Source organism: Hemicordylus capensis, chromosome 3, assembly GCF_027244095.1.
Source record: "Hemicordylus capensis ecotype Gifberg chromosome 3, rHemCap1.1.pri, whole genome shotgun sequence".
Taxonomy (NCBI): Eukaryota; Metazoa; Chordata; class Lepidosauria; order Squamata; family Cordylidae; genus Hemicordylus; species Hemicordylus capensis.
Window position 1 is genome coordinate 95,294,499 of NC_069659.1, and position 71,117 is coordinate 95,365,615.

The window sequence follows — 71,117 nt, forward strand, 5'->3', positions numbered from 1 at the left end:
GGAGGGGGACTTCTGGAGAGCGCCCCCCCCGCCCCACGGCTGAACCTAAGCCACTGAACTGGGTGGCAGTGAGTAAAATTTATTTTTTTTAAGTTAAAAACAAAACAACAACAAAAAAAACTCATGAACCCCCACCCCTGAACTGAACTGGGAGCGTGTTTGGAGTGTGTGTGCCAAAACTGAATATGCCTGATCTGGTCTGAGTCCAGTCCAGACTCAAACCAAACTGGGCAACCCGGTTTTGTGCACACCCCTAAGAAGTGGGAGGCACTGCTATGCAATGGTTCTGCTCCTATTTCTCGTACAGGTTCCCGATGGTGTCCCTTGGAGACTGTTGCTCTTCCAAATCTGACTTTTGTATGGTGTCCCTCGGGGCTTCATATTGTCTCTGATGTTATTTAACATCTCTATGAAACCACTGGGAAAGATCATCAGGAGATTTGGTGCAGAGTGCTATCAGCAGGCTGATGACACTCAAATCTACTTCATGTCTACATCATCGGGAGGGGGCATAACCTCCCTAAATGTCTGTCTGGAGGAGGTAATGGGCTAGATGAGGGATAACAAACTGAGACTGAATCCAGATAAGATAGAGGTACTCATTGTACGGGGTTGAAATTTGGGAGAGTAGTTTGATCTGCCTGTTATGGATGGGGTCACACTTCCCTGAAAGGAACAGGTACGCAGTATGGGGGTGCTTCTGGATCAGAGCCTCTCCCTGGTTTCCCAGGTTGAGGTGGTGGCCAGAAGTGCCTTCTATCAGCTTTGGTTGATACGTCAGTTGTGTCCATTTCTTGAGATACACAACGTCAGAACATTGGTACATATGCTGGTAACCTCCAGACTGGACCACTGCAATGCACTCTATGTGGGGCTGCCTTTATATGTAGTCTGGAAACTACAGTTGGTCCAGAATGCGGCAGCCAGGTTGGTCTCTGGGTCATCCTGGAGAGACCATATTACTCTCGTATTGAAAGAGCTACACTGGCTGCTGCTAAGTTTCCGGGCAAAATATAAGGTGCTGGTTCTAACCTATAAAGTCCTGAATGACTTAGGCCCTGGTTATTTAAGAGAATGTCTTCTTCACCATGAGCCCCACCGCCCATTGAAATCATCAGGAGAGGTCTGTCTGCAGTTGCCACTAGCTTGTCTGGTGGCTACTCGGAGATGGGCCTTCTCTGCTGCTGCCCCAAAGCTTTGGAAAGCGCTTCCTGCTGAAATAAGAGCCCTCCCCCCCATCTCGGACAACTTTTTAAAAGTTTTTAAAGATGCTTTGTTCACCCAGGCTTTTAATTAAATACAGTTTTAATACTTTTAACCTTGTTTTAAAATTTTAAATTATTGTAGTGTTTTAACTTCTTGTTGTCGTTTATTTTGTTTTATTGTAAACCATCCAGAGATGTACGTTTTGGGTGGTATACAGATATGTTAAATAAATAATAAAATATATAAACATTGGTAGAGGGTCCAAAGCTGCAACAATTCTGGAAGAACCCAAAGCAGGAATACCCAACCATGCGTCACCAGATGCTGTTGGACTATAGCTCTGATTATCCCCAGGCACAATATCCAAATGCTATTGTGGCTGGGGATGATGGGACTCGGGAGTTGCAGCCCAACACCTGGGAACCTGAGGATAAAAACCCTCGATCTAGTCAGTGGGGTCCCCCAGGGATAGGTACGGGGACCAGTGCTTTTTAATTTATTCATAAATGATCTAGAAGTTGGGGTAAGCAGCGGGATGGCCAAATTTGCAGATGACTCCAAACTATTTAGGGTAGTGAAATACAAAACAAACTGTGGGGTGCTCCAAAAGGATCTCTCCGAACCAGGGGAGTGAGCAACAAAGTGGCAAATGTGGTTCAATATTAGTGACCCCCTAGCCCTCTGACTCACTAATCTGTCCTCCACTGTCTTTGAGACAAGAGACAGTGCACAGTCCTTAACTTCCAACATAAAGCACCTTCCTTACAAGGCAAGGCTACAACATTTGAGGCTTTTTAGTTTAGAAAAAATATGACAGAGGGGATAAATGATAGAGATGTATATAATTATGCATGGTATGGAGAGAGTGGATAGAGATAAATTTCTCTCTCTCTCTCACAGCACTGGAACCAGGGGCTATCCCATGAAACTGATTGCTGAGAAATTTAGGACTGACAAAAGGAAGTACTTTCCCACACAACACATAAGTAACCTATGGAATTCTCTGCCACAAGATGTGGTGACAGCCACCAGCCTGGGTGATTTTAAGAAGGGCTTAGACAAATTCATGGAGGACAAGTCTATCAATGGCTACTAGTCTGAGGGCCATAAGCCACCTTCAGCTTAAGAGGCAAGATGCTTATAAATACCAGTTGCAGGGGAGCAACAGGAGGAGAGAGGGCATGCCCTCAGCACTTGCCTGTGAGCTTCCCAGAGGCATCTAGTGGGCCAACATGTGAAACAGGATGCTGGATTAGATGGGCCTTGGGCCTGAGCCAGCAGGACTGTTCTTATGTTCTTATCAGAAACATTGTCATGGCTCTCACCAACAAGTCCTGTCAGAATGGCGACCAGTTCTGAAGTTGCACATAATCACTGGACACAAAGAATGACCCATCTATCTTTCTGCCCTTATGCAATTAACTCAGCACTTCTGCAACAGCTCTATCAAACTTATCTTCCGAGAGTGGAAAGATTATGACCGTGGTTAATAAAATGGCTGCCATCACCACAGATGGCATCACTCTGAAGCACAGCCAACAGGGACACCTTCTGCCTCGGTTTTTAGTAGCACTCCCAATGAAGTGAGCTCAGTGCAAGTGACAGGCACCTCAGATGCAGGAAGCACCCTGGGAAGCACCACTGCAGGATCAGGGACCGGCCATTCCCAGGCTAAGGGCACTTCTGCTGTGGTTACTTCCACAGCCTCAACTGCTATGTAGACTGAAGCTCCTCTCACTATCTTGACAAGAAACAGCAGAAGCAGCAGTACTGGTGCTCCTAGGAAAGAAAGTGTAGACAGCCCTGGAAGCTTTTGCTGTACAGCTGTCAGAAAAGCCACCTCATCAGCAGGCCACTTGGAGACCCGCTCTTCTTCTACGCCGCCTCCTTCAGTAGACCAGTGACTTGACCATGAGGGAACAGATGCCTTCAGGAACAACTCGACAAATTAGGGATGTGCGAACAGGTTCGATGTCTGACGCATGCAATGTTGAACCTGTTCAGTTTGAAGGTTTGGGGTTGAACCGAACCATCCCCCGTTTGGTCCGACCCCGGACCGAACACCCCCAACAATTCAGGGTTTTGTGGACTTTTTTTTTTTTTTTAACACGTTTATTTTTTAACCATACCCCACTTTGGGGGAGTTCTTGGAGACGGCAGGGTGTGTGTGTCTGAGGAAGTTCTCCCTCCCCCCACCGGCCTCCCTTGCAGTCCAAACCAGCCCGTTTGCTTGCCCCTCTGGCATGGAGGCCATTTTGGAGGCTGCCGCATCTGTGCAATTGGCCTCTGCATGGCCTGGGTCACGCAGAGGCCTACTCTGCGTGACCCTGGTGGCGCAGAGCCCCTGGTGGCGCAGAGACCCTGGTGGCACAGTGGTAAAACTGCCGCCCTGTAACCAGAAGGTTACAAGTTCGATCCTGACCAGGGGCTCAAGGTTGACTCAGCCTTCCATCCTTCCGAGGTTGGTAAAATGAGTACCCAGAATGTTGGGGGCAATATGCTAAATCATTGTAAACCACTTAGAGAGCTTCGGCTATAGAACGGTATATAAATGTAAGTGCTATTGCTAGTGCTAGTGCTAGTGCTACTGCAGGTGCAGTGGCCTCCAAAATGGCCACCGCTGGAGGGGTGTGAGGTGTCAGCAGCCCCATAAGTGCACTTGGGGGGTGCTGGGGTGGCCCAGAGCGAGTGGTGGTGTAGTGCACATAGGGTGCCAACCACCCCCATGGGTTTCTAACCCATGGGGTACAGGGTTCTGTTGTTTTTGAGGTATTGAGTGTGGATTCTATGATAGCATATTAGAGTGGATTCATGGTGTCTCATTGAAAATCTCATTTGCTATCACCACCACCCGCTCTGGGCCACCCCAGCACCCCCCCAAGTGCACTTATGGGGCTGCTGACACCTCAATGCTTCTCTATGGGGAAAAACCTTAAAGACGCGTAAACTTCAACAATTAACCAAAAATCAGCCCTCTGCCCAAATCCTTTGAAAAAATTCAGGTAGCTTCCCTGCTCCTAACCGACACTACCACCAACCCCACACCGCTCTAGGCCACCCCTTTCCCCCCAACATGAAGCGATACACCCTTCATTATATCTAATGGGGGGAAACCTTAAAGACACGTAAACTTCAACAATTAACCAAAAATCACCCCTTTGCCCAATTCCTTTCAAATAATTCAGGTAGCTTCCTTGCCCACCCTAGGAACTACCACCCACCACACTGCACTCTACGACACCCCTTTCCCCCCCGACGTGAAGCTATACATTTGCTGCAATCCTCATTATTCTCTATGAGGAATTCAAAAATACTTTAACAATTCACCAATAATCAGATGAGTGTCCAATTGCCGCGGGATTTTTTGGGTGGTAGTAACCCCTGCCTGTCTACCACCCACCCTGCTTTTGTGCCCCTAGGTGCTCCACAATAGGGGATATGGACTGGTTTGGGTCCCATTATACACTATGAGAAAAATAATTAAAAATATTTCAAATATTCATAAAAAAAATCATAGGGGTGTCTGATTGCTTCAGGGTTTGCATGGTTGTTGGCAACCATGGGTGCTACACAATAAGTAATAATGGCCTGGTTCGAGTCCCATTATATACTATGAGGGAAAAATAAAAATATTTTTCAAAAATTCATAAAAAATCGTGCGAGTGTCTGATTGCTTGGGGGTTTGGATGACAGGTACCCCTGGGTGCCAGCTACCATCCTACCAATTTTCAGGTGTCCAAACCTGTCTGAACCGGTCCGAACTCATTCGAAACAACCACCCCAGTTTGGTTCGAATCCGAACCGAACCGCCGAACCGGAACCGGTTTGGATCCGGACCGGTTCAGATCCGAACTGGTTCACACATCCCTACTTAGCAGGCCATCTGGAGACTTATATCAAAACAAAAAAAAACCAGCCCTGCTGGATCAGTCCCACAGTGATGGATCAGTGCTGGATAAAGTCACACAGTGGAACACCAGATGCCTCTGAGAAGCACACAAGAAAGAGGTGGGGGCATGCCATATCTCTTGCTGTTGCTCCTCTGCAACTGGTATTTAGAGGCATCTTGCCTCTGAGACTGGAAGTGTCTTGTTGATCTCCATACAAGTAGCCACAGATAGAACTGTCTTCCATGAATTTATCTAAGTCCTTTCTAAACAACCCAAGCAAGTGGCAATCACCAAGCTAGTGTGAAAATGTACTTCATTGTGTTGGTCTTCAATCTCCTGGCATTGAGATTCAGGTGATGGTCCATGGTACTACGGTTGAGAGTGCACAAAATTTTCTCACTATGTCGAATCTCTCTGCTATATGCCTAATTTTACACACCTCTATCATGGATTCCCGCAGATGCCTCTTTCTGAAGCTAAAAATCCCAGATGCTAAAGCTTGCCATATAAAGAAGGCGATCCAGGAACTTGATTTTAATGGTGGCCCTCCTCTGCACCTCTTGGGAACATTTTCTTTATTATTATTCAATGTCGCCTCTTTGTTCCATTGTACCAGGTATGGCTGTACTATTCTCAGAAGCGACAGCTAACAAAGGAAGCAGCCCTAAAAGAGGGGAACAGATGTCTTCAGGAAGAACTCCACCGCTCTCAGCAACAAGTGGGTTTGCTGTTGAAACGGGAAGCAGCTCTGCCAGCACAGAAATACTGGGCCCAACGGAACAATCCTCTACCTCTTCTTCCTCAGACACGGAAGCCACCTCCTCTGTAATGGTTGCGTCCAAGAATTTGTCTGTCACCACCAACTCAGCTAGCAGGGAGTCTGCCTTCAGCACCACTCAATCGGATGCAGCTTCTCCATCGCCTGTGTCATCCGAAGCAGAGGCAACGGCGTCACCTTTCTCCTCGCTTTTGAGCAGCACTCCCAATGCAGCCAGTCCGATGCCTACAACAGCCTCCTCGCAAGCAGGAAACACCCCAGCAACTGCTAGCACTGCAGGAGCATGGACCCTCCTTTCCCAAGTCACCGGGACCCCTGCTGCGGCTATCTCCACCTCCCCAACTCCTCTGCACTCCGAGGCATTCCTCACCACCAGGGAACAGATGTCTTCAGGAATAACTCCAGGGCTCTCAGCAACAAGTCAGTTCCCTGCCCAAGATGAAACCAGCTCTGCCCAGACAGAAACACAGGGCCCAAAGGAAGGCTCCTCTGCCTCTCCTTCCACACGGCTCACCACCAGTGAACAAGTGTCTTCGAGAAGAACTCCACAGCTCTCAGCAACAAGTCCATTCCCTGTGGAAAAGACAACCAGCTCTGCCGGCACAGGAACGCTGGGCACAACGGAAGGCTCCTCTAGCTCTCCTTCCTCAGAGGTGGAAGACACCTCCTCAGTAACAGCTAGGTCCAAGAGCTCTTCGGACATGACCAACTCGGTAACCAGGGAGGCTGCCTTCACCAAGACTGAATCTGAGGCAGGTACTCCATCGCTTGTGAGTTCGCAAGCAGAGCCAACGGCGTCACCGCTCACCTCGCTTTTGAGCAGCACTCCTAATGCAGTGAGTCCGAGGCAAAGAACCGACTCCCCGGAAGCAGGAAACACCCCAGCAATTGCCAGCACTGCAGCGGCAGGGACCATCCTTACCCCTGTAGCAGCTACCTCCACTGGTACAATTCCTTCCCAAACTGAGGCACTGCTCACCACCAGGGAACAGATGTCTTCAGGAAGAACTCCACCGCTCTCAGCAACAAGTGGGTTGGCTGTTGAAACGGGAAGCAGCTCTGCCAGCACAGAAATACTGGGCCCAATGGAACAATCCTCTACCTCTTCTTCCTCAGACACGGAAGCTACCTCCTCTGTAACGGTTGCGTCCAAGAATTCGTCTGTCACCACCAACTCAGCTAGCAGGGAGGCTGCCTTCAGCACCACTCAATCGGATGCAGCTTCTCCATCGCCTGTGTCATCCGAAGCAGAGGCAACGGCGTCACCTTTCTCCTCGCTTTTGAGCAGCACTCCCAATGCAGCCAGTCCGATGCCTACAACAGCCTCCTCGCAAGCAGGAAACACCCCAGGAACTGCTAGCACTGCAGGAGCAGGGACCCTCCTTTCCCAAGTCACCGGGACCCCTGCTGCGGCTATCTCCACCTCCCCAACTCCTCTGCACTCCGAGGCATTCCTCACCACCAGGGAACAGATGTCTTCAGGAATAACTCCAGGGCTCTCAGCAACAAGTCAGTTCCCTGCCCAAGATGAAACCAGCTCTGCCCAGACAGAAACACAGGGCCCAAAGGAAGGCTCCTCTGCCTCTCCTTCCACACGGCTCACCACCAGTGAACAAGTGTCTTCGAGAAGAACTCCACAGCTCTCAGCAACAAGTCCATTCCCTGTGGAAAAGACAACCAGCTCTGCCGGCACAGGAACGCTGGGCACAACGGAAGGCTCCTCTAGCTCTCCTTCCTCAGCGGTGGAAGCCACCTCCTCAGTAACAGCTAGGTCCAAGAGCTCTTCGGACATGACCAACTCGGTAACCAGGGAGGCTGCCTTCACCAAGACTGAATCTGAGGCAGGTACTCCATCGCTTGTGAGTTCGCAAGCAGAGCAAACGGCGTCACCGCTCACCTCGCTTTTGAGCAGCACTCCTAATGCAGTGAGTCCGAGGCAAAGAACCGACTCCCCGGAAGCAGGAAACACCCCAGCAATTGCCAGCACTGCAGCGGCAGGGACTATCCTTACCCCTGTAGCAGCTACCTCCACTGGTACAATTCCTTCCCAAACTGAGGCACTGCTCACCACCAGGGAACAGATGTCTTCAGGAAGAACTCCACCGCTCTCAGCAACAAGTGGGTTGGCTGTTGAAACGGGAAGCAGCTCTGCCAGCACAGAAATACTGGGCCCAACGGAACAATCCTCTACCTCTTCTTCCTCAGACACGGAAGCCACCTCCTCTGTAACGGTTGCGTCCAAGAATTCGTCTGTCACCACCAACCCAGCTAGCAGGGAGGCTGCCTTCAGCACCACTCAATCGGATGCAGCTTCTCCATCGCCTGTGTCATCCGAAGCAGAGGCAACGGCGTCACCTTTCTCCTCGCTTTTGAGCAGCACTCCCAATGCAGCCAGTCCGATGCCTACAACAGCCTCCTCGCAAGCAGGAAACACCCCAGCAACTGCTAGCACTGCAGGAGCAGGGACCCTCCTTTCCCAAGTCACCGGGACCCCTGCTGCGGCTATCTCCACCTCCCCAACTCCTCTGCACTCCGAGGCATTCCTCACCACCAGGGAACAGATGTCTTCAGGAATAACTCCAGGGCTCTCAGCAACAAGTCAGTTCCCTGCCCAAGATGAAACCAGCTCTGCCCAGACAGAAACACAGGGCCCAAAGGAAGGCTCCTCTGCCTCTCCTTCCACACGGCTCACCACCAGTGAACAAGTGTCTTCGAGAAGAACTCCACAGCTCTCAGCAACAAGTCCATTCCCTGTGGAAAAGACAACCAGCTCTGCCGGCACAGGAACGCTGGGCACAACGGAAGGCTCCTCTAGCTCTCCTTCCTCAGCGGTGGAAGCCACCTCCTCAGTAACAGCTAGGTCCAAGAGCTCTTCGGACATGACCAACTCGGTAACCAGGGAGGCTGCCTTCACCAAGACTGAATCTGAGGCAGGTACTCCATCGCTTGTGAGTTCGCAAGCAGAGCAAACGGCGTCACCGCTCACCTCGCTTTTGAGCAGCACTCCTAATGCAGTGAGTCCGAGGCAAAGAACCGACTCCCCGGAAGCAGGAAACACCCCAGCAATTGCCAGCACTGCAGCGGCAGGGACTATCCTTACCCCTGTAGCAGCTACCTCCACTGGTACAATTCCTTCCCAAACTGAGGCACTGCTCACCACCAGGGAACAGATATCTTCAGGAAGAACTCCACCGCTCTCAGCAACAAGTGGGTTGGCTGTTGAAACGGGAAGCAGCTCTGCCAGCACAGAAATACTGGGCCCAACGGAACAATCCTCTACCTCTTCTTCCTCAGACACGGAAGCCAACTCCTCTGTAACGGTTGCGTCCAAGAATTCGTCTGTCACCACCAACTCAGCTAGCAGGGAGGCTACCTTCAGCACCACTCAATCGGATGCAGCTTCTCCATCGCCTGTGTCATCCGAAGCAGAGGCAACGGCGTCACCTTTCTCCTCGCTTTTGAGCAGCACTCCCAATGCAGCCAGTCCGATGCCTACAACAGCCTCCTCGCAAGCAGGAAACACCCCAGCAACTGCTAGCACTGCAGGAGCAGGGACCCTCCTTTCCCAAGTCACCGGGACCCCTGCTGCGGCTATCTCCACCTCCCCAACTCCTCTGCACTCCGAGGCATTCCTCACCACCAGGGAACAGATGTCATCAGGAATAACTCCAGGGCTCTCAGCAACAAGTCAGTTCCCTGCCCAAGATGAAACCAGCTCTGCCCAGACAGAAACACAGGGCCCAAAGGAAGGCTCCTCTGCCTCTCCTTCCACACGGCTCACCACCAATGAACAAGTGTCTTCGAGAAGAACAACACAGCTCTCAGCAACAAGTCCATTCCCTGTGGAAAAGACAACCAGCTCTGCCGGAACAGGAACGCTGGGCACAACGGAAGGCTCCTCTAGCTCTCCTTCCTCAGCGGTGGAAGCCACCTCCTCAGTAACAGCTAGGTCCAAGAGCTCTTCGGACATGACCAACTCGGTAACCAGGGAGGCTGCCTTCACCAAGACTGAATCTGAGGCAGGTACTCCATCGCTTGTGAGTTCGCAAGCAGAGCCAACGGCGTCACCGCTCACCTCGCTTTTGAGGAGCACTCCTAATGCAGTGAGTCCGAGGCAAAGAACCGACTCCCCGGAAGCAGGAAACACCCCAGCAATTGCCAGCACTGCAGCGGCAGGGACTATCCTTACCCCTGTAGCAGCTACCTCCACTGGTACAATTCCTTCCCAAACTGAGGCACTGCTCACCACCAGGGAACAGATGTCTTCAGGAAGAACTCCACCGCTCTCAGCAACAAGTGGGTTGGCTGTTGAAACGGGAAGCAGCTCTGCCAGCACAGAAATACTGGGCCCAACGGAACAATCCTCTACCTCTTCTTCCTCAGACACGGAAGCCACCTCCTCTGTAACGGTTGCGTCCAAGAATTCGTCTGTCACCACCAACCCAGCTAGCAGGGAGGCTGCCTTCAGCACCACTCAATCGGATGCAGCTTCTCCATCGCCTGTGTCATCCGAAGCAGAGGCAACGGCGTCACCTTTCTCCTCGCTTTTGAGCAGCACTCCCAATGCAGCCAGTCCGATGCCTACAACAGCCTCCTCGCAAGCAGGAAACACCCCAGCAACTGCTAGCACTGCAGGAGCAGGGACCCTCCTTTCCCAAGTCACCGGGACCCCTGCTGCGGCTATCTCCACCTCCCCAACTCCTCTGCACTCCGAGGCATTCCTCACCACCAGGGAACAGATGTCTTCAGGAATAACTCCAGGGCTCTCAGCAACAAGTCAGTTCCCTGCCCAAGATGAAACCAGCTCTGCCCAGACAGAAACACAGGGCCCAAAGGAAGGCTCCTCTGCCTCTCCTTCCACACGGCTCACCACCAGTGAACAAGTGTCTTCGAGAAGAACTCCACAGCTCTCAGCAACAAGTCCATTCCCTGTGGAAAAGACAACCATCTCTGCCGGCACAGGAACGCTGGGCACAACGGAAGGCTCCTCTAGCTCTCCTTCCTCAGCGGTGGAAGCCACCTCCTCAGTAACAGCTAGGTCCAAGAGCTCTTCGGACATGACCAACTCGGTAACCAGGGAGGCTGCCTTCACCAAGACTGAATCTGAGGCAGGTACTCCATCGCTTGTGAGTTCGCAAGCAGAGCCAACGGCGTCACCGCTCACCTCGCTTTTGAGCAGCACTCCTAATGCAGTGAGTCCGAGGCAAAGAACCGACTCCCCGGAAGCAGGAAACACCCCAGCAATTGCCAGCACTGCAGCGGCAGGGACTATCCTTACCCCTGTAGCAGCTACCTCCACTGGTACAATTCCTTCCCAAACTGAGGCACTGCTCACCACCAGGGAACAGATATCTTCAGGAAGAACTCCACCGCTCTCAGCAACAAGTGGGTTGGCTGTTGAAACGGGAAGCAGCTCTGCCAGCACAGAAATACTGGGCCCAACGGAACAATCCTCTACCTCTTCTTCCTCAGACACGGAAGCCAACTCCTCTGTAACGGTTGCGTCCAAGAATTCGTCTGTCACCACCAACTCAGCTAGCAGGGAGGCTACCTTCAGCACCACTCAATCGGATGCAGCTTCTCCATCGCCTGTGTCATCCGAAGCAGAGGCAACGGCGTCACCTTTCTCCTCGCTTTTGAGCAGCACTCCCAATGCAGCCAGTCCGATGCCTACAACAGCCTCCTCGCAAGCAGGAAACACCCCAGCAACTGCTAGCACTGCAGGAGCAGGGACCCTCCTTTCCCAAGTCACCGGGACCCCTGCTGCGGCTATCTCCACCTCCCCAACTCCTCTGCACTCCGAGGCATTCCTCACCACCAGGGAACAGATGTCATCAGGAATAACTCCAGGGCTCTCAGCAACAAGTCAGTTCCCTGCCCAAGATGAAACCAGCTCTGCCCAGACAGAAACACAGGGCCCAAAGGAAGGCTCCTCTGCCTCTCCTTCCACACGGCTCACCACCAATGAACAAGTGTCTTCGAGAAGAACAACACAGCTCTCAGCAACAAGTCCATTCCCTGTGGAAAAGACAACCAGCTCTGCCGGAACAGGAACGCTGGGCACAACGGAAGGCTCCTCTAGCTCTCCTTCCTCAGCGGTGGAAGCCACCTCCTCAGTAACAGCTAGGTCCAAGAGCTCTTCGGACATGACCAACTCGGTAACCAGGGAGGCTGCCTTCACCAAGACTGAATCTGAGGCAGGTACTCCATCGCTTGTGAGTTCGCAAGCAGAGCCAACGGCGTCACCGCTCACCTCGCTTTTGAGCAGCACTCCTAATGCAGTGAGTCCGAGGCAAAGAACCGACTCCCCGGAAGCAGGAAACACCCCAGCAATTGCCAGCACTGCAGCGGCAGGGACCATCCTTACCCCTGTAGCAGCTACCTCCACTGGTACAATTCCTTCCCAAACTGAGGCACTGCTCACCACCAGGGAACAGATGTCTTCAGGAAGAACTCCACCGCTCTCAGCAACAAGTGGGTTTGCTGTTGAAACGGGAAGCAGCTCTACCAGCACAGAAATACTGGGCCCAACGGAACCATCCTCTACCTCTTCTTCCTCAGACACGGAAGCCACCTCCTCTGTAACGGTTGCGTCCAAGAATTCGTCTGTCACCACCAACCCAGCTAGCAGGGAGGCTGCCTTCAGCACCACTCAATCGGATGCAGCTTCTCCATCGCCTGTGTCATCCGAAGCAGAGGCAACGGCGTCACCTTTCTCCTCGCTTTTGAGCAGCACTCCCAATGCAGCCAGTCCGATGCCTACAACAGCCTCCTCGCAAGCAGGAAACACCCCAGCAACTGCTAGCACTGCAGGAGCAGGGACCCTCCTTTCCCAAGTCACCGGGACCCCTGCTGCGGCTATCTCCACCTCCCCAACTCCTCTGCACTCCGAGGCATTCCTCACCACCAGGGAACAGATGTCTTCAGGAATAACTCCAGGGCTCTCAGCAACAAGTCAGTTCCCTGCCCAAGATGAAACCAGCTCTGCCCAGACAGAAACACAGGGCCCAAAGGAAGGCTCCTCTGCCTCTCCTTCCACACGGCTCACCACCAGTGAACAAGTGTCTTCGAGAAGAACTCCACAGCTCTCAGCAACAAGTCCATTCCCTGTGGAAAAGACAACCAGCTCTGCCGGCACAGGAACGCTGGGCACAACGGAAGGCTCCTCTAGCTCTCCTTCCTCAGCGGTGGAAGCCACCTCCTCAGTAACAGCTAGGTCCAAGAGCTCTTCGGACATGACCAACTCGGTAACCAGGGAGGCTGCCTTCACCAAGACTGAATCTGAGGCAGGTACTCCATCGCTTGTGAGTTCGCAAGCAGAGCCAACGGCGTCACCGCTCACCTCGCTTTTGAGCAGCACTCCTAATGCAGTGAGTCCGAGGCAAAGAACCGACTCCCCGGAAGCAGGAAACACCCCAGCAATTGCCAGCACTGCAGCGGCAGGGACCATCCTTACCCCTGTAGCAGCTACCTCCACTGGTACAATTCCTTCCCAAACTGAGGCACTGTTCACCACCAGGGAACACATGTCTTCAGGAAGAACTCCACCGCTCTCAGCAACAAGTGGGTTGGCTGTTGAAACGGGAAGCAGCTCTGCCAGCACAGAAATACTGGGCCCAACGGAACAATCCTCTACCTCTTCTTCCTCAGACACGGAAGCCACCTCCTCTGTAACGGTTGCGTCCAAGAATTCGTCTGTCACCACCAACCCAGCTAGCAGGGAGGCTACCTTCAGCACCACTCAATCGGATGCAGCTTCTCCATCGCCTGTGTCATCCGAAGCAGAGGCAACGGCGTCACCTTTCTCCTCGCTTTTGAGCAGCACTCCCAATGCAGCCAGTCCGATGCCTACAACAGCCTCCTCGCAAGCAGGAAACACCCCAGCAACTGCTAGCACTGCAGGAGCAGGGACCCTCCTTTCCCAAGTCACCGGGACCCCTGCTGCGGCTATCTCCACCTCCCCAACTCCTCTGCACTCCGAGGCATTCCTCACCACCAGGGAACAGATGTCTTCAGGAATAACTCCAGGGCTCTCAGCAACAAGTCAGTTCCCTGCCCAAGATGAAACCAGCTCTGCCCAGACAGAAACACAGGGCCCAAAGGAAGGCTCCTCTGCCTCTCCTTCCACACGGCTCACCACCAGTGAACAAGTGTCTTCGAGAAGAACTCCACAGCTCTCAGCAACAAGTCCATTCCCTGTGGAAAAGACAACCAGCTCTGCCGGCACAGGAACGCTGGGCACAACGGAAGGCTCCTCTAGCTCTCCTTCCTCAGCGGTGGAAGCCACCTCCTCAGTAACAGCTAGGTCCAAGAGCTCTTCGGACATGACCAACTCGGTAACCAGGGAGGCTGCCTTCACCAAGACTGAATCTGAGGCAGGTACTCCATCGCTTGTGAGTTCGCAAGCAGAGCCAACGGTGTCACCGCTCACCTCGCTTTTGAGGAGCACTCCTAATGCAGTGAGTCCGAGGCAAAGAACCGACTCCCCGGAAGCAGGAAACACCCCAGCAATTGCCAGCACTGCAGCGGCAGGGACTATCCTTACCCCTGTAGCAGCTACCTCCACTGGTACAATTCCTTCCCAAACTGAGGCACTGCTCACCACCAGGGAACAGATGTCTTCAGGAAGAACTCCACCGCTCTCAGCAACAAGTAGGTTGGCTGTTGAAACGGGAAGCAGCTCTACCAGCACAGAAATACTGGGCCCAACGGAACAATCCTCTACCTCTTCTTCCTCAGACACGGAAGCCACCTCCTCTGTAACGGTTGCGTCCAAGAATTCGTCTGTCACCACCAACCCAGCTAGCAGGGAGGCTGCCTTCAGCACCACTCAATCGGATGCAGCTTCTCCATCGCCTGTGTCATCCGAAGCAGAGGCAACGGCGTCACCTTTCTCCTCGCTTTTGAGCAGCACTCCCAATGCAGCCAGTCCGATGCCTACAACAGCCTCCTCGCAAGCAGGAAACACCCCAGCAACTGCTAGCACTGCAGGAGCAGGGACCCTCCTTTCCCAAGTCACCGGGACCCCTGCTGCGGCTATCTCCACCTCCCCAACTCCTCTGCACTCCGAGGCATTCCTCACCACCAGGAAACAGATGTCTTCAGGAATAACTCCAGGGCTCTCAGCAACAAGTCAGTTCCCTGCCCAAGATGAAACCAGCTCTGCCCAGACAGAAACACAGGGCCCAAAGGAAGGCTCCTCTGCCTCTCCTTCCACACGGCTCACCACCAGTGAACAAGTGTCTTCGAGAAGAACTCCACAGCTCTCAGCAACAAGTCCATTCCCTGTGGAAAAGACAACCATCTCTGCCGGCACAGGAACGCTGGGCACAACGGAAGGCTCCTCTAGCTCTCCTTCCTCAGCGGTGGAAGCCACCTCCTCAGTAACAGCTAGGTCCAAGAGCTCTTCGGACATGACCAACTCGGTAACCAGGGAGGCTGCCTTCACCAAGACTGAATCTGAGGCAGGTACTCCATCGCTTGTGAGTTCGCAAGCAGAGCCAACGGCGTCACCGCTCACTTCGCTTTTGAGCAGCACTCCTAATGCAGTGAGTCCGAGGCAAAGAACCGACTCCCCGGAAGCAGGAAACACCCCAGCAATTGCCAGCACTGCAGCGGCAGGGACCATCCTTACCCCTGTAGCAGCTACCTCCACTGGTACAATTCCTTCCCAAACTGAGGCACTGCTCACCAGCAGGGAACAGATGTCTTCAGGAAGAACTCCACCGCTCTCAGCAACAAGTGGGTTTGCTGTTGAAACGGGAAGCAGCTCTGCCAGCACAGAAATACTGGGCCCAACGGAACAATCCTCTACCTCTTCTTCCTCAGACACGGAAGCCACCTCCTCTGTAACGGTTGCGTCCAAGAATTCGTCTGTCACCACCAACCCAGCTAGCAGGGAGTCTGCCTTCAGCACCACTCAATCGGATGCAGCTTCTCCATCGCCTGTGTCATCCGAAGCAGAGGCAACGGCGTCACCTTTCTCCTCGCTTTTGAGCAGCACTCCCAATGCAGCCAGTCCGATGCCTACAACAGCCTCCTCGCAAGCAGGAAACACCCCAGCAACTGCTAGCACTGCAGGAGCAGGGACCCTCCTTTCCCAAGTCACCGGGACCCCTGCTGCGGCTATCTCCACCTCCCCAACTCCTCTGCACTCCGAGGCATTCCTCACCACCAGGGAACAGATGTCTTCAGGAATAACTCCAGGGCTCTCAGCAACAAGTCAGTTCCCTGCCCAAGATGAAACCAGCTCTGCCCAGACAGAAACACAGGGCCCAAAGGAAGGCTCCTCTGCCTCTCCTTCCACACGGCTCACCACCAGTGAACAAGTGTCTTCGAGAAGAACTCCACAGCTCTCAGCAACAAGTCCATTCCCTGTGGAAAAGACAACCAGCTCTGCCGGCACAGGAACGCTGGGCACAACGGAAGGCTCCTCTAGCTCTCCTTCCTCAGCGGTGGAAGCCACCTCCTCAGTAACAGCTAGGTCCAAGAGCTCTTCGGACATGACCAACTCGGTAACCAGGGAGGCTGCCTTCACCAAGACTGAATCTGATGCAGGTACTCCATCGCTTGTGAGTTCGCAAGCAGAGCCAACGGCGTCACCGCTCAACTCGCTTTTGAGCAGCACTCCTAATGCAGTGAGTCCGAGGCAAAGAACCGACTCCCCGGAAGCAGGAAAGACCCCAGCTATTGCCAGCACTGCAGCGGCAGGGACTATCCTTACCCCTGTAGCAGCTACCTCCACTGGTACAATTCCTTCCCAAACTGAGGCACTGCTCACCAGCAGGGAACAGATGTCTTCAGGAAGAACTCCACCGCTCTCAGCAACAAGTGGGTTTGCTGTTGAAACGGGAAGCAGCTCTGCCAGCACAGAAATACTGGGCCCAACGGAACAATCCTCTACCTCTTCTTCCTCAGACACGGAAGCCACCTCCTCTGTAACGGTTGCGTCCAAGAATTCGTCTGTCACCACCAACCCAGCTAGCAGGGAGTCTGCCTTCAGCACCACTCAATCGGATGCAGCTTCTCCATCGCCTGTGTCATCCGAAGCAGAGGCAACGGCGTCACCTTTCTCCTCGCTTTTGAGCAGCACTCCCAATGCAGCCAGTCCGATGCCTACAACAGCCTCCTCGCAAGCAGGAAACACCCCAGCAACTGCTAGCACTGCAGGAGCAGGGACCCTCCTTTCCCAAGTCACCGGGACCCCTGCTGCGGCTCTCTCCACCTCCCCAACTGCTCTGCACTCCGAGGCATTCCTCACCACCAGGGAACAGATGTCTTCAGGAATAACTCCAGGGCTCTCAGCAACAAGTCAGTTCCCTGCCCAAGATGAAACCAGCTCTGCCCAGACAGAAACACAGGGCCCAAAGGAAGGCTCCTCTGCCTCTCCTTCCACACGGCTCACCACCAGTGAACAAGTGTCTTCGAGAAGAACTCCACAGCTCTCAGCAACAAGTCCATTCCCTGTGGAAAAGACAACCAGCTCTGCCGGCACAGGAACGCTGGGCACAACGGAAGGCTCCTCTAGCTCTCCTTCCTCAGCGGTGGAAGCCACCTCCTCAGTAACAGCTAGGTCCAAGAGCTCTTCGGACATGACCAACTCGGTAACCAGGGAGGCTGCCTTCACCAAGACTGAATCTGAGGCAGGTACTCCATCGCTTGTGAGTTCGCAAGCAGAGCCAACGGCGTCACCGCTCACCTCGCTTTTGAGCAGCACTCCTAGTGCAGTGAGTCCGAGGCAAAGAACCGACTCCCCGGAAGCAGGAAACACCCCAGCAATTGCCAGCACTGCAGCGGCAGGGACCATCCTTACCCCTGTAGCAGCTACCTCCACTGGTACAATTCCTTCCCAAACTGAGGCACTGCTCACCACCAGGGAACAGATGTCTTCAGGAAGAACTCCACCACTCTCAGCAACAAGTGGGTTTGCTGTTGAAACGGGAAGCAGCTCTACCAGCACAGAAATACTGGGCCCAACGGAACAATCCTCTACCTCTTCTTCCTCAGACACGGAAGCCACCTCCTCTGTAACGGTTGCGTCCAAGAATTCGTCTGTCACCACCAACCCAGCTAGCAGAGAGGCTGCCTTCAGCACCACTCAATCGGATGCAGCTTCTCCATCGCCTGTGTCATCCGAAGCAGAGGCAACGGCGTCACCTTTCTCCTCGCTTTTGAGCAGCACTCCCAATGCAGCCAGTCCGATGCCTACAACAGCCTCCTCGCAAGCAGGAAACACCCCAGCAACTGCTAGCACTGCAGGAGCAGGGACCCTCCTTTCCCAAGTCACCGGGACCCCTGCTGCGGCTATCTCCACCTCCCCAACTCCTCTGCACTCCGAGGCATTCCTCACCACCAGGGAACAGATGTCTTCAGGAATAACTCCAGGGCTCTCAGCAACAAGTCAGTTCCCTGCCCAAGATGAAACCAGCTCTGCCCAGACAGAAACACAGGGCCCAAAGGAAGGCTCCTCTGCCTCTCCTTCCACACGGCTCACCACCAGTGAACAAGTGTCTTCGAGAAGAACTCCACAGCTCTCAGCAACAAGTCCATTCCCTGTGGAAAAGACAACCATCTCTGCCGGCACAGGAACGCTGGGCACAACGGAAGGCTCCTCTAGCTCTCCTTCCTCAGCGGTGGAAGCCACCTCCTCAGTAACAGCTAGGTCCAAGAGCTCTTCGGACATGACCAACTCGGTAACCAGGGAGGCTGCCTTCACCAAGACTGAATCTGATGCAGGTACTCCATCGCTTGTGAGTTCGCAAGCAGAGCCAACGGCGTCACCGCTCACCTCGCTTTTGAGCAGCACTCCTAATGCAGTGAGTCCGAGGCAAAGAACCGACTCCCCGGAAGCAGGAAACACCCCAGCAATTGCCAGCACTGCAGCGGCAGGGACCATCCTTACCCCTGTAGCAGCTACCTCCACTGGTACAATTCCTTCCCAAACTGAGGCACTGCTCACCACCAGGGAACAGATGTCTTCAGGAAGAACTCCACCGCTCTCAGCAACGAGTGGGTTTGCTGTTGAAACGGGAAGCAGCTCTGCCAGCACAGAAATACTGGGCCCAACGGAACAATCCTCTACCTCTTCTTCCTCAGACACGGAAGCCACCTCCTCTGTAACGGTTGCGTCCAAGAATTCGTCTGTCACCACCAACCCAGCTAGCAGGGAGGCTGCCTTCAGCACCACTCAATCGGATGCAGCTTCTCCATCGCCTGTGTCATCCGAAGCAGAGGCAACGGCGTCACCTTTCTCCTCGCTTTTGAGCAGCACTCCCAATGCAGCCAGTCCGATGCCTACAACAGCCTCCTCGCAAGCAGGAAACACCCCAGCAACTGCTAGCACTGCAGGAGCAGGGACCCTCCTTTCCCAAGTCACCGGGACCCCTGCTGCGGCTATCTCCACCTCCCCAACTCCTCTGCACTCCAAGGCATTCCTCACCACCAGGGAACAGATGTCTTCAGGAATAACTCCAGGGCTCTCAGCAACAAGTCAGTTCCCTGCCCAAGATGAAACCAGCTCTGCCCAGACAGAAACACAGGGCCCAAAGGAAGGCTCCTCTGCCTCTCCTTCCACACGGCTCACCACCAGTGAACAAGTGTCTTCGAGAAGAACTCCACAGCTCTCAGCAACAAGTCCATTCCCTGTGGAAAAGACAACCAGCTCTGCCGGCACAGGAACGCTGGGCACAACGGAAGGCTCCTCTAGCTCTCCTTCCTCAGCGGTGGAAGCCACCTCCTCAGTAACAGCTAGGTCCAAGAGCTCTTCGGACATGACCAACTCGGTAACCAGGGAGGCTGCCTTCACCAAGACTGAATCTGATGCAGGTACTCCATCGCTTGTGAGTTCGCAAGCAGAGCCAACGGCGTCACCGCTCACCTCGCTTTTGAGCAGCACTCCTAATGCAGTGAGTCCGAGGCAAAGAACAGACTCCCCGGAAGCAGGAAACACCCCAGCAATTGCCAGCACTGCAGTGGCAGGGACCATCCTTACCCCTGTAGCAGCTACCTCCACTGGTACAATTCCTTCCCAAACTGAGGCACTGCTCACCACCAGGGAACAGATGTCTTCAGGAAGAACTCCACCGCTCTCAGCAACGAGTGGGTTTGCTGTTGAAACGGGAAGCAGCTCTGCCAGCACAGAAATACTGGGCCCAACGGAACAATCCTCTACCTCTTCTTCCTCAGACACGGAAGCCACCTCCTCTGTAACGGTTGCGTCCAAGAATTCGTCTGTCACCACCAACCCAGCTAGCAGGGAGGCTGGCTTCAGCACCACTCAATCGGATGCAGCTTCTCCATCGCCTGTGTCATCCGAAGCAGAGGCAACGGCGTCACCTTTCTCCTCGCTTTTGAGCAGCACTCCCAATGCAGCCAGTCCGATGCCTACAACAGCCTCCTCGCATGCAGGAAACACCCCAGCAACTGCTAGCACTGCAGGAGCAGGGACCCTCCTTTCCCAAGTCACCGGGACCCCTGCTGCGGCTATCTCCACCTCCCCAACTCCTCTGCACTCCGAGGCATTCCTCACCACCAGGGAACAGATGTCTTCAGGAATAACTCCAGGGCTCTCAGCAACAAGTCAGTTCCCTGCCCAAGATGAAACCAGCTCTGCCCAGACAGAAACACAGGGCCCAAAGGAAGGCTCCTCTGCCTCTCCTTCCACACGGCTCACCACCAGTGAACAAGTGTCTTCGAGAAGAACTCCACAGCTTTCAGCAACAAGTCCATTCCCTGTGGAAAAGACAACCAGCTCTGCCGGCACAGGAACGCTGGGCACAACGGAAGGCTCCTCTAGCTCTCCTTCCTCAGAGGTGGAAGCCACCTCCTCAGTAACAGCTAGGTCCAAGAGCTCTTCGGACATGACCAACTCGGTAACCAGGGAGGCTGCCTTCACCAAGACTGAATCTGAGGCAGGTACTCCATCGCTTGTGAGTTCACAAGCAGAGCCAACGGCGTCACCGCTCACCTCGCTTTTGAGCAGCACTCCTAATGCAGTGAGTCCGAGGCAAAGAACCGACTCCCCGGAAGCAGGAAACACCCCAGCAATTGCCAGCACTGCAGCGGCAGGGACCATCCTTACCCCTGTAGCAGCTACCTCCACTGGTACAATGCCTTCCCAAACTGAGGCACTGCTCACCACCAGGGAACAGATGTCTTCAGGAAGAACTCCACCGCTCTCAGCAACAAGTGGGTTTGCTGTTGAAACGGGAAGCAGCTCTGCCAGCACAGAAATACTGGGCCCAACGGAACAATCCTCTACCTCTTCTTCCTCAGACACGGAAGCCACCTCCTCTGTAACGGTTGCGTCCAAGAATTCGTCTGTCACCACCAACCCAGCTAGCAGGGAGGCTGCCTTCAGCACCACTCAATCGGATGCAGCTTCTCCATCGCCTGTGTCATCCGAAGCAGAGGCAACGGCGTCACCTTTCTCCTCGCTTTTGAGCAGCACTCCCAATGCAGCCAGTCCGATGCCTACAACAGCCTCCTCGCAAGCGGGAAACACCCCAGCAACTGCTAGCACTGCAGGAGCAGGGACCCTCCTTTCCCAAGTCACCGGGACCCCTGCTGCGGCTATCTCTACCTCCCCAACTCCTCTGCACTCCGAGGCATTCCTCACCACCAGGGAACAGATGTCTTCAGGAATAACCCCAGGGCTCTCAGCAACAAGTCAGTTCCCTGCCCAAGATGAAACCAGCTCTGCCCAGACAGAAACACAGGGCCCAAAGGAAGGCTCCTCTGCCTCTCCTTCCACACGGCTCACCACCAGTGAACAAGTGTCTTCGAGAAGACCTCCACAGCTCTCAGCAACAAGTCCATTCCCTGTGGAAAAGACAACCAGCTCTGCCGGCACAGGAACGCTGGGCACAACGGAAGGCTCCTCTAGCTCTCCTTCCTCAGAGGTGGAAGCCACCTCCTCAGTAACAGCTAGGTCCAAGAGCTCTTCGGACATGACCAACTCGGTAACCAGGGAGGCTGCCTTCACCAAGACTGAATCTGAGGCAGGTACTCCATCGCTTGTGAGTTCGCAAGCAGAGCCAACGGCGTCACCGCTCACCTCGCTTTTGAGCAGCACTCCTAATGCAGTGAGTCCGAGGCAAAGAACCGACTCCCCGGAAGCAGGAAACACCCCAGCAATTGCCAGCACTGCAGCGGCAGGGACCATCCTTACCCCTGTAGCAGCTACCTCCACTGGTACAATTCTTTCCCAAACTGAGGCACTGCTCACCACCAGGGAACAGATGTCTTCAGGAAGAACTCCACCGCTCTCAGCAACAAGTGGGTTTGCTGTTGAAACGGGAAGCAGCTCTGCCAGCACAGAAATACTGGGCCCAACGGAACAATCCTCTACCTCTTCTTCCTCAGACACGGAAGCCACCTCCTCTGTAACGGTTGCGTCCAAGAATTCGTCTGTCACCACCAACCCAGCTAGCAGGGAGGCTGGCTTCAGCACCACTCAATCGGATGCAGCTTCTCCATCGCCTGTGTCATCCGAAGCAGAGGCAACGGCGTCACCTTTCTCCTCGCTTTTGAGCAGCACTCCCAATGCAGCCAGTCCGATGCCTACAACAGCCTCCTCGCAAGCAGGAAACACCCCAGCAACTGCTAGCACTGCAGGAGCAGGGACCCTCCTTTCCCAAGTCACCGGGACCCCTGCTGCGGCTATCTCCACCTCGCCAACTCCTCTGCGCTCCGAGGCATTCCTCACCACCAGGGAACAGATGTCTTCAGGAATAACTCCAGGGCTCTCAGCAACAAGTCAGTTCCCTGCCCAAGATGAAACCAGCTCTGCCCAGACAGAAACACAGGGCCCAAAGGAAGGCTCCTCTGCCTCTCCTTCCACACGGCTCACCACCAGTGAACAAGTGTCTTCGAGAAGAACTCCACAGCTCTCAGCAACAAGTCCATTCCCTGTGGAAAAGACAACCAGCTCTGCCGGCACAGGAACGCTGGGCACAACGGAAGGCTCCTCTAGCTCTCCTTCCTCAGAGGTGGAAGCCACCTCCTCAGTAACAGCTAGGTCCAAGAGCTCTTCGGACATGACCAACTCGGTAACCAGGGAGGCTGCCTTCACCAAGACTGAATCTGAGGCAGGTACTCCATCGCTTGTGAGTTCGCAAGCAGAGCCAACGGCGTCACCGCTCACCTCGCTTTTGAGCAGCACTCCTAATGCAGTGAGTCCGAGGCAAAGAACCGACTCCCCGGAAGCAGGAAACACCCCAGCAATTGCCAGCACTGCAGCGGCAGGGACCATCCTTACCCCTGTAGCAGCTACCTCCACTGGTACAATTCTTTCCCAAACTGAGGCACTGCTCACCAGCAGGGAACAGATGTCTTCAGGAAGAACTCCACCGCTCTCAGCAACGAGTGGGTTTGCTGTTGAAACGGGAAGCAGCTCTGCCAGCACAGAAATACTGGGCCCAACGGAACAATCCTCTACCTCTTCTTCCTCAGGCACGGAAGCCACCTCCTCTGTAACGGTTGCGTCCAAGAATTCGTCTGTCACCACCAACCCAGCTAGCAGGGAGTCTGCCTTCAGCACCACTCAATCGGATGCAGCTTCTCCATCGCCTGTGTCATCCGAAGCAGAGGCAACGGCGTCACCTTTCTCCTCGCTTTTGAGCAGCACTCCCAATGCAGCCAGTCCGATGCCTACAACAGCCTCCTCGCAAGCAGGAAACACCCCAGCAACTGCTAGCACTGCAGGAGCAGGGACCCTCCTTTCCCAAGTCACCGGGACCCCTGCTGCGGCTATCTCTACCTCCCCAACTCCTCTGCACTCCGAGGCATTGCTCACCACCAGGGAACAGATGTCTTCAGGAATAACTCCAGGGCTCTCAGCAACAAGTCAGTTCCCTGCCCAAGATGAAACCAGCTCTGCCCAGACAGAAACACAGGGCCCAAAGGAAGGCTCCTCTGCCTCTCCTTCCACACGGCTCACCACCAGTGAACAAGTGTCTTCGAGAAGAACTCCACAGCTCTCAGCAACAAGTCCATTCCCTGTGGAAAAGACAACCAGCTCTGCCGGCACAGGAACGCTGGGCACAACGGAAGGCTCCTCTAGCTCTCCTTCCTCAGAGGTGGAAGCCACCTCCTCAGTAACAGCTAGGTCCAAGAGCTCTTCGGACATGACCAACTCGGTAACCAGGGAGGCTGCCTTCACCAAGACTGAATCTGAGGCAGGTACTCCATCGCTTGTGAGTTCGCAAGCAGAGCCAACGGCGTCACTGCTCACCTCGCTTTTGAGCAGCACTCCTAATGCAGTGAGTCCGAGGCAAAGAACCGACTCCCCGGAAGCAGGAAACACCCCAGCAATTGCCAGCACTGCAGCGGCAGGGACCATCCTTACCCCTGTAGCAGCTACCTCCACTGGTACAATTCCTTCCCAAACTGAGGCACTGCTCACCACCAGGGAACAGATGTCTTCAGGAAGAACTCCACCGCTCTCAGCAACAAGTGGGTTTGCTGTTGAAACGGGAAGCAGCTCTGCCAGCACAGAAATACTGGGCCCAACGGAACAATCCTCTACCTCTTCTTCCTCAGACACGGAAGCCACCTCCTCTGTAACGGTTGCGTCCAAGAATTCGTCTGTCACCACCAACCCAGCTAGCAGGGAGTCTGCCTTCAGCACCACTCAATCGGATGCTGCTTCTCCATCGCCTGTGTCATCCGAAGCAGAGGCAACGGCGTCACCTTTCTCCTCGCTTTTGAGCAGCACTCCCAATGCAGCCAGTCCGATGCCTACAACAGCCTCCTCGCAAGCAGGAAACACCCCAGCAACTGCTAGCACTGCAGGAGCAGGGACCCTCCTTTCCCAAGTCACCGGGACCCCTGCTGCGGCTATCTCTACCTCCCCAACTCCTCTGCACTCCGAGGCATTCCTCACCACCAGGGAACAGATGTCTTCAGGAATAACTCCAGGGCTCTCAGCAACAAGTCAGTTCCCTGCCCAAGATGAAACCAGCTCTGCCCAGACAGAAACACAGGGCCCAAAGGAAGGCTCCTCTGCCTCTCCTTCCACACGGCTCACCACCAGTGAACAAGTGTCTTCGAGAAGAACTCCACAGCTCTCAGCAACAAGTCCATTCCCTGTGGAAAAGACAACCAGCTCTGCCGGCACAGGAACACTGGGCACAACGGAAGGCTCCTCTAGCTCTCCTTCCTCAGAGGTGGAAGCCACCTCCTCAGTAACAGCTAGGTCCAAGAGCTCTTCGGACATGACCAACTCGGTAACCAGGGAGGCTGCCTTCACCAAGACTGAATCTGAGGCAGGTACTCCATCGCTTGTGAGTTCGCAAGCAGAGCCAACGGCGTCACCGCTCACCTCGCTTTTGAGCAGCACTCCTAATGCAGTGAGTCCGAGGCAAAGAACCGACTCCCCGGAAGCAGGAAACACCCCAGCAATTGCCAGCACTGCAGCGGCAGGGACCATCCTTACCCCTGTAGCAGCTACCTCCACTGGTACAATTCCTTCCCAAACTGAGGCACTGCTCACCAGCAGGGAACAGATGTCTTCAGGAAGAACTCCACCGCTCTCAGCAACAAGTGGGTTTGCTGTTGAAACGGGAAGCAGCTCTGCCAGCACAGAAATACTGGGCCCAACGGAACAATCCTCTACCTCTTCTTCCTCAGGCACGGAAGCCACCTCCTCTGTAACGGTTGCGTCCAAGAATTCGTCTGTCACCACCAACCCAGCTAGCAGGGAGTCTGCCTTCAGCACCACTCAATCGGATGCAGCTTCTCCATCGCCTGTGTCATCCGAAGCAGAGGCAACGGCGTCACCTTTCTCCTCGCTTTTGAGCAGCACTCCCAATGCAGCCAGTCCGATGCCTACAACAGCCTCCTCGCAAGCGGGAAACACCCCAGCAACTGCTAGCACTGCAGGAGCAGGGACCCTCCTTTCCCAAGTCACCGGGACCCCTGCTGCGGCTATCTCTACCTCCCCAACTCCTCTGCACTCCGAGGCATTCCTCACCACCAGGGAACAGATGTCTTCAGGAATAACTCCAGGGCTCTCAGCAACAAGTCAGTTCCCTGCCCAAGATGAAACCAGCTCTGCCCAGACAGAAACACAGGGCCCAAAGGAAGGCTCCTCTGCCTCTCCTTCCACACGGCTCACCACCAGTGAACAAGTGTCTTCGAGAAGACCTCCACAGCTCTCAGCAACAAGTCCATTCCCTGTGGAAAAGACAACCAGCTCTGCCGGCACAGGAACGCTGGGCACAACGGAAGGCTCCTCTAGCTCTCCTTCCTCAGAGGTGGAAGCCACCTCCTCAGTAACAGCTAGGTCCAAGAGCTCTTCGGACATGACCAACTCGGTAACCAGGGAGGCTGCCTTCACCAAGACTGAATCTGAGGCAGGTACTCCATCGCTTGTGAGTTCGCAAGCAGAGCCAACGGTGTCACCGCTCACCTCGCTTTTGAGCAGCACTCCTAATGCAGTGAGTCCGAGGCAAAGAACCGACTCCCCGGAAGCAGGAAACACCCCAGCAATTGCCAGCACTGCAGCGGCAGGGACCATCCTTACCCCTGTAGCAGCTACCTCCACTGGTACAATTCCTTCCCAAACTGAGGCACTGCTCACCACCAGGGAACAGATGTCTTCAGGAAGAACTCCACCGCTCTCAGCAACGAGTGGGTTTGCTGTTGAAACGGGAAGCAGCTCTGCCAGCACAGAAATACTGGGCCCAACGGAACAATCCTCTACCTCTTCTTCCTCAGGCACGGAAGCCACCTCCTCTGTAACGGTTGCGTCCAAGAATTCGTCTGTCACCACCAACCCAGCTAGCAGGGAGGCTGGCTTCAGCACCACTCAATCGGATGCAGCTTCTCCATCGCCTGTGTCATCCGAAGCAGAGGCAACGGCGTCACCTTTCTCCTCGCTTTTGAGCAGCACTCCCAATGCAGCCAGTCCGATGCCTACAACAGCCTCCTCGCAAGCAGGAAACACCCCAGCAACTGCTAGCACTGCAGGAGCAGGGACCCTCCTTTCCCAAGTCACCGGGACCCCTGCTGCGGCTATCTCCACCTCCCCAACTCCTCTGCACTCCGAGGCATTCCTCACCACCAGGGAACAGATGTCTTCAGGAATAACTCCAGGGCTCTCAGCAACAAGTCAGTTCCCTGCCCAAGATGAAACCAGCTCTGCCCAGACAGAAACACAGGGCCCAAAGGAAGGCTCCTCTGCCTCTCCTTCCACACGGCTCACCACCAGTGAACAAGTGTCTTCGAGAAGAACTCCACAGCTCTCAGCAACAAGTCCATTCCCTGTGGAAAAGACAACCAGCTCTGCCGGCACAGGAACGCTGGGCACAACGGAAGGCTCCTCTAGCTCTCCTTCCTCAGAGGTGGAAGCCACCTCCTCAGTAACAGCTAGGTCCAAGAGCTCTTCGGACATGACCAACTCGGTAACCAGGGAGGCTGCCTTCACCAAGACTGAATCTGATGCAGGTACTCCATCGCTTGTGAGTTCGCAAGCAGAGCCAACGGCGTCACCGCTCACCTCGCTTTTGAGCAGCACTCCTAATGCAGTGAGTCCGAGGCAAAGAACCGACTCCCCGGAAGCAGGAAACACCCCAGCAATTGCCAGCACTGCAGCGGCAGGGACCATCCTTACCCCTGTAGCAGCTACCTCCACTGGTACAATTCCTTCCCAAACTGAGGCACTGCTCACCACCAGGGAACAGATGTCTTCAGGAAGAACTCCACCGCTCTCAGCAACGAGTGGGTTTGCTGTTGAAACGGGAAGCAGCTCTGCCAGCACAGAAAGACTGGGCCCAACGGAACAATCCTCTACCTCTTCTTCCTCAGGCACGGAAGCCACCTCCTCTGTAACGGTTGCGTCCAAGAATTCGTCTGTCACCACCAACCCAGCTAGCAGGGAGTCTGCCTTCAGCACCACTCATTCGGATGCAGCTTCTCCATCGCCTGTGTCATCCGAAGCAGAGGCAACGGCGTCACCTTTCTCCTCGCTTTTGAGCAGCACTCCCAATGCAGCCAGTCCGATGCCTACAACAGCCTCCTCGCAAGCAGGAAACACCCCAGCAACTGCTAGCACTGCAGGAGCAGGGACCCTCCTTTCCCAAGTCACCGGGACCCCTGCTGCGGCTATCTCCACCTCCCCAACTCCTCTGCACTCCGAGGCATTCCTCACCACCAGGGAACAGATGTCTTCAGGAATAACTCCAGGGCTCTCAGCAACAAGTCAGTTCCCTGCCCAAGATGAAACCAGCTCTGCCCAGACAGAAACACAGGGCCCAAAGGAAGGCTCCTCTGCCTCTCCTTCCACACGGCTCACCACCAGTGAACAAGTGTCTTCGAGAAGAACTCCACAGCTCTCAGCAACAAGTCCATTCCCTGTGGAAAAGACAATCAGCTCTGCCGGCACAGGAACGCTGGGCACAACGGAAGGCTCCTCTAGCTCTCCTTCCTCAGCGGTGGAAGCCACCTCCTCAGTAACAGCTAGGTCCAAGAGCTCTTCGGACATGACCAACTCGGTAACCAGGGAGGCTGCCTTCACCAAGACTGAATCTGAGGCAGGTACTCCATCGCTTGTGAGTTCGCAAGCAGAGCCAACGGCGTCACCGCTCACCTCGCTTTTGAGCAGCACTCCTAATGCAGTGAGTCCGAGGCAAAGAACCGACTCCCCGGAAGCAGGAAACACCCCAGCAATTGCCAGCACTGCAGCGGCAGGGACCATCCTTACCCCTGTAGCAGCTACCTCCACTGGTACAATTCTTTCCCAAACTGAGGCACTGCTCACCAGCAGGGAACAGATGTCTTCAGGAAGAACTCCACCGCTCTCAGCAACGAGTGGGTTTGCTGTTGAAACGGGAAGCAGCTCTGCCAGCACAGAAAGACTGGGCCCAACGGAACAATCCTTTCCCTCTTCTTCCTCAGGCACGGAAGCCACCTCCTCTGTAACGGTTGCGTCCAAGAATTCGTCTGTCACCACCAACCCAGCTAGCAGGGAGTCTGCCTTCAGCACCACTCAATCGGATGCAGCTTCTCCATCGCCTGTGTCATCCGAAGCAGAGGCAACGGCGTCACCTTTCTCCTCGCTTTTGAGCAGCACTCCCAATGCAGCCAGTCCGATGCCTACAACAGCCTCCTCGCAAGCAGGAAACACCCCAGCAACTGCTAGCACTGCAGGAGCAGGGACCCTCCTTTCCCAAGTCACCGGGACCCCTGCTGCGGCTATCTCTACCTCCCCAACTCCTCTGCACTCCGAGGCATTCCTCACCACCAGGGAACAGATGTCTTCAGGAATAACTCCAGGGCTCTCAGCAACAAGTCAGTTCCCTGCCCAAGATGAAACCAGCTCTGCCCAGACAGAAACACAGGGCCCAAAGGAAGGCTCCTCTGCCTCTCCTTCCACACGGCTCACCACCAGTGAACAAGTGTCTTCGAGAAGAACTCCACAGCTCTCAGCAACAAGTCCATTCCCTGTGGAAAAGACAACCAGCTCTGCCGGCACAGGAACGCTGGGCACAACGGAAGGCTCCTCTAGCTCTCCTTCCTCAGAGGTGGAAGCCACCTCCTCAGTAACAGCTAGGTCCAAGAGCTCTTCGGACATGACCAACTCGGTAACCAGGGAGGCTGCCTTCACCAAGACTGAATCTGAGGCAGGTACTCCATCGCTTGTGAGTTCGCAAGCAGAGCCAACGGCGTCACCGCTCACCTCGCTTTTGAGCAGCACTCCTAATGCAGTGAGTCCGAGGCAAAGAACCGACTCCCCGGAAGCAGGAAACACCCCAGCAATTGCCAGCACTGCAGCGGCAGGGACCATCCTTACCCCTGTAGCAGCTACCTCCACTGGTACAATTCCTTCCCAAACTGAGGCACTGCTCACCACCAGGGAACAGATGTCTTCAGGAAGAACTCCACCGCTCTCAGCAACAAGTGGGTTTGCTGTTGAAACGGGAAGAAGCTCTGCCAGCACAGAAATACTGGGCCCAACGGAACAATCCTCTACCTCTTCTTCCTCAGGCACGGAAGCCACCTCCTCTGTAACGGTTGCGTCCAAGAATTCATCTGTCACCACCAACCCAGCTAGCAGGGAGGCTGCCTTCAGCACCACTCAATCGGATGCAGCTTCTCCATCGCCTGTGTCATCCGAAGCAGAGGCAACGGCGTCACCTTTCTCCTCGCTTTTGAGCAGCACTCCCAATGCAGCCAGTCCGATGCCTACAACAGCCTCCTCGCAAGCAGGAAACACCCCAGCAACTGCTAGCACTGCAGGAGCAGGGACCCTCCTTTCCCAAGTCACCGGGACCCCTGCTGCGGCTATCTCTACCTCCCCAACTCCTCTGCACTCCGAGGCATTCCTCACCACCAGGGAACAGATGTCTTCAGGAATAACTCCAGGGCTCTCAGCAACAAGTCAGTTCCCAGCCCAAGATGAAACCAGCTCTGCCCAGACAGAAACACAGGGCCCAAAGGAAGGCTCCTCTGCCTCTCCTTCCACACGGCTCACCACCAGTGAACAAGTGTCTTCGAGAAGAACTCCACAGCTCTCAGCAACAAGTCCATTCCCTGTGGAAAAGACAACCAGCTCTGCCGGCACAGGAACGCTGGGCACAACGGAAGGCTCCTCTAGCTCTCCTTCCTCAGAGGTGGAAGCCACCTCCTCAGTAACAGCTAGGTCCAAGAGCTCTTCGGACATGACCAACTCGGTAACCAGGGAGGCTGCCTTCACCAAGACTGAATCTGAGGCAGGTACTCCATCGCTTGTGAGTTCACAAGCAGAGCCAACGGCGTCACCGCTCACCTCGCTTTTGAGCAGCACTCCTAATGCAGTGAGTCCGAGGCAAAGAACCGACTCCCCGGAAGCAGGAAACACCCCAGCAATTGCCAGCACTGCAGCGGCAGGGACCATCCTTACCCCTGTAGCAGCTACCTCCACTGGTACAATTCCTTCCCAAACTGAGGCACTGCTCACCACCAGGGAACAGATGTCTTCAGGAAGAACTCCACCGCTCTCAGCAACAAGTGGGTTTGCTGTTGAAACGGGAAGCAGCTCTGCCAGCACAGAAATACTGGGCCCAACGGAACAATCCTCTACCTCTTCTTCCTCAGACACGGAAGCCACCTCCTCTGTAACGGTTGCGTCCAAGAATTCGTCTGTCACCACCAACCCAGCTAGCAGGGAGTCTGCCTTCAGCACCACTCAATCGGATGCAGCTTCTCCATCGCCTGTGTCATCCGAAGCAGAGGCAACGGCGTCACCTTTCTCCTCGCTTTTGAGCAGCACTCCCAATGCAGCCAGTCCGATGCCTACAACAGCCTCCTCGCAAGCAGGAAACACCCCAGCAACTGCTAGCACTGCAGGAGCAGGGACCCTCCTTTCCCAAGTCACCGGGACCCCTGCTGCGGCTATCTCCACCTCCCCAACTCCTCTGCACTCCGAGGCATTCCTCACCACCAGGGAACAGATGTCTTCAGGAATAACTCCAGGGCTCTCAGCAACAAGTCAGTTCCCTGCCCAAGATGAAACCAGCTCTGCCCAGACAGAAACACAGGGCCCAAAGGAAGGCTCCTCTGCCTCTCCTTCCACACGGCTCACCACCAGTGAACAAGTGTCTTTGAGAAGAACTCCACAGCTCTCAGCAACAAGTCCATTCCCTGTGGAAAAGACAACCAGCTCTGCCGGCACAGGAACGCTGGGCACAACGGAAGGCTCCTCTAGCTCTCCTTCCTCAGAGGTGGAAGCCACCTCCTCAGTAACAGCTAGGTCCAAGAGCTCTTCGGACATGACCAACTCGGTAACCAGGGAGGCTGCCTTCACCAAGACTGAATCTGATGCAGGTACTCCATCGCTTGTGAGTTCGCAAGCAGAGCCAACGGCGTCACCGCTCACCTCGCTTTTGAGCAGCACTCCTAATGCAGTGAGTCCGAGGCAAAGAACCGACTCCCCGGAAGCAGGAAACACCCCAGCAATTGCCAGCACTGCAGCGGCAGGGACCATCCTTACCCCTGTAGCAGCTACCTCCACTGGTACAATTCCTTCCCAAACTGAGGCACTGCTCACCACCAGGGAACAGATGTCTTCAGGAAGAACTCCACCGCTCTCAGCAACGAGTGGGTTTGCTGTTGAAACGGGAAGCAGCTCTGCCAGCACAGAAAGACTGGGCCCAACGGAACAATCCTCTACCTCTTCTTCCTCAGGCACGGAAGCCACCTCCTCTGTAACGGTTGCGTCCAAGAATTCGTCTGTCACCACCAACCCAGCTAGCAGGGAGTCTGCCTTCAGCACCACTCAATCGGATGCAGCTTCTCCATCGCCTGTGTCATCCGAAGCAGAGGCAACGGCGTCACCTTTCTCCTCGCTTTTGAGCAGCACTCCCAATGCAGCCAGTCCGATGCCTACAACAGCCTCCTCGCAAGCAGGAAACACCCCAGCAACTGCTAGCACTGCAGGAGCAGGGACCCTCCTTTCCCAAGTCACCGGGACCCCTGCTGCGGCTATCTCTACCTCCCCAACTCCTCTGCACTCCGAGGCATTCCTCACCACCAGGGAACAGATGTCTTCAGGAATAACTCCAGGGCTCTCAGCAACAAGTCAGTTCCCTGCCCAAGATGAAACCAGCTCTGCCCAGACAGAAACACAGGGCCCAAAGGAAGGCTCCTCTGCCTCTCCTTCCACACGGCTCACCACCAGTGAACAAGTGTCTTCGAGAAGAACTCCACAGCTCTCAGCAACAAGTCCATTCCCTGTGGAAAAGACAACCAGCTCTGCCGGCACAGGAACGCTGGGCACAACGGAAGGCTCCTCTAGCTCTCCTTCCTCAGAGGTGGAAGCCACCTCCTCAGTAACAGCTAGGTCCAAGAGCTCTTCGGACATGACCAACTCGGTAACCAGGGAGGCTGCCTTCACCAAGACTGAATCTGATGCAGGTACTCCATCGCTTGTGAGTTCGCAAGCAGAGCCAACGGCGTCACCGCTCACCTCGCTTTTGAGCAGCACTCCTAATGCAGTGAGTCCGAGGCAAAGAACCGACTCCCCGGAAGCAGGAAACACCCCAGCAATTGCCAGCACTGCAGCGGCAGGGACCATCCTTACCCCTGTAGCAGCTACCTCCACTGGTACAATTCCTTCCCAAACTGAGGCACTGCTCACCACCAGGGAACAGATGTCTTCAGGAAGAACTCCACCGCTCTCAGCAACAAGTGGGTTTGCTGTTGAAACGGGAAGCAGCTCTGCCAGCACAGAAATACTGGGCCCAACGGAACAATCCTCTACCTCTTCTTCCTCAGGCACGGAAGCCACCTCCTCTGTAACGGTTGCGTCCAAGAATTCATCTGTCACCACCAACTCAGCTAGCAGGGAGGCTGCCTTCAGCACCACTCAATCGGATGCAGCTTCTCCATCGCCTGTGTCATCCGAAGCAGAGGCAACGGCGTCACCTTTCTCCTCGCTTTTGAGCAGCACTCCCAATGCAGCCAGTCCGATGCCTACAACAGCCTCCTCGCAAGCAGGAAACACCCCAGCAACTGCTAGCACTGCAGGAGCAGGGACCCTCCTTTCCCAAGTCACCGGGACCCCTGCTGCGGCTATCTCTACCTCCCCAACTCCTCTGCACTCCGAGGCATTCCTCACCACCAGGGAACAGATGTCTTCAGGAATAACTCCAGGGCTCTCAGCAACAAGTCAGTTCCCAGCCCAAGATGAAACCAGCTCTGCCCAGACAGAAACACAGGGCCCAAAGGAAGGCTCCTCTGCCTCTCCTTCCACACGGCTCACCACCAGTGAACAAGTGTCTTCGAGAAGAACTCCACAGCTCTCAGCAACAAGTCCATTCCCTGTGGAAAAGACAACCAGCTCTGCCGGCACAGGAACGCTGGGCACAACGGAAGGCTCCTCTAGCTCTCCTTCCTCAGCGGTGGAAGCCACCTCCTCAGTAACAGCTAGGTCCAAGAGCTCTTCGGACATGACCAACTCGGTAACCAGGGAGGCTGCCTTCACCAAGACTGAATCTGAGGCAGGTACTCCATCGCTTGTGAGTTCACAAGCAGAGCCAACGGCGTCACCGCTCACCTCGCTTTTGAGCAGCACTCCTAATGCAGTGAGTCCGAGGCAAAGAACCGACTCCCCGGAAGCAGGAAACACCCCAGCAATTGCCAGCACTGCAGCGGCAGGGACCATCCTTACCCCTGTAGCAGCTACCTCCACTGGTACAATTCCTTCCCAAACTGAGGCACTGCTCACCACCAGGGAACAGATGTCTTCAGGAAGAACTCCACCGCTCTCAGCAACAAGTGGGTTTGCTGTTGAAACGGGAAGCAGCTCTGCCAGCACAGAAATACTGGGCCCAACGGAACAATCCTCTACCTCTTCTTCCTCAGACACGGAAGCCACCTCCTCTGTAACGGTTGCGTCCAAGAATTCGTCTGTCACCACCAACCCAGCTAGCAGGGAGTCTGCCTTCAGCACCACTCAATCGGATGCAGCTTCTCCATCGCCTGTGTCATCCGAAGCAGAGGCAACGGCGTCACCTTTCTCCTCGCTTTTGAGCAGCACTCCCAATGCAGCCAGTCCGATGCCTACAACAGCCTCCTCGCAAGCAGGAAACACCCCAGCAACTGCTAGCACTGCAGGAGCAGGGACCCTCCTTTCCCAAGTCACCGGGACCCCTGCTGCGGCTATCTCCACCTCCCCAACTCCTCTGCACTCCGAGGCATTCCTCACCACCAGGGAACAGATGTCTTCAGGAATAACTCCAGGGCTCTCAGCAACAAGTCAGTTCCCTGCCCAAGATGAAACCAGCTCTGCCCAGACAGAAACACAGGGCCCAAAGGAAGGCTCCTCTGCCTCTCCTTCCACACGGCTCACCACCAGTGAACAAGTGTCTTCGAGAAGAACTCCACAGCTCTCAGCAACAAGTCCATTCCCTGTGGAAAAGACAACCAGCTCTGCCGGCACAGGAACGCTGGGCACAACGGAAGGCTCCTCTAGCTCTCCTTCCTCAGAGGTGGAAGCCACCTCCTCAGTAACAGCTAGGTCCAAGAGCTCTTCGGACATGACCAACTCGGTAACCAGGGAGGCTGCCTTCACCAAGACTGAATCTGATCCAGGTACTCCATCGCTTGTGAGTTCGCAAGCAGAGCCAACGGCGTCACCGCTCACCTCGCTTTTGAGCAGCACTCCTAATGCAGTGAGTCCGAGGCAAAGAACCGACTCCCCGGAAGCAGGAAACACCCCAGCAATTGCCAGCACTGCAGCGGCAGGGACCATCCTTACCCCTGTAGCAGCTACCTCCACTGGTACAATTCCTTCCCAAACTGAGGCACTGCTCACCACCAGGGAACAGATGTCTTCAGGAAGAACTCCACCGCTCTCAGCAACAAGTGGGTTTGCTGTTGAAACGGGAAGCAGCTCTGCCAGCACAGAAATACTGGGCCCAACGGAACAATCCTCTACCTCTTCTTCCTCAGGCACGGAAGCCACCTCCTCTGTAACGGTTGCGTCCAAGAATTCATCTGTCACCACCAACCCAGCTAGCAGGGAGGCTGCCTTCAGCACCACTCAATCGGATGCAGCTTCTCCATCGCCTGTGTCATCCGAAGCAGAGGCAACGGCGTCACCTTTCTCCTCGCTTTTGAGCAGCACTCCCAATGCAGCCAGTCCGATGCCTACAACAGCCTCCTCGCAAGCAGGAAACACCCCAGCAACTGCTAGCACTGCAGGAGCAGGGACCCTCCTTTCCCAAGTCACCGGGACCCCTGCTGCGGCTATCTCTACCTCCCCAACTCCTCTGCACTCCGAGGCATTCCTCACCACCAGGGAACAGATGTCTTCAGGAATAACTCCAGGGCTCTCAGCAACAAGTCAGTTCCCTGCCCAAGATGAAACCAGCTCTGCCCAGACAGAAACACAGGGCCCAAAGGAAGGCTCCTCTGCCTCTCCTTCCACACGGCTCACCACCAGTGAACAAGTGTCTTCGAGAAGAACTCCACAGCTCTCAGCAACAAGTCCATTCCCTGTGGAAAAGACAACCAGCTCTGCCGGCACAGGAACGCTGGGCACAACGGAAGGCTCCTCTAGCTCTCCTTCCTCAGAGGTGGAAGCCACCTCCTCAGTAACTGCTAGGTCCAAGAGCTCTTCGGACATGACCAACTCGGTAACCAGGGAGGCTGCCTTCACCAAGACTGAATCTGATGCAGGTACTCCATCGCTTGTGAGTTCGCAAGCAGAGCCAACGGCGTCACCGCTCACCTCGCTTTTGAGCAGCACTCCTAATGCAGTGAGTCCGAGGCAAAGAACCGACTCCCCGGAAGCAGGAAACACCCCAGCAATTGCCAGCACTGCAGCGGCAGGGACCATCCTTACCCCTGTAGCAGCTACCTCCACTGGTACAATTCCTTCCCAAACTGAGGCACTGCTCACCACCAGGGAACAGATGTCTTCAGGAAGAACTCCACCGCTCTCAGCAACAAGTGGGTTTGCTGTTGAAACGGGAAGCAGCTCTGCCAGCACAGAAATACTGGGCCCAACGGAACAATCCTCTACCTCTTCTTCCTCAGGCACGGAAGCCACCTCCTCTGTAACGGTTGCGTCCAAGAATTCATCTGTCACCACCAACCCAGCTAGCAGGGAGGCTGCCTTCAGCACCACTCAATCGGATGCAGCTTCTCCATCGCCTGTGTCATCCGAAGCAGAGGCAACGGCGTCACCTTTCTCCTCGCTTTTGAGCAGCACTCCCAATGCAGCCAGTCCGATGCCTACAACAGCCTCCTCGCAAGCAGGAAACACCCCAGCAACTGCTAGCACTGCAGGAGCAGGGACCCTCCTTTCCCAAGTCACCGGGACCCCTGCTGCGGCTATCTCTACCTCCCCAACTCCTCTGCACTCCGAGGCATTCCTCACCACCAGGGAACAGATGTCTTCAGGAATAACTCCAGGGCTCTCAGCAACAAGTCAGTTCCCAGCCCAAGATGAAACCAGCTCTGCCCAGACAGAAACACAGGGCCCAAAGGAAGGCTCCTCTGCCTCTCCTTCCACACGGCTCACCACCAGTGAACAAGTGTCTTCGAGAAGAACTCCACAGCTCTCAGCAACAAGTCCATTCCCTGTGGAAAAGACAACCAGCTCTGCCGGCACAGGAACGCTGGGCACAACGGAAGGCTCCTCTAGCTCTCCTTCCTCAGAGGTGGAAGCCACCTCCTCAGTAACAGCTAGGTCCAAGAGCTCTTCGGACATGACCAACTCGGTAACCAGGGAGGCTGCCTTCACCAAGACTGAATCTGAGGCAGGTACTCCATCGCTTGTGAGTTCACAAGCAGAGCCAACGGCGTCACCGCTCACCTCGCTTTTGAGCAGCACTCCTAATGCAGTGAGTCCGAGGCAAAGAACCGACTCCCCGGAAGCAGGAAACACCCCAGCAATTGCCAGCATTGCAGCGGCAGGGACCATCCTTACCCCTGTAGCAGCTACCTCCACTGGTACAATTCCTTCCCAAACTGAGGCACTGCTCACCACCAGGGAACAGATGTCTTCAGGAAGAACTCCACCGCTCTCAGCAACAAGTGGGTTTGCTGTTGAAACGGGAAGCAGCTCTGCCAGCACAGAAATACTGGGCCCAACGGAACAATCCTCTACCTCTTCTTCCTCAGACACGGAAGCCACCTCCTCTGTAACGGTTGCGTCCAAGAATTCGTCTGTCACCACCAACCCAGCTAGCAGGGAGTCTGCCTTCAGCACCACTCAATCGGATGCAGCTTCTCCATCGCCTGTGTCATCCGAAGCAGAGGCAACGGCGTCACCTTTCTCCTCGCTTTTGAGCAGCACTCCCAATGCAGCCAGTCCGATGCCTACAACAGCCTCCTCGCAAGCAGGAAACACCCCAGCAACTGCTAGCACTGCAGGAGCAGGGACCCTCCTTTCCCAAGTCACCGGGACCCCTGCTGCGGCTATCTCTACCTCCCCAACTCCTCTGCACTCCGAGGCATTCCTCACCACCAGGGAACAGATGTCTTCAGGAATAACTCCAGGGCTCTCAGCAACAAGTCAGTTCCCAGCCCAAGATGAAACCAGCTCTGCCCAGACAGAAACACAGGGCCCAAAGGAAGGCTCCTCTGCCTCTCCTTCCACACGGCTCACCACCAGTGAACAAGTGTCTTCGAGAAGAACTCCACAGCTCTCAGCAACAAGTCCATTCCCTGTGGAAAAGACAACCAGCTCTGCCGGCACAGGAACGCTGGGCACAACGGAAGGCTCCTCTAGCTCTCCTTCCTCAGAGGTGGAAGCCACCTCCTCAGTAACAGCTAGGTCCAAGAGCTCTTCGGACATGACCAACTCGGTAACCAGGGAGGCTGCCTTCACCAAGACTGAATCTGAGGCAGGTACTCCATCGCTTGTGAGTTCACAAGCAGAGCCAACGGCGTCACCGCTCACCTCGCTTTTGAGCAGCACTCCTAATGCAGTGAGTCCGAGGCAAAGAACCGACTCCCCGGAAGCAGGAAACACCCCAGCAATTGCCAGCACTGCAGCGGCAGGGACCATCCTTACCCCTGTAGCAGCTACCTCCACTGGTACAATTCCTTCCCAAACTGAGGCACTGCTCACCACCAGGGAACAGATGTCTTCAGGAAGAACTCCACCGCTCTCAGCAACAAGTGGGTTTGCTGTTGAAACGGGAAGCAGCTCTGCCAGCACAGAAATACTGGGCCCAACGGAACAATCCTCTACCTCTTCTTCCTCAGACACGGAAGCCACCTCCTCTGTAACGGTTGCGTCCAAGAATTCGTCTGTCACCACCAACCCAGCTAGCAGGGAGTCTGCCTTCAGCACCACTCAATCGGATGCAGCTTCTCCATCGCCTGTGTCATCCGAAGCAGAGGCAACGGCGTCACCTTTCTCCTCGCTTTTGAGCAGCACTCCCAATGCAGCCAGTCCGATGCCTACAACAGCCTCCTCGCAAGCAGGAAACACCCCAGCAACTGCTAGCACTGCAGGAGCAGGGACCCTCCTTTCCCAAGTCACCGGGACCCCTGCTGCGGCTATCTCCACCTCCCCAACTCCTTTGCACTCCGAGGCATTCCTCACCACCAGGGAACAGATGTCTTCAGGAATAACCCCAGGGCTCTCAGCAACAAGTCAGTTCCCTGCCCAAGATGAAACCAGCTCTGCCCAGACAGAAACACAGGGCCCAAAGGAAGGCTCCTCTGCCTCTCCTTCCACACGGCTCACCACCAGTGAACAAGTGTCTTCGAGAAGAACTCCACAGCTCTCAGCAACAAGTCCATTCCCTGTGGAAAAGACAACCAGCTCTGCCGGCACAGGAACGCTGGGCACAACGGAAGGCTCCTCTAGCTCTCCTTCCTCAGAGGTGGAAGCCACCTCCTCAGTAACAGCTAGGTCCAAGAGCTCTTCGGACATGACCAACTCGGTAACCAGGGAGGCTGCCTTCACCAAGACTGAATCTGAGGCAGGTACTCCATCGCTTGTGAGTTCGCAAGCAGAGCCAACGGCGTCACCGCTCACCTCGCTTTTGAGCAGCACTCCTAATGCAGTGAGTCCGAGGCAAAGAACCGACTCCCCGGAAGCAGGAAACACCCCAGCAATTGCCAGCACTGCAGCGGCAGGGACCATCCTTACCCCTGTAGCAGCTACCTCCACTGGTACAATTCCTTCCCAAACTGAGGCACTGCTCACCACCAGGGAACAGATGTCTTCAGGAAGAACTCCACCGCTCTCAGCAACAAGTGGGTTTGCTGTTGAAACGGGAAGCAGCTCTGCCAGCACAGAAATACTGGGCCCAACGGAACAATCCTCTACCTCTTCTTCCTCAGACACGGAAGCCACCTCCTCTGTAATGGTTGCGTCCAAGAATTCGTCTGTCACCACCAACCCAGCTAGCAGGGAGTCTGCCTTCAGCACCACTCAATCGGATGCAGCTTCTCCATCGCCTGTGTCATCCGAAGCAGAGGCAACGGCGTCACCTTTCTCCTCGCTTTTGAGCAGCACTCCCAATGCAGCCAGTCCGATGCCTACAACAGCCTCCTCGCAAGCGGGAAACACCCCAGCAACTGCTAGCACTGCAGGAGCAGGGACCCTCCTTTCCCAAGTCACCGGGACCCCTGCTGCGGCTATCTCTACCTCCCCAACTCCTCTGCACTCCGAGGCATTCCTCACCACCAGGGAACAGATGTCTTCAGGAATAACTCCAGGGCTCTCAGCAACAAGTCAGTTCCCTGCCCAAGATGAAACCAGCTCTGCCCAGACAGAAACACAGGGCCCAAAGGAAGGCTCCTCTGCCTCTCCTTCCACACGGCTCACCACCAGTGAACAAGTGTCTTCGAGAAGACCTCCACAGCTCTCAGCAACAAGTCCATTCCCTGTGGAAAAGACAACCAGCTCTGCCGGCACAGGAACGCTGGGCACAACGGAAGGCTCCTCTAGCTCTCCTTCCTCAGAGGTGGAAGCCACCTCCTCAGTAACAGCTAGGTCCAAGAGCTCTTCGGACATGACCAACTCGGTAACCAGGGAGGCTGCCTTCACCAAGACTGAATCTGAGGCAGGTACTCCATCGCTTGTGAGTTCGCAAGCAGAGCCAACGGTGTCACCGCTCACCTCGCTTTTGAGCAGCACTCCTAATGCAGTGAGTCCGAGGCAAAGAACCGACTCCCCGGAAGCAGGAAACACCCCAGCAATTGCCAGCACTGCAGCGGCAGGGACCATCCTTACCCCTGTAGCAGCTACCTCCACTGGTACAATTCTTTCCCAAACTGAGGCACTGCTCACCACCAGGGAACAGATGTCTTCAGGAAGAACTCCACCGCTCTCAGCAACAAGTGGGTTTGCTGTTGAAACGGGAAGCAGCTCTGCCAGCACAGAAATACTGGGCCCAACGGAACAATCCTCTACCTCTTCTTCCTCAGACACGGAAGCCACCTCCTCTGTAACGGTTGCGTCCAAGAATTCGTCTGTCACCACCAACCCAGCTAGCAGGGAGGCTGGCTTCAGCACCACTCAATCGGATGCAGCTTCTCCATCGCCTGTGTCATCCGAAGCAGAGGCAACGGCGTCACCTTTCTCCTCGCTTTTGAGCAGCACTCCCAATGCAGCCAGTCCGATGCCTACAACAGCCTCCTCGCAAGCAGGAAACACCCCAGCAACTGCTAGCACTGCAGGAGCAGGGACCCTCCTTTCCCAAGTCACCGGGACCCCTGCTGCGGCTATCTCCACCTCCCCAACTCCTCTGCACTCCGAGGCATTCCTCACCACCAGGGAACAGATGTCTTCAGGAATAACTCCAGGGCTCTCAGCAACAAGTCAGTTCCCTGCCCAAGATGAAACCAGCTCTGCCCAGACAGAAACACAGGGCCCAAAGGAAGGCTCCTCTGCCTCTCCTTCCACACGGCTCACCACCAGTGAACAAGTGTCTTCGAGAAGAACTCCACAGCTCTCAGCAACAAGTCCATTCCCTGTGGAAAAGACAACCAGCTCTGCCGGCACAGGAACGCTGGGCACAACGGAAGGCTCCTCTAGCTCTCCTTCCTCAGCGGTGGAAGCCACCTCCTCAGTAACAGCTAGGTCCAAGAGCTCTTCGGACATGACCAACTCGGTAACCAGGGAGGCTGCCTTCACCAAGACTGAATCTGAGGCAGGTACTCCATCGCTTGTGAGTTCGCAAGCAGAGCCAACGGCGTCACCGCTCACCTCGCTTTTGAGCAGCACTCCTAATGCAGTGAGTCCGAGGCAAAGAACCGACTCCCCGGAAGCAGGAAACACCCCAGCAATTGCCAGCACTGCAGCGGCAGGGACCATCCTTACCCCTGTAGCAGCTACCTCCACTGGTACAATTCTTTCCCAAACTGAGGCACTGCTCACCACCAGGGAACAGATGTCTTCAGGAAGAACTCCACCGCTCTCAGCAACGAGTGGGTTTGCTGTTGAAACGGGAAGCAGCTCTGCCAGCACAGAAATACTGGGCCCAACGGAACAATCCTCTACCTCTTCTTCCTCAGGCACGGAAGCCACCTCCTCTGTAACGGTTGCGTCCAAGAATTCGTCTGTCACCACCAACCCAGCTAGCAGGGAGTCTGCCTTCAGCACCACTCAATCGGATGCAGCTTCTCCATCGCCTGTGTCATCCGAAGCAGAGGCAACGGCGTCACCTTTCTCCTCGCTTTTGAGCAGCACTCCCAATGCAGCCAGTCCGATGCCTACAACAGCCTCCTCGCAAGCAGGAAACACCCCAGCAACTGCTAGCACTGCAGGAGCAGGGACCCTCCTTTCCCAAGTCACCGGGACCCCTGCTGCGGCTATCTCCACCTCCCCAACTCCTCTGCACTCCGAGGCATTCCTCACCACCAGGGAACAGATGTCTTCAGGAATAACTCCAGGGCTCTCAGCAACAAGTCAGTTCCCTGCCCAAGATGAAACCAGCTCTGCCCAGACAGAAACACAGGGCCCAAAGGAAGGCTCCTCTGCCTCTCCTTCCACACGGCTCACCACCAGTGAACAAGTGTCTTCGAGAAGAACTCCACAGCTCTCAGCAACAAGTCCATTCCCTGTGGAAAAGACAACCAGCTCTGCCGGCACAGGAACGCTGGGCACAACGGAAGGCTCCTCTAGCTCTCCTTCCTCAGAGGTGGAAGCCACCTCCTCAGTAACAGCTAGGTCCAAGAGCTCTTCGGACATGACCAACTCGGTAACCAGGGAGGCTGCCTTCACCAAGAATGAATCTGAGGCAGGTACTCCATCGCTTGTGAGTTCGCAAGCAGAGCCAACGGCGTCACCGCTCACCTCGCTTTTGAGCAGCACTCCTAATGCAGTGAGTCCGAGGCAAAGAACCGACTCCCCGGAAGCAGGAAACACCCCAGCAATTGCCAGCACTGCAGCGGCAGGGACCATCCTTACCCCTGTAGCAGCTACCTCCACTGGTACAATTCCTTCCCAAACTGAGGCACTGCTCACCACCAGGGAACAGATGTCTTCAGGAAGAACTCCACCGCTCTCAGCAACAAGTGGGTTTGCTGTTGAAACGGGAAGCAGCTCTGCCAGCACAGAAATACTGGGCCCAACGGAACAATCCTCTACCTCTTCTTCCTCAGACACGGAAGCCACCTCCTCTGTAACGGTTGCGTCCAAGAATTCGTCTGTCACCACCAACCCAGCTAGCAGGGAGGCTGCCTTCAGCACCACTCAATCGGATGCAGCTTCTCCATCGCCTGTGTCATCCGAAGCAGAGGCAACGGCGTCACCTTTCTCCTCGCTTTTGAACAGCACTCCTAATGTTATTCATTCGTCCATTTCTTCTACTTTAAACAGTACCACCAATAGTCATCATGCATGCTGTGAGTATTTTTGTGATTTAACATTATTTCATAAGTATTCCTTAGATAATTTTTTCATTGTTTATTTGAATGAGTTTCTATGCACTATCTTGTCTCATTCCATGTATGATATAGGGAGTTTAGTAGTTCAGCATTCCCAACGTTTGACTTTTCGTCCTTTGACTGAAGGAATCCTTTGTAGGAAAATCCTCCCCACCTGCCCCATATTTGGTTCTACTGTCAAGCTTAAATAGTTAAAGTTTTTCTTTTTTCTTTTTGACATGCCATTATTAGCCAGCAGGGATGTAACTTGACTAGGGAGCCAGAGTTTGCTCTTTCAAATCCCTGCTGGTATGTTTCTCAGACTATGAGAAACACCTACATCGAGCTGCAGCGCTATACGAATTTGCTGGAAGGCTTCATCTCCTTCTGTTCGGGAGATGCCAATGGTAAACCCCTCCTGTACTCTACCAAAGAAAACCACAGGGCTCTTTGGTCGCTAGAAGTCATGAGTGATTCAATGTCACAATTTTACCTTTATGTGTTTACCCAGTAATTATCCTGAAATTTGTCATTCATGCAATCAACACCTGTTTTTAAAATCAGTTATATTTGTCCTATAATCCAAAGTAATGGACCAGTTGTTTCATAATTATGTTTTTTCATTTATTTGGGAATATTTGTTTTCAGAATCATGGAATTCATTCAACTGCCTCATTTACAGTAATTATAACTTTTATTTATAGCTCCTCCAGGTATCTACATTCAACTTGAAAAACTAACCAGCCAAGTGATACAATTTCGCTGGATACCTGTGAATGACGGCAAGGAGAGCCCTTATACTGTGACTCTAGTGGCAGACAACAGAATTTTGAACAAAACCATCACAAACAGCACAAGGATGGAATTTGTAAACCTTTCTGCAGGGTACCAGTATACAATATCTGTGAATGTGCTGAGTTGCTCTGAGATGATCACTGCTTCAGTGACAGTTCGGACAGGTAATATTGCCTCTTTTATCCAGCTACATTTTCTTTCCCATAGTACTATATTCTAAATAATATACTGATACATTTATCCAATTCTGGCCTTCATTCAGATAAGTGTTTGAAATTGAAAGCCAAAAACATGTTAAGAAGTGAAGCCTCCACCCTTTGTTTTTTGCCACTATGATGCTGGAGGGAATGGGAAGAGCAAACAAGCATTTGTTCATGTTATGAGGCCAGGCTATCCTAGGACCCTCTCAATTGCTTGGCTGTTTTCTCATGGCAATCCCTGAGCCATGGGGGAATCCTCATGCTGAAAAAATATGGCTTTTCACTGCAAGGCGAGTTAGCCTGACAAAGAGGAGAGCTAGTCTTGTGGTAGCAAGCATGACTTGTCCCCTTAGCTAAGCAGGGTCCACCCTGGTTGCATATGAAAGGGAGACTAGAAGTATGAGCACTGTAAGATATTCCCCTTAGGGGATGGAGCCACTCTGGGAAGAGCAGAAGGTTCCAAGTTCCCTCCCTGGCTTCTCCAAGATATATTCCTGCCTGCAACCTTGGAGAAGCCGCTGCCAGTCTGTGTAGACAATACTGAGCTAGATGGACCTATGGTCTGACTCAGTATATGGCAGCTTCCTATGTTCCTAAGAGGTGATTGTCAGACACATTGGGCAGGTTTGGAGGATACAGTTCCTGGCAGCCACAATTATGAAGGGGACGGGTGGAGAGTGCACTCATCTTTTTGTCTTCTGTCCCCACACCCTTCCAGTTACTCTAAATGGCCTTTCTACTGGCTGCCCAGATACCTGTTTAAAGCGGCCCCTTGGAATGAGAGACCTGACACCACCACATCTTGAAAACTCTAAAACAGGGTGTGTCAGAGCATTGAATATGCTAGATCTGGCCAATCTCCTGAAGTCCTAAAGACCTGGGAAGTCAAATAACTGAAGCCATTATTCTATCTTCAGCTTGAAGCCATATTGTGGCCTGAGTAATTATTAGTAATTGCATATTGGTCATTATTGGTACTGTAATTGCCCAGGGCGCAAACACTGGTGCAAAACCCCTTTTTGGAAAAATGGCGCTGCTTTAAGTTTGGGGGTGCATGATAGGTGTCACCATGACTATGCTGACCATTTTAAATTCCTGATCTAGGTATAGCATGAGAAAAATCACATTGGAAATAATGACCTCCCCAATGAAGCGTGAAGCAGTTGTGGGTGAGAGGGTGGCTGCCATCTCTTCATTCAGCCATCATGAAACTAAAAGGGCTTTTCTATGCTTGCAAATATAATTTGAAACTCAGGAGGCAGTGGCTTCTTACTGGGGGGCTTTAGGCAAAGGGTAGACAGCCATCTGTTATGCTGGTCAAAGACTGAAATAAAGACTTGACTTGACAGTCATCTGCTGGGAATGAGCTAGCTCTGGATTGTTTGTGTTGGACTAGATGGCCTACCACCCCCCCCCCCAAGTCCTGTTATGCTGCCTCATCATGGCAGGGGGATGTTCCTGGGAGTGATGAATGAAGTATGACGAAAGGAATTATCCCAGTAGGGTCACCCAAGGCATGAAGTTCATCCCAGCTGCCCAGCTAAAGCAATCAGACACCTATATTGGGCAGCAGCGATATTAGAAGGTGCTGGAAGGAGACGGTCACTTTAGTGACAATGGCAAAGGCATCATTTAATATTGTGCTGGAGAAGACAATGGTAAACCACCCCTGTATTTTACCAGGAAAACCACATGGATAGACAAGATAGAATGATTGTCAATGTAGTGCTGGATGATGGGCCTCTCAGGTCGGATGGTACTCAAAATGCTACTAAGGAAGAACTGAGAATCTTTCAGAATAACAATGATTTTTATGATGCGGTTAGGTTAAAGCCTTTTGGACATCTAGCTGCTGATGTTGCCATGCAGGAAAAGAAAACCCAAAGCTGCAAAGACAGAATCACAGTGGGTACATGAAAACGTAAGAAGCATGAATATGGGAAAGCTCGACACAGTGAAAGATCAAATGAATCGCTGTTGACACCACTCTGATAGCTGAGAATCAGGATGATCTGCAAGCTCTAGTAATGAAAGTCAAGGAGCACAGTAAAAAAAAAATTGGACTAAGACTAAATGTAAAGAAGACTAAACCAATGACAATGGGTACAGCAACCAGCCTCAGAATTGATAATGAGGACATTGAAGTGGTGGATAGTTTCTGTCTTTTAGGATTGACCATCAACAGTAAAGGATCGAGCAGTCAAGAAATATGCCGCAGACTAGCATTCTTGCAAGGAAGGCCTTGGAATGGCTATTTAGATGCCATAATATGTCTATAACTACAAAGATTAGAATCAGGATACCATGGATAGCCAGGAAAACAAACAAATGGATCATAGAACAAATCAATCAATCCAGAATTTTCACTCGAGGCACAAATTACCAGACTCAAACTATCATACTTCGGACACATTATGCGAAGATCCAGTTCACTCGAGAAGTCCATAATGCTGGGAAAAGTTGAAGGAAAGAGAAGAAGAGGATGACCAGCAACAAGATGGATGGACTCAATTATGACAGCAATGAATGCACCACTGAGAGACCTAAAAGGCCAAGTTGAAGACAGATCATCCCTGAGATAATCTATCTATATTGTCGCTATGATTCAACACCGACATGATGGCACTTAATCAACCAATTGGATGGTCTAAAAACTCCCCAACCCCCAACTTTATGATTCTATAAACCTATATAAAAATTCAAAAGTCCTTTCAAACATGAATTGAAAAGAGAACCCAGTTGTTTCCTGCAGGTGTGTGAGAAAATTTGAACTGTTACTTGGAATTAAGTCAGTCTTTTGGTAGCCAGCATTAATCATCCCCTTAGCAAACAGGGTTTGCTGTGGTTTCTATTTGTGTAGGTGACTAAATATGAGCCCTGCCTGCTATAAAAGATTCCCCTGGGGGGGGGGGGTGTCCATGGCAGAACAGATAGACACTCCTGTCTGCAACCCTGGAGAAGCCATTGCCAGTCTGTGTAGACAACACTGAGCTAGATGGACCAATGGACTGACTCAGTATAAGGCAGCTTCCTATTTTCCTTCTTTTTAAGATGACAGACATCATCCTTGATATATCAGTCTTTGTGTGTAGTATAGGAAAAAGGAGAACATGAGTACTAATAAATGTTGGGAAATGTTCATGTGCAATAATGGATCAAAGCAGTGGTCAGTATTCCTGTAAGGTGTGCGCATGTGCATGCGTTCACACATTTCTTGATGTCCACTCAGTCAATTTTAGATTCCTCTCAGGTTGAATCAGGAAGGCCCCACTCTGAATGCACGTGTGCACACCCTGCCTTGATACCGCTGCCCAGAACAAAACTCATTCCACACACAGATGAAAACAATTAGAGAGAACACAAAGCATGATGAACACCACCTTGCAAGACTAACACTTTTTAGTGTTGGGATTTCAGGGAAGAGGCTGACATAGTCAAATTAGTTCTGTTGGTTTCACTGGAGAGCAAATATGTAGTTTCAAGCCTGTTCTAGTACGGTTCAATGTGGTAATTGCTTTGGAATTAATCTAGAGTTTCTTCTAGATAAGACATTCACAAAAATTAAAATGACTAGATTAATGTGTTATATTTCATATTGTCTTTAAGGGCCCTTGGTATAAGAGAAAAATAGTTTTTTCCTGTCTTCAACAGAAAAAAAAAGCTTGAAATAACTACTTTTGGTGTTTTACAGAAGCCACAGCCTATAGTGGAAGAACCAGGATTACGAATAAAGAATATGTACCTCAGTATGGCAAGACATCAAGTCCGGAATTTCAGGAATTTCAGAAGGAGTTCATGGAAGAGGTACCCTCTATAGCAATTTAAAACTGAAACACTCCTGCAGTACAATCTTAGGCTGTGCACAGCTGGAAATGTCAGATTCCAACAAGACCCGACCCATCTGTAGCATTGTGGGGACGGGCCATGATGGTCCCTCCCAACTGTCAGGCTGTGTCTTGTTGTTGTGGAACTCCAGCATTCCATTGTACCCCCCCCATCCCCTCTCCTCCTTCTCCCCATTATTGGAAATAGATCCACAACAACGAAAGCAGGGGGTCTCCAAAAGTCAGAACTGTTTTAAAAGTTTTCAAAATATTTCTGTGTTGGGATTTCCATGTTAAAAACATCCTCTCTAATAAAAGCCTTGGTGCCCATCCGTGGACGGACACCAAGGCGTGTGTTCGTGCCTCCCTGGGCTGTTCTGGGCATGCGCAGAACAGAGCAAGGGAGACACACCCGGCGGCCATCTTGGGCGGCCAGAAGCGGCCGTCCTGAAAAAGCCAGGTATGCGGCAGCGGGGGGAACTGGCTGAGGTGGCGGCGCGGCCAAGGCCTGGCGGCGCCGCCGAAGCCGGGCGGGGGGAAGAGGCGGCAGGGGAAGCCGGCCAAGGTGGTGGCAGAGCCGCCGCCGAGGCCTGGCAGCGCCGCCGGAGCCGGGCGGGAGGGAGAAAAAAATGCTGCCGCGGCCGACACCACCGACCTACCACCCTCCCTCCCAACTGCCGAGTCCACCTTACCCTGACCCGTGTCAGTCGGCCGAAGATAGTCCTTAATTTCAGAGGCAGAGAGGAGCTCGCAAGCAGAGCTCCTCTCTCTGCAAAGCCTCTTCCCGAAATGGCATTTTGGGCGCAAAGGACGCCTACTGCGTCCTTTACGTCCATACTGCCAGTTCCGGCAGAGCCTTTGCACAGAGAGGAGCTCTATTTGCAAGCTCCTCTCTGCCTCTGAAATTAAGGACTATCTTCGGCCGACTGACACGGGTCAGGGTAAGGTGGACTCGGCAGTTGGGAGGGAGGGTGGTAGGTCAGTGGCATCGGCCGCGGCAGCATTTTTAAAAATGATTTATATGGCCTCCGCTCCGCCCCCGGACCCGGCCTCAGAAAGGTTAAAAAAAAACAAAAAACCCACACACACACTTAAAGGCGTGAAAGAAAGCTAGCGCCCGTTATCATAACGGGCTTAAAAATACTAGTGTTTAGATAATCATCCAAATGTAACTGCGCCTTTGCAGAGTGCTCTCAACCCACCGAAAACTCACAATAGAGAGAACCAGTTATCCATCCCAAATTAACAGGACTGGAAACAGCCACTGGCTGACTCATGCTTAACTGCTGTTTTAGAAACCTAAAATGTTCTTCCAAGTTTGTATTCACTACTGTAGAAATGTCCCCATTCAGGGATCTGGAACTAGATCTGCGGAAAATTATATTGCATGCATACCCTGGAACAAACAAATGAAGCACCAACTTTGGGGTTAATAATATGTCCATGAATTTACTGGCACAGTGTTTAAGGGATCCCTCACCAGATCGGATGTTGTCTTATTTATCATGCTCGGTGGTGGCTTAAGAGTGATCAGGGCTGGAGATTGTCACTCCTCTCATTTCTGCTACCACAAGGCAACCAACAGTTGTTTTTAAAAAACAAGCCAACCATATTTATATACCACTTAATATATAAATCTCCAGGGTACTTTCTGGGTTACCCACTGTTCAGTGGTAGTTTACTCTGGCTTGGCAGAATCGTATGAGAATTGTTTTGAAACTGTAAATAGAGATTGCTGCGCAAAGCCACCAGCAGGGGGAGCAAAGGAAAGATGAGAGATGTGGGACTAGGAGGGCCCAGGCAAGGGCAGTAAGTGTGCGTGGACTCCAGTGGGCTGAAGCCAACTATAAGAGGTGTGTGAGAAGGTGTAGGAGAATAAAGTGACCCATAAATTCAGGGATGTGGCAGTGGCACTGAGAAGCAAGCTGGCGGATTCAATAGAAACCAAAGAATGTTTCAATAAGCCAATAAAATAAAAAATAAAAAGGAGGGTGGGCAAGGAAGCTGTAAAGCCTGGGCGATTATCAGGGATTGCAACCCCTGACTGTGCCTCCCATCCCTGCCACAGCAGGTAAGCCTCCAGTGGAGCTACCTGTAAGCCCACTGCAGAGAGAAAAAACCACTAACCCCACCAATGAGCAATCAGCAGAACCAGAAGGTATGCCAGTGCCTGAGTGTGCATTCGGCTGCATGAGATATATTGCCAGAGCAGGGATTGGACCTGCAAAAGGCACTTTTCCAGTGAGCGCTTGTGAGATCTGGAGGAAATTTGATGGGCTTTGGAGGGAGAAGCATATTTTGGACCCTGGAGGGAAGAGACCAAGGAAGAGGATTTGGGCAGCTACAGTTGTGCTCCCAGGTGAGGAGATGACCAGTGGAGATAGCTCATAGGGCAGGACAGGGGCGTAGCAAGGTTGGAGTGGGCCCAGAGACGAGATTTTAAAATGCCCCCCCCACTCAAAGTGCAGGGCCTCCGCACACCCCAGGCCCCCAAGGATTTAAGTCTGATATTCCAAAATAAGTATGCTGCCTGGAAATACATTTCACTGAATACACACACGCACACGTCACAATATATAGTGATATACATTGAGTACTATACATTTGTTTTACTTTTAATGCCTAGAACACACTAGAAAGATGAATGATTAAAATGGGGCCCTTGCTGCAGATTAGCAAAGGAGACTTTCAACCATGCAGGGTGAGCCTATGTTTGTTTTCTCAGAATTCTGAACAAATTCAGTGAAGTTTGATTGCAGGAGGTTTTTCACACGAGGCTTTTAAAGCCCTTTAACACATATCTCCTCTGGAATAGAGGTGCTGCATTCACATGTTGGCCAGATTTACCCTGAAGTCCCTGCAAGTTATTGGGGAGCAGTTCACACACAAGAAAAATAAAATAAAAGCACAAGACATGCTTCACAGTTCTCACTCAGACCTTCTGGGTTGCAAAACAACTTGAACATAAGTGCATTTATAAATGAATGAATGAATAAATAAAATTAATAAAATACTGTTTCTTCCAGAAGTTTTTGTAATTTTTTGCCATGAAACAAGCCACTTATAGGACTTTTTAGATAGGTTTTTTTAAGCCAGCAAATTTTCCAAGCTGTTTAAAAATAAATATTCAGAGACTTCTCAGTCCCTCCCCCCCATATCAAAGCCCTATGGCAAACAGATGCCTATATATCCGGGTGGGGGGGAGGTAACCACAAAAAGGAGTTCACACTCTACCTGGCAGCAAGGGGTCTTCTGCTGCAGAGACCAGTGGTGGCCACTCTGGCTGCCTCCTCCTTCCTGGCTGGCTTGGGTCCTACTGGAGTTCAGGCTTCACAGAGGCCTACACGAGGCTTCTGTGGAAGCCCCACCCACCCGCCGATCAGCTGAGAGGCGGGAGAAAAGGAGCTCTTTGCAGCTTGTCTGCTGCTTCGATTGCGGGCCAGGAGAACAAGCTGGAGAGACGGCGAAGAGGGCAAGTGGCTGAGGGGCCTTGGGGCTGGGCAGGGGGCAATGGGGAGTCACATGAGGTGCCTCTGGGGGGCGCCTCCAGGCAGTGGGGCCCCCAGACAACTGTCTCCCCTTGCCCGATTGTTGTTACGCGCCTGGGGCAGGAGGAGGCCTTGGAGCAGAGACGAATCCTTCTTCTCCCCATTCTGAGCTCTCGAGGGGAAGGCAGAGCATTACTGTGATCCATAATCTAGTGTGCACCATAGGAGCAGGAAAGGTGTTGTTTTGGTATCTCTTCCAAAGTACCAACATGCCTACTACTAGTCCTGAACCTTATTTAAGTCATCCATGGTCTTGTTATTTACATTGACTGGTGAGCTAAATGGTTCAATAACAAAGATCCAACAGAGTGTTTCAAACGATGCCTCCTACCCTAGTTTGGGAGCTGTGGGCACTCCCTCTATTTGATTGTCTGCTGGCGGGGGGGGGGGGAGGGTTGGAGTCTCTTTCAGTGACATGTGGTAAACAGCAGCTGAATTGGAGGGCTCCCTTCTACCAAGCAGCTGTTCTGAGCTGTTGAATAAGGTAGGCGGAAAAAAGCCAGTTAGGGTTTTCCTGGTGTGAACCACCCTACAGTTTACCATATGAGACTATATATCACTTATGCTGGATACTGTATGGAGCTGTATACTGTCTACAGCCATAGAGAGTGAAAGCAAAAGAAAAGAAAAGAATAACTACAACCTTACAATTTTACAGATAAAAACTCATTTGCCATCTAATATGAGAGAATTAATAGCTTCTGGGAAAATGCGTATAACAATCACTGGGATTAGCAATGGCAGTCTGATTGTGAACTTCATCATTGAGATGATTCCGAATGCAAACATGACGCATGTGGAGGTTGAAGAAGCTATTACTGAAGCTTTAAACAAAAGCACAAATCTGGATATAGATCTCCGTAGCACTTCCATAAAGGGTATGGTCTTTCTATTGTATCTAATAAGCTAATACATGGCACAACCATTGCAGCATGGATGTAGTGCCTATTGGACAAACAGGGCCAAATGTCCCTGGGCCCAGAGGGTCAGAGGGCCCCCAAGGGGCCCCCAAGCAGACTGGACCACCCCTGCCCTTGCCTACAGCCATGCCTCTTTGACCTGGGTCTGCTCACTAGCTTCCTCCTTTTCACAAGAGAGGCCATGGGGGACTCCCTATAGTTGTTTGCTATTCTGACCTTGGGCCTCCTATCTTTGTTCACTTTCTTTGAATATTACAGATTTGCTCTGATCTCTGTGATGATCTCAGTCTCCATTTCTCACTGGCCCCTGCACTCCTTAAGCCATTGTTCTTTTAGCCATTCCTTAGCCCTTGACTTCATCCACTTACCCTTCTATCAAGTTCCTGTTTCAGCTTTGCAGCCTACTGCTTGCTCTGCTTTTTTCTTTTAACCACTATGCTTTTGGGCACCCTCCAACTCCCATCCCACAGTTTTCTTACCTGCACATCCCACACCCCTTTCTATCCTGGGCCTTGTGTGTGGCTTTCCTAAAGCAAAATAGCTTCTGGTTCCCTCACAGAATCTGCACTATTTGTCAAGATGCTATTGCTGAAACATTTTCTGAGAACAATTAGCATGTTTCTGAAAATTCCACAATATCACAGCAGCTCAGTCAATGATTGGGGAGCTTGTGTGTGACAGGCTGTAGTGGATTAATTGTTGGCTGGAAGGAATTTTCCTCTCCTTCCTGCCTCAGCCAGTTAATGCTTAACTCACTGACCAACCTGAGTCAGTTCTGCAGAACAAGGAAAGACTCCAGCACTGAGTCATCCCTTTCCTCTGCTTGAGAAGAAGACTGGTTGGCTTAAAAACCTTTAACTTTCCAAACCCTGAAAGCTAAGAAAAAGGCTCTAGTAGGGTAAATCTCATTGCCACCAAGTCACCGCTTTAGAAAGTCTTTCCCAACGGGGTTTGGGGTGACTAGCAATCCACGTTTCCCTTTTGCTCCCCCTTGCCAGCAGGCAAGAGTAATTCTTCCCTCTGTGCATCTGCCTGCATGTGGAATTGTTAATTTGGCCAAGCTGTCCTTGAGATGTTTTGCTGCACCAGAGAAATTCCCCCTGGGTCAATAACTACCCTTGGAGGCTTGAAACAGGTAAAGAACAAATTAAAAAACCTTTTATTCAATTACTACAGCGTACCATCTGAGGCTTTTAGATAACACATCCAAATACTCAGTTGTTTAAAGAATACTTTAAAAGTACCCCAAACGATGCTGGGGTAGCACACTTTAAAATTTAGTTACTTAATTGCAAATAACAGATATTTAGGAAACGCAAAGCACACTCACAAATAAAAAATTTTTTCCTGATGCAAAGTCTGACTAGACAAACTGTTCCCTAAGCTGGGTTCCCAAAACCATGAAGTCCTGGCTTCCCCTTTCCTTGACTCACCAGACTCCTGATGAGAATCAAGCCTCCTGCAGATCTCTCACCCTGAGAGATTATTCTGCAGCCTCCAGATATGAGGCGTCCGACCTCATGCTAGTCCACACTCTCTGCAAAGACTTCCTTTCTTGTTTCCAGAAATCCCAGCAACAGCTCTCTAGTCCCACCCACCTGTTGGACTGATTGAGTGAGCCCTGGAGTTCACCAGCCTGTCAGTCAAGACGGGTTCACTTCCTGTTAACTCTTTACAGGGAGGAGAGACTGGTAACTACATAGGCAGTGTGTAAATAAACCATTTTTACCTATTATATATGTTGGCTGATTATGTCATATGTTGACTGAGCAACTTTCTTTCTGCAAATGACAACACTCATATATGTAAGTGTACTAAATAGTTACCTAGTTGCTTCTGTTTTTATTTTTGTGTACTAATTATCTTGTTTCTTCATTTACTTCATTACAGTAACTTCTGGCTGTGAGCTAGGAAATAATGGCTGTTCTAAATATGCCGACTGCATTCCACACAACGATACATATTTGTGTCAATGTAAGCCAGGCTTTATGGACCAGAGTCCCAATGTGCCAGGAATAACATGCCAAGGTAAGAATGAATTGAATGAGAACATTGAAACAAACAAAATGGAAATGGCAAAGAATTAGGAAGATGTCCCAATTAGGAAGGTGTCCAGTCCTTACCCAAAGTTGCAACCATGGCCAGGCCTCTGGAAGGACAGCAACTGGGGCTGGCACAGGGAGGTGAGGCCAGGCAGGAAAAGACCACCAAGTTCAACAGTGTAAATGGGGTGTGTCCCATTGCTATGGCAAAGAGTCTCAGAACATGGATAGGAGATGTCCCATGAGTCGCTTGGCCTAGAAGTTAGGGTTTTGCTTTTGTAATAATGTGGATAGCAATGCTGCCAAGAGCTGTTTGTAGGATTGAAGAGGGAAGTCGATGAGGAAAGAAAATAGCCAGCTGATGGCTCAGACTCCAGGGAAAGGAGAAATAGGTGGCAACAGAACCCCCTTTCTCAAGCCAAACTGAGGTCAAACAGGAATATAGTTGAAACTGGGGCACCTGAGTGATGGAGAGGGGCAGATACTACCACTCATTCAGTGGTGAAGTGATGTGGGAAATTGCTTCACCATTCACAACAGCTGCTGTGTTGAAGATATCCAGCACCCAGCTTTATTGTAGTTTGGTGGACTCAGTGCTGCATTACTGCTTGAAGTAAGTGTGTAAATTCTACAGATTTCAATGGGAATTCCTTGTAAACACCAATAGGTCTCCGATCCCCTGAATATATCTGCAAAGCCTATGATTCCCAACTTACTCTGCAACCATTCTTTCAACTTCAAGAAAGCTATTCCAGAACAAGTGCTTTCAGGAGCATCAGAACTATTGCAGTGAAAGAGGGTGAAGCGGACAATGTTCCAGCTGCAGCTTTCAAGGACCCTTTTGCAAGCAGGGCAATTTGAAAATTGATAGAGAGTTCAGAGCTGAAACCATCGTGGAAGACCCCAAAGCAGGGATCCTCAGCCTTGGGTCCCCAGATGTTGTTGGACTACAATTCTCATCACCCCCCCAGCCACAATGTCCAAAGGCCATCGTGGCTGGGTATGATGGAAGTGTTGCCAAACAACATCTGGGAATTTGAGGTTGAGACCTGGCCAAAAGGTTTATTGGAACAAAATGTTAAGAACCCTGCTCCTAAAGAATTATGTCTGCAACTGTAGAAATAAATGTTTCTGTTTTGCCTTTTTTCTTGAACCTACCTCTTCAGCACGCCACCCAGAGGGCTCCTCTTCTACGCCACCCACTTCCTTCATCCCCCCTGAGAACACGGAGTCCCAGCTGATCAGTCACTTGACCACCACCATGAAGAAAATGTCTTCAGGAACATCTCAATGGCTCTCGGCTACAAAGAAATCCACATCTGAGATGAATCTGGAAATATCCCGAAGCACTACAATAGACAATATTTCTTCTGTGACAAACATTTCTGAAACTAGCCTTTCTCATTTATTGAATCCTACAACTTCTTCAACAGGTGTAACTGTTTCACATAGTGAGAGCAATGTGGCATTGCCTTCATTCCCAACTATGCACTCTTCCATTCCTTCTACTATAGGTAGAACCACCAATAGTCCATGTTGTGAGTATATTTGTTCTTTATCTGTTCATTGATAATTATTCCTTAGACCAGGCCTGCTCAACTTCAGCCCTCCTGCAGATGTTGCCCTACAACTCCCATAATCCCTAGCTATTGGCCACAGTGGCTGGGGATTATGGGAGTTGTAGTCCAAAAACAGCTGGAGGGGGCAAAGTTGAGCAGTCCTGCTTTAGACAATTTTATTGTGAATTTGAAGAAAGCCTTGTTCTTCATCTTGTCCGATTCCCTGGATGATGCAGGGAATTTGGATGTTGAGCATTGCCAATGGCTGTCTAGTTTCTGCCTGATTTACACCCATGCAGGAATGCCCCCCCCCACATATAATTGTTTCTATTGTCAAACCACCATTATGACAATTTTCTTCCTTTTTTAGTTTTTTCACTAATAACTGTCCTATTGTAATTTAACATGTGTCTGAAATCTCCTAGTAATAAAGCTGAAACTTGTGCTTTATTCAGTAAACACCAATTTTTCAGGTCAGAGGTATTTCCCCCATAACACAACCCTCACCCTCACAAATAGATTAGGTTTTTCACAATAGCATTTTTCATTTCTTTGTGAATATTTATTTTCAGAGTTACTGAAATCAATCAACAGTCTTATTTACAGCAGTTATGATATTTGTTTATAGCTCCTCCAGATTTATATATTGAACTTGAGAAAGTAACCAGCCAAGTGATACAATTCCACTGGAAACCTCTGAAAAGGGAGAGTCCTTACAACGTTTCTCTAATGGCAGACAACACAATTTTGAACAAAACAGTCACAAACAGCACAAGCATGAAATTTGAAAACCTTTCTCCAGGGCATCAGTATACAATATCTGTGAAGGTGTTGAGTTGCTCTGAGATGGTAACTTCTTCAGTGACAGTTCAGACAGGTAATACTATTTTTATTATCCACTACTTTTTCTTCCTCATAGTACTACAACCTAAATAATATCCTGATATATTTGTTCAGTTCTGGCCTTCTTTCTGATCAGTACCTGTATTTGAGATGAAAGCCCCCCCCCCTGCCCCAAGAAGAAGTGGGGAGTTAGGCTGCAACTATGTGTACACCTTCCATTTTGCTCATAATTTCATAATGCATTTGAGATGCATTAGGGAATGAAAAGAGCAGGTGAACATTTGGTCATGTTATGGGGCAGTGGGCAGGGCTATCCTAGGAACCTCTCCACGGCTCACCTCTTTTCTCATGGGAATCTTCATGCTGAGAAAATGGCTTTGTTCTGCAAGGAGAGTTCGCCTGACAAAGGGCAGATTTTCAGACACATTGTGCCAGTTCTGATGGGCACTAGGCCCAATCCGTGTACTTTGCTGCTTCACCAGATCTGAGAAGGACAGGTCCCACCCAGGAGGAGGGAATTACAAGGGAGTGACCAGGCAGAGGGAGTACTCAGAGTCAGAAGCCAGGAAGCCATTTACTGAATTCAGACGTAAAAGGAAACAGGAGCTCCTTTGACCTCCAGTTTCCTTGGACGTATGTCTGAATTTGGGAAACCGGAGTTGAAGGGACCTGAGGTTTCTCTCCCCAAACTCCAGTTCTGCAATGCCAGTGTTCAGCCCCACTGAGCCAGAGTTGAGGGAGGAAACTCCTCCCTCACTCCAGCCCAATTGGCTGTGCAGGCTGTCCTTCTTCCAAGAAGGAAGCTCACACAGCCAGCTCCCCTACCACTCTGCAGTCTCACTGACTGCAGAGAGGCAGCTCTCCTGCACGTCTGAAAGCAGATGGGAGTGGGGGGGAGGCAGGGGGTGGAACCGTGGGTCCATTGGACCAGTGGTTCTATGGTTATGTCTGAAGGGGGCCATTTATTGAGATACAAGTATAGTGTTGTAGAAGGCTGGCCAAAGAGTTCAAGCCTGCCTATAGGGCATAACTGGAGGAGGCAGCAGTAAGGCTTCCTGCTAGGGCAGATTATAAATATGGGACCGGGCCATGAGATAACAAGCCTCTAAAATTCTAGATGCACAGAGCAAGGCAACTTTAAAGGCATGCTCCCTAGCATATTTGACCTGAATTGTACACTGCTTCTTAGTCAGTGTCATTTGAGCACTAGTGGTTTTATTCTCAACTGGCTTCCTGCCTGTGGTGTGCTACTTGTCTACAGGTGGCATCATTTGGGACTTTTTATGCCCATGTGGGTTTGTGACAGTATTCTCAAAGCATGTTCCTGGAACTAGTGATGTCTCTGATCATCCCCTGGAAAGAGGTTCAATGTGTGAAGCAATTTCAGTGGCTACCATTAATCAGATAGTCATATGAATCATTTCTAAACTACCATTTCATAAAATGGGCATTTTTGGGATTGGAATTAATTGGCTCACACCGCAGATAAGAGATAAGTCTTCCCCCAATCAGATAGAAAGCGCATGTTCCATCCGCTAAACTGAATGTTATATTTCAAAATAAACTTACATTTAAAGTTCACGAATCTTGGCTGTTTAGCAAGAGGAAGATTTTGTCTTTTACGTGTCATTTTGTCTTTATTCTTAGTTTTGTCGTTATTTTACAGATCCCGCTCCATGTTTCAACAGATCTGATTTTTGCTCACAATCTACAAAGTGCCTTGATTCACAATATTATATTTGTTCAAGTACGTTATAAATATTTATTGCTGATTTCTTAGCCATTGCAAGATCAGATTTGAAAATGGTTAAAGTACAGCCTAGCTACCTCACTTTTACTAGATTACTTTCAGCAAAAGCTGGATGCTCTTGTGCTAGTTTTTATTCTGCAAAAATACTTCTTAACCATTTTCTTAGTGTACCTGAGCATCAATAAGTTGCTGAAGAGTAACCAATGTTCATTTCCTTCTGTGATTATTTTATTTTTCAAAAAATATATAACTGGGCTTTCAACCCCATGGGTCCTTCAAAAAGCTTCAAAGCTAGTGTTTAGAAATAAGCAAAAGAAACCATAAAGGCATAATAATATGCTCAGGGGCAAGGCCCCCAGAAGTGTTTACAGGTGAGGGCAGGGATTAAGCTAGCATTTAAAAACAATCAGAACATGCTGTATGCTGCCTTTCCAGGTGTATTTATATTTCTGCTTATTTAATGGGCAAAGAATAAAGTTATAAGCTATCATTATCTATAGCCTACCTATTTTAGATATAACACATTGCTCTCTGCCAACAATGTCCAAAACAAACATGCAAGAAAAACGCATGATCCTATATATGTAGTAAACCTCACTGAGTTCAAACCAACAAGGTGTGGGGAAAGAAGCATGCATCACATTGATAATGCTGAGGTAAAGCAAAATAGCAAGAATCGTTGCATGGATCCCATGTTTTTAAAAAGCAACAGATACATATCTTTGCATGAACCTTTCTTGAATATCACCATTACTAAAGATAGAAATGGGGGGTGGGGTGGGGCGGAAGGCACTTCTTCCTCACCAACAGCAAGACACACCTTTTACAGCAGAAGATACTCAGCCATGAGCTTTCTCACACATAGTTTCCAGTTGTCGGGGTAAATGTTGAGCGAAGCCACTTCGAATTACACTCACAGCATGAGGAAAGCAGCCTTTCGCCTCTGCTCTCATGTGTTCTTTTGGGGCAGGTTCACATTGCATGCCTTCCTGTTTTCCTTCTAGCCAGTGGCGGGGGGGAGGGAGAAGGAGAGCTCCATGGGGAGGAACACAATGTTGCCTTCAAAACCTTGTGTCCTAGACTGAGAGCATTTGTATACACCAACAGATTTCTTCCCTTTCCCCCCAACACGTGTGTAGTGTGCTTTATATCAGTTTGTTGTTAAAACTTCTCTTTTAACCAGCAAAAACCTTAAGCAAGCAGATTAATATTGTTCAGAAAAGTCAACTTGAGCATACACAGAGATTTTGTAACTAGAATAGAACTTCCAAAGAGTTTGCTTCCTGAAAACTGGTTTTTCCATTCTTCACATCTAGGCAAGACAGTTCTATTTGCATTCCTAAAGAGGGCTTTCTTCTTGTTATGTTAATGATGATGTAAATGCTTATTTGCTGCGGTATTTTAAGAAAAACTCGCTTAAAACTGGGATTTTAAAAACCCAGAAATACATTGAGACAAGCTAGAATTCGGAAGACAAAGCACGATTTGTGTGTGGGGTGCCTCCAAAGATCTCAAATGGACTCAGGGGTAACAACCATTCATTATTAATTTCCATTGACAGTACAGGAATAGAAATACCAACAAGGAAATGCGGTCATTAATTGCACAAAAATATCACTTAAACAATACTGCACGGTAGGTGCTGATTAGTTTCAGTTTCCCAGTCAATGCAACTGGGATGCAAAATAACTCTAACACTGTCAGGACATACACTACAAATTTCAAAAAAGTAAAAGAAAAGAAAAAGTCAAGGGGCAGAGCATGAAAACATGGGGCAATATGCTGCCTTAAGGCTGTGGAATATGGAGTTGTAGAAGACTGAAATCATTTTTTAAATCAAATCCCACCCCCCCAACTTCTCTGGGCCAATTTGACCAATTTCCTTTGGCTTATTAATGTAGTGAATAAACAGTGAGATATGGGAAACTCTGAGTTGGGCTGAATTAAAATGTTTTATTGTGCTGTATTTTTTTCCAGGCAAACAAGCATTTGCTTGCAACGTTTTATTCAAATCATGGACATTTCAATCTGATCTTTATAGCCCTGAAAGTGAAAACTATAAGAATTTGAGTGTCAGAATAAAAAAAACTGTGAGTTGTTTTACTCCTAAAATGCTTTACAAAAGTCTAGTAAAATATTCTCCCCACGTTTGCTGCCGTTATTGTATTAATGAATTAATATTAATATTGTATTAGTAATTAATATTCCACGAATCACAATGTGCTCCAGGGCAGGGCTTCCCCCACCTGAGTCTTGCAGGGCTGTCCTGATCGGGCGGGGGAGGAAATAGACACCAAAACACCCACATGGAGGCATCGTCACTGGCCCAAGCAGGGAGGTATGGTCTCGCCATCAAAAGAGATTGGCCTCACGGGATTGGGAGCAGCTCTCGTGAGATCTTGTGGTGGGATCTCACATGACTTGCCCCAGCTTTCAGGGGCTATACAAGGGAGGACTGGCCAATGATGGGGGGGGCAGTTCTGGAGCAGGGCTTGGAGTGGAAGGAGCCCCCCGGGACTCTGACTGAGCAGTGGGGGTAGCTAGGCTAGGGCGGGGCTGGTGCCCTGCCCATAAGCCTGCAAAGCTCCCCTGATGAGAAACTCTGAAGCCACCTCAACCCCTTGGCTCAGTGGAAAGCGGATGGCCATATAGAGAGCCTGACAATATAATATTTTTATAGAGCTTCCTTCTTTCCTTATTTGGAGTCATGAATGTATAATAAATCTCTACAAGTCACAACATCAGACATTTTATTTGTTTGTTTGTTGTATTTTTATACCACCCCAAACTTACGTCTCTGGGCGGTTTACAACAAAATAAAAACATTAGTTAAAACAAAAACAAAAAGTTTAACACATTACAACAATTTAAATTTTTTAGAACAATATTTTAAAACAGCATTAAAACCATTAACACAATATTAATTAAAAGCCTGGGTGAACAGATGCGTCGTTAAAGACTTTTAAAAAGCTGCCAGAGAATGATACATTATGATACATATTAGAATGCTACATTAAAGGGATGCAGTGTGTGTGTGTGTGTGTGTGTGTGAGAGAGAGAGAGAGAGAGAGTATTTAAGACTCAGTATTGTACATAAATTGCTCTACATGAAACTTTTAGATCATATTTGAAACTATGCACTGCACATCATGGGGGAAATGTTAAATGCTTGGGCTTTATGTAGACCTATCTCGTGCTTTCCACATAGTTATTCTAAACCAATTCCTTTAAAAATTAATTAATTAACTAATAGTTAAGATTTGTGCATATGGTATGTCTGTGATTACTCTTGATATCTCTTGTCTTTTTTCTGACCATCTGAAACAAATTTAAATACATTCAGATTACTGAAGGAATGAAAATTCGGCTCAGAGATGACCGCTTCGATGTCATAATGATTGGATTCCAACCTGGAAGCGTGATCGCATATTTTGCATTTCTACTGCAAGAACAACAGTTCATTGAAGCAAGAAATCTAGAAGCGGATTTAACAGCAGTAGTAAAAAATATGCTTGATAACCAAACCGAAGTAACAGTCAAAGGTAAGTGGTAATTGACATCTTTCTTTATGCCACATAGCAGTAGGCGTATCTAATCTGTTGATGTATTCAGAAATTGTTTAGGATAGTGCTGACAAAGACTGCACCTCATGCAGAGTCATAGCAAGGTTGGAGTGGGCCCAGAGACAAGATTTTAAAATGCTCCCCCCTCACTGAAGCTCAGCTCATGAAATAAAGAAATATTAAATGAGGCTGAATAGTGCTAACAAAAAGCACAGTAAATATATGTATATGTATAAAAAAACCTATGTGTCACAATAGAACATTATCCTAAATTATTTTTTTAAAGATTTTGTAAATTGTGGATGATGCAAGTCATTTAATGGCACTAGAGAAAGACATGCTGTTCTGGTAGCTCCGGGTCTTAACACTCACATCAATTTCAGAGAATGAATACAACTGAAGGAAGCCCGGGAGGGTGCGCTGCTGGGGAAGTCAGTCATGTGACTTGCCTCTGGGCCCGCTCCAAGGTAGTGGGCCCCCAGACAACTGTCTCCCCTTGCCCCCTGATGACAGATACAAAGGGCATAGATCCTAAAAGGTAGGCCTACTGCAAGGTAGGCTAAGATATTGCTGCCACAACTAGATTCTTTCTTTATGACTAAATGATCTGGAAGCCTGAAATACACAAACCTATCTAATAGTTTCTTAGGAGATATGGGTACATCTTTCTTCTGGATGCCTTCTAGCTGGCCCTTTGGATGGCAACCCCAAACAAAGCAGTCTCACTCAGAGACACAGGTTTAGTGAACCTCACAGAGTCACCAATTCAGATTTCCTGAAATGAGCTATTAAGGAAAACACATAGGGCACAATCCAATAGAAGTTAATAAATGATAATAAAGCGGCACTAATAGATAATAGGACTTAAACTAGTCACAGTGGCTTTCAATAATATTTAACAATCACTGTGTTTGTTCAGGTTGGCCAATTCATAGTATGTCAAAGCAATTAGAAAAGTAATAGAATGACATGTAAACATCTGCACAAAATGCGAGGAGTGGAGGAGCAAGCCTTCCTTCCTGACTGTTTAAAGGGAAGGTCTCAGGATGTGTATCCTCCAAGGCAAATGCCCACCTTCCTATTTTAATAGCCTCCCCACTGGTGGAGGGGATGGGATTTGGCTTGAGGGGTACATACCACAGAGTGAGGTCATTCACACAATCAAAAACTGTGTTCTACCCACGTTTGGGATCTGTGTGTGCTCCCAATTTTCATCTGTGTGGAAGCAAAGTAAGAGGAAAACCTAGGTAGAAGTGATTGTGTGGAAGCAAGGTAGGAGGGAAAGCTACCCAGGTTTTCCTCCTACCTTGCTCTCACACAATCACATCTATCCAGGTTCTCCTCCTACTTTGCTTCCACACAACCGAAAATTGGGCACGCACATCCCACAAACCTGGGTAGAACACAATTTTTGATTGCGTGAATGACCTCGGTGTGTATAAGAGGCCAATTTCTGCCCTATTCTTTCAGTGATGAATTAGAAGGGACCCTTTTGCGGGGTGGGGTGAGGTAGTTTGGAGGACATGTGTGGCAAGGTATATTTTGTTAGATGAAAATTCATTTCCCCTGCCCCCAGATTCTTTCAGTGGTAAAGGCGGAGTTCCCTTCACCACAGAAGGATCCTTGGGGTGGGGGGGGAGCTGGGCTTGGAGAATGCACACCCTGCCATGTGCATTCGCTGAACTCAATACACCCCTATATGCTTTCAGTAGCAAAAGCAAAGAAATAGCCCTGCTCACTGCCACAAGGATCCTTTTGTGAAATGTGTGTGGGGGTACCGAACTTGCCCAGAGGGCATCATTCCTTTCCCCTTTGGGGCTCCAGGCCGAAGGGAAACAAGCAGCAGGCCACCTGCTTTTCTTTGGACTCTTGAACTGCCACAGAGCTGGCTCGCTGAGGCCTTGTGCATGTATATATTCTCTGGCAGCATGAGGGCCATGCATGTGTGCAACTGACACCACCATACCGTCAGCCAGTTTTTTGGTCAGGTTCTATATTGCAGGTTCACTTATCTCCCAGGTTGTCCACATGTGATACAGCCTTGTTACAAATAGAGGGAATGGCCCCTATTGTCTAATAGTAGACAATCTGTGGTTTATAAAATGGAACATAACCCACGTCACAATAACTTTCACAGCTCAGCCCTATTCATGCTTACACAGAAGTAAGTCCCACTGAGTTCAATGTGTGCATAGGATCAGTCTTGGTTGTTTCCGAGAATTTTACTTTCCGTCAGCAATGAATTCAGCCACGGAAAGGATGCTGCCAAGAACTTAAGCAAGAAATAATACCAACTCTTTGTTCTGCCTCAAAGAGTGGGGCATTGTCATTCTTTCATATTCTAACCCCCAAAGTATGCAGGAAGTGTTTATTGCTTCATATAAGATGTCCTGGAAAAGCCAAAGTAAATGTCCACACCTTTAAAAAGCATATACTGTATGCATGACTGACCAAGATCTCCACAGGTGTTTACTTATTACAGGTAGAGGAGAGTTAGAGTTCCTGATAAGAAATTAGTTAGTCTCTTGGCCAATTATTTACCAGAGAAAAGAATCTATCTATTAGCTTAGATTTAGAAACACCTTCCCAGAAGATAGGACATGCATTTTATGCTATCTGTTCAGTTCACTAGTTGCCATTACACTGTCGAGAGGAAGGTTAATCACTTCCGACTCTATATAATGTCTGTCTGCAGGGATTTATTTTTTTTAAGTAACTCTGAAGCATTTTGGATAAACTCCTTAACAACCATAACATATGGACCATTAGTTTCCTCTTTTCTGTTAACCTCATTGTGAATCATGAGGAATAAGTTCAGGGAGCTGTCAACGTTCTTCATATCGTTCCTGCAGAGGAAATCACTATGAATGAATGTATGCACTGCCATTTTTATTAAAACAACTACTCATTCAAAGACTTCAATAATAGTATAGCCCTAACACTAGAGAAGGGCAGAACGTGGTTTCCACTCTGAAAGGGTTTCAGAAATTCCTGATTGCCACATATAGAATCTCCTGAATTGAAGGAGATTTACTCACAATTTGTTTTAACTTATTATATGTGTTTTAATTGTTTTATGTTAACCGCCCAGAGACAAAGGTTTAGGCGGTATATAAATGTGATAAATAAATTAAATTAAATTAAATTAAATATAAATAGGTTGGCAGCATTGCTGTATTTTGGTGAAATGATCTGGTCTTCCAATTCTAAATGCCATGTACAGATCATAATTCATTATTTGCCAGGATCTGTGCCCATTTGGGGTGGGGGGGATAGGATGTGGGGGCGGAGGGGAGGGGCGGGAATCAGCACCCAATGACTTGTGCCATTTTATCTATAGTACTTCCTAAAGGTACGTATTGTCACTTGAGGCAAGACTAATATGTCCAAATATACTTTTAATTTCAGCAATACCAATACCAGAACCAAAGAAAGAAGATTCATCCTGGAAAACAGCAGTAATTGTACTTGCCGTGCTGTTTTGTGTTGCATTAATATTTATCTTGCTGCTGCTCTCAGTATGGCTATATATGAAGAGAAGAACTGGAAAATATAATGTAGAACCTCAAGGGCTCATGGGGAATTTTGCCTATAAATATTTATAAGTGTTCACCTAGCTTGGTTACTGTGGCATTTTTCACTTAGCACTGCACATCTCATTTAAAGACAGCCCTGACTAACCACGCATGGCAGATGGATGGATGTCAGTTGAGCCTGTCGATTATTTATGTATGTGTGAAGTAGAAATACATCATTGATGTGACTTAGCGGAACTCCATTGGTTGTTAAGAGGGAACTGGGTAAAACCTGAAGAAAGGGGACCCAATTTTTGTATCAAAAGGAAATTGCATCAAAATTAAATTAATAAGAAAAGGAATAGAGTCCTCAAAGGGATAATTACATTTTGATTTTTAAAAGCATTTCACAGGATCAGCTCCTGCTTGCTTTTGCACATGGTTGAATAGTTGACTAGTCATCCTGGCAACATATTTACAAGCCCCAGAATACAGTGTGTGTATAGAATGCACGTTTTCTAGTCCTTAAAAACACTTCCAATGTGATATCTTGATACAAAAATTTGCACATGTTAATTGAGCTTTAAGCAGGAAGAAATTTTCCAGGGTGAGATTGCATCTGATTCATATTATTTTACAAAGCTCTTGTCTAACAATATACTCTGAGCTTCTCCTATTAAAAATCTATGGACTATCATACATGATTTTTTCTTGGAAATTCATGCCTTTGATATGGATATGGTCAGCAGTGTGCTATGCATGTTATTTTCCACATGAGGATCAGGACATATGGTAAACATTGTCGGTTGTGAGCGCAGTGATCACCTATTGGAAGGAAAGAAAGATGATGACTGGGATCCATTCCACCATCCTCCAAACAGATGAGTGCTGTCAGAAAAGAAAGCACCAAGTATCAGCTTGGTTGGTGCATTTGCCACTGCAATTCCAGCAAAGGGAATTGCAAATGCAGCTGGATGTGGGCATTTGCACCCACTCACCATTCTCATGCAACACCCTTTCCAAAGCACAAAGCACAATGAGATAAATGTATGGAAACCTGTTTGAGTAGATCAGGATGATTGGTTGGAAATCCTTCAGTAACTGGCCTCATATGAGTTATATTCAAATAAACTAGTGTATTCCATAGTTATTATGTTACTGTTAGACAGTGCACAGGTCTGCATTACATATTATGCAATACATGTACAAATTATTGAAATATAATTTCAATAGCCATGTACTGTATATAGATGTTTCTTTTGATGTCAGTTGAAATCTATGTGTGTACATTCAGCAGAAGTTCTGTAATATATAACAAAATGTATATGATATTTATTATAAACCCTTTAAAACAATTTCTTTACAGGCTTTTCAAAGTAATTGCAAATAAATTTATTATTTTTATTATATTGTGCTTGCCAGAGTGTTGTTGATCTTGTGAATTTATTATTTCATCATTGTTATATCGTTGAGGAGTTGTTGTTTTTAAAAAATTAGCTTATTTTCCAAAGGAAAGAAGGCTAATAAAAATAATAATGATGACATTGTTCTGAAGAAAAGGCGGCTGTTCTCATGCGCAGCCTAACCCAGGCTAGGGATCCCAGTGGGCCAGCACCACCTAGCCTGGCTTTTAGCCCAACTTCTAGCCATGCGTAAGAGAGCAAGTGCTCCCTTAACCCTGGTTGCTTGCAGCCTGGCCACATGCCTAGAGCGCCCGTCTCTTAGGGGAATCCCCTCATGCATCACGTGTGTTGTGCAGTGCATTTGGGGATCCCCAGAGGCTGGGACAATGAGTCTGGTTTATCCATTTTGCTCCCAGCATCTGCATTGCTCCCAGCAGTGCTGGTCATGTGGGTGCATGGTTTGCGCACCTTCGGTCATCTGGGGGAAGGAGGTTGAATCCTACCTTCCCCCCACTGCCCGCCCAACCATGCATGTGTGGTCATGTGAACAGCCCCAAGGCCTATGAGATCTCTATGCTTCTGTCTCCACCCGTTTCCCTACCCCTAGTTTATAGTACAAGGAAGGTGGTCGTAGGAAGTCCTGATGGGGGCGGTATTTGTATAAATCTGAAATCTTGATACAGTACGGTGGCCACTCAGATTATAAGCCACAACCTTTTAGAACTCATGTGTTTATCGTCTGATGCAAACCAAATTCATAGCATGGAGAAGGGCATCTGACATGCTCCTGACAGGGGTATTTTCATTGCAATCTGCCATTTTAGCAATGACTCTAATTATAAGCACTATGGCTTTATAACACGTTTGTTTACAGTTCAATACTAACCCAATTCACAGCATATGGGAGTAGGTCTTGCCTTGGGGTATACCGACAGGATATTTCTATTGCTCTCTAACATCCTGAAGCAAAATGGTGGCCATTCAACTGATAAGTACCACCCTTTTAGAACTCATGTGCTCATATAACTATACAAAACCTACTTTCAAGTGGAAAGTGGGCTCATTTAGTTCTACTTAGAACTACTTGTTTATTAAAAACATGAGAGTGAAGATTAGCCCATGTGCTTGAATCAACAGCTACATCATCATCAATTTTATTACAGCCATTGGCCAGCAGAAATAGAAATAACAAACATATCCAATACAACAATACTAAAACAAAAGAAAACAGAATACAGACACAATAAAACAAAATACAGAATCAACAGCTACAAATTTCAAACACCTCAAATAAACTAATCTATGAGTTTGTGCAATTTCCCCTCACAAAAAGGATGTGAAATTTCATGTTAGAAAATATTCCTTTGAAACGTTGTAGACCAAAATTCATGACATATGCAACGTGAAAATCATTTTGACATAGCCACAGAAGTAATAGCACCCAGGCAACTTTTGTGAATGACAGGGGAGTAAGAGTAGCAACAGCCTGTCTGGATTACAATCCCCACCCCCCAAAAATCAATATATTGATTTTTCAGGTTTTTCTAGAGTTCAAAAACCTGTTTAACCAGATGCAATAGTGGGTCAAGAGAAATGAATAACATACATTCAAGCAACTATGACTCTATCATTTTGACTGATTGATTGATTAAGTGCCGTCAAGTCAGTATCGACTCTTAGCGACCACATAGATAGATACTCTCCAGGATGATCTGTCTTCAACTTGGCCTTTAAGGTCTCTCAGTGGTGCATTCATTGCTGTTGCAATCGAGTCCATCCACCTTGCTGCTGGTCGTCCTTCTCTTTCCTTCAACCTTTCCCAGCATTATGGACTTCTCAAGAGAGCTGGGTCTTTGTATAACGTGTCCGAAATATGATAGTTTGAGCCTGGTCATTTGTGACTTGAGTGAAAATTCTGGATTGATTTGTTCTATGAGCCATTTGTTTGTTTTCCTGGCTGGTCATGGTATCCTCAAAAGTCTTCTCCAGCTCTAAAGTTCAAAAATGTCAATCCTTTTTCTATCTTGCTACTTCAAAGTCCAGCTTTCACATCCATGCAATCTTTAATTATCTTAAAAATAATTATGTGATCCTCAAATTAGTAGCAAACTAAACATATAGTTTGGCCTTTGTGTGCTTGTGGTTTTTATTATAAATATCTTCTATAGCAGGAAGCAATCTGGATGGGGATCACAGTAGGGTGGAGTGACGCTTTAGTCCTTTCCCTCCATTATGGTCCTGATCTAGACTGGGACCCCTTATCGTTGCTATTTCCCTTGAGAAGGAGGCTCAAATGAGATGGAGTACACTAGTAAAGGGATTCATTTCCTGTATGGTATGCTTTTCCTTTTCAGCACCCAATATTTTTAATTCCCTGATATCCATCATTCAGTCCCCCATGTGTGGAGACCATTTACTCTTGCCACTCCTGACTGACCCCACATTGGCCAGGGGAATGGTCGAAGAAGAGGCGAGGGTGGGGTGGGAGTTCAAGTCTGGGAATGGATTATCTGCTGCATTGTTTGCTTTTTTGTTCCTGAGAAGAAGAGAGTTCTTTTTTCACCTGCTTCCTGCTGCTGAGAGAATCACTGCCTGCCTATGCCTGCTGTGTCTGTGTCAGCCCCCAGCCCCAGCGGCCACTAGCCATCTGGCCAGCCACCCCTTTACCCCCAGATTTTCCAGACTTTCCCCCCAGCCCTCCCAGCTCCCCCCACCAATCTGAAGACTGAAGAAGGATAAGAAGATTGGAAAAGAAAGAGTAGACTCAGACCACAGAAGTGGACAACTGGACACACAACGTGGGTGGAGCCCTAGACTGAGTGTGCCCATTCTCTCTCTCTCTCTCTCTCTCTCTCTCTCTCTCTCTCTCTCTCTCTCTCTCTCTCTCTCTCTCTCTCACACACACACACACACACACACACACACACACACACCCAGAGGCGTATCTAGGGAAAATAGTGCCTAGGGCAAGCACTGAAATTGTGCCCCCTGTCCAAACATCTGAAACCCATCTTTCAGATAAGTTTACTATAATATCAGCTGAAAAATACAAGTCAAGTTCGTTAATCTTTTAATATTTCAAGAACTATTTAGCAGTGGACATAGCTAGACCAAAAAAATGCTGGAAAACTACAAATTTCAGTATGCTGGAGCTCATGAAATAACCAAATACTATGTGGAGCTGTACTTGAAAAACTAAACAGAAGTGCCTGTCTAATTCTCTACTATGCATTGTAGCATCACTATTACATAAGTTTTAAAAATAAATGGAGAATTGGGCTTTCCCCAGATACTCTGTAAATAATTAAAGGATATGTAGAGTAAACTGTGTCACTGCTTGGAATATATTCTAGTATTTCAGAAAGAGAGTAAAAATGAGAGAAAGAGAGCAAGAAACTCCCAGTGAGCCTTAATACTAAGGATTTCACACTGATTCAAAGACAAACTCACTATTAATAGCCATATTGTTAAGACATCACATTTAACTCACTTATCACAAGAAGCAAAGTAAGAGCAAATGAATACAATCCTAGCTCATAAGCTTCAGCTCAGTATTCACAAGCCCTGATTCTCTGTACATAGTGCCAATCTGAATATGTGTACAGTGACATATTATATTAATTTAAAAAAATTTTTTTAACTTGTAGCCCCTTTGGGGGGCTTCCTAAAGGCCGGGGGGTCTGCAAAGGTTCCCCCTCCCCCCGCTGGCTTCTAGGGCCTCACAGGGACCATTTGAGCATGTGCAGTGGCCATTTTTTAAAATAATTTTTTTTTTAAAAAAAGGCTGCTGAAAACAAAATGGCCACCATGCATGCTCAAATGACCTCTGCAAGGCCTGGCATGGCCTAGGGCCTCACAGAGGTCATTTGAGCATGTGCAGTGGCCATTTTGTTTTTGGCGGTCATTTTTTTTTTAAAAATTAGTTTTAAGAAATTGCGCCCCCCTTCAAGTGGTGCCCAGGGCA

General features: G+C 50.2%; 2 protein-coding genes across 6 annotated transcripts; both read left to right on the forward strand.

Moving 5' to 3' along the window:
* The first annotated feature begins 5,924 nt into the window (after positions 1 to 5,924).
* LOC128350501 (mucin-16-like) lies at positions 5,925 to 42,951 on the forward strand. The gene is made up of 3 exons (XM_053308923.1): positions 5,925 to 28,599; positions 28,771 to 42,647; positions 42,928 to 42,951. Exons 1-3 carry the CDS (start codon positions 5,925 to 5,927, stop codon positions 42,949 to 42,951), a joined length of 36,576 nt encoding a protein of 12,191 aa, XP_053164898.1.
* Positions 42,952 to 48,432: 5,481 nt separating this feature from the next.
* On the forward strand, positions 48,433 to 67,159 carry LOC128350710 (uncharacterized). 5 transcript variants are annotated; one of them, XM_053309262.1, is made up of 9 exons: positions 48,433 to 48,470; positions 52,217 to 52,436; positions 54,369 to 54,506; positions 55,687 to 56,058; positions 56,708 to 56,956; positions 58,589 to 58,669; positions 60,650 to 60,762; positions 62,016 to 62,214; positions 65,644 to 67,159. In XM_053309262.1, exons 2-9 carry the CDS (start codon positions 52,241 to 52,243, stop codon positions 65,838 to 65,840), a joined length of 1,545 nt encoding a protein of 514 aa, XP_053165237.1. In that variant the 5' UTR covers positions 48,433 to 48,470; positions 52,217 to 52,240; the 3' UTR covers positions 65,841 to 67,159. The 5 variants fall into 5 exon arrangements, with proteins under 5 accessions (XP_053165237.1, XP_053165240.1, XP_053165241.1 ...); XM_053309265.1 differs by lacking the exon at positions 48,433 to 48,470 and adding an exon at positions 50,327 to 50,369; XM_053309263.1 differs by lacking the exon at positions 48,433 to 48,470 and adding an exon at positions 51,401 to 51,482.
* The last annotated feature ends 3,958 nt before the right edge of the window (positions 67,160 to 71,117 follow it).

Coding starts and splice junctions, on each gene's coding strand:
- LOC128350501 (XM_053308923.1), top strand. CDS start 5,925: ATGGTTGCGTCCAAGAATTTGTCTGTCACCACCAACTCAGCTAGCAGG. Junction 28,600..28,770: donor TGTAGCAGCTACCTCCACTG/GTACAATTCTTT, acceptor CTTCTTCCTCAG/GCACGGAAGCCACCTCCTCT. Junction 42,648..42,927: donor TGAGCAGCACTCCTAATGCA/GTGAGTCCGAGG, acceptor CTTCTTCCTCAG/ACACGGAAGCCACCTCCTCT.
- LOC128350710 (XM_053309262.1), top strand. CDS start 52,241: ATGAGAGAATTAATAGCTTCTGGGAAAATGCGTATAACAATCACTGGG. Junction 52,437..54,368: donor CCGTAGCACTTCCATAAAGG/GTATGGTCTTTC, acceptor ACTTCATTACAG/TAACTTCTGGCTGTGAGCTA. Junction 62,215..65,643: donor AACCGAAGTAACAGTCAAAG/GTAAGTGGTAAT, acceptor TTTTAATTTCAG/CAATACCAATACCAGAACCA.